The following is a 67,644-nucleotide window of genomic DNA, read 5'->3' as shown; positions in this document are numbered from 1 at the left end:
TCTCTCGTCGCGTTCTCAGCTCTGACGCGTATCTGTTCGTTGCGCAGAGCTGCTTTGAGCACCTGCTCTATGTTCACCTCTGACAATGGCTCATAGACCAACGCCTGCCTGGTTAAAGGCTCTTCACGGATTCTCCTTTGTTTCAACTCGTTATACTTGTTCAGCCTCTCCTCCAGTTGTTTCTCCTGCAGTTTGTCCAAATCCCTTAATAGTTTTTTTTCTTCAATTTGCCTCTCCCAGAATCTCGCGTAAGCCAAGCTCTCTTGCGTTTTTCTTCGTTTGATCTCTTGTTCCTGCCTCTCAAATTCTTTCATTTTAGAAAGAAATATATCCTGAGTCCGTTTTTCAAATTCATCCTGTTTATTCTTTTTGTGCTTCCTTATTTTGTGCTTCCTATGATCGATTTCTATGTGTGCAATTACTATTTTCACATCCATGGTGATTTTGTTAGTGTAGTTAGTTGTGATATATATTACAGACCTTTGGCATCTTTTTGTTTGGTATATTGACACTATTACTGCAAGAGGACTTTTATCCTTATACTCTAATGGTAGCTCCTTTTATGGCAGCTCTTTTGATGGTAGCGCCTTTAATGCGTCATTGCTTTAATGTTTCGCAACAGTGAACATTTGAAACCCTAGATCTATTTATATTAAAGTATACTCTATTTTTCTCTAAATGTTTACATTTACAGGAATGATTTCATTGGCTTGATTGTGTGATGAAGGCAGTTACTGTTCTTATGACGGGAGAAAGGAAACAAAATACCACACGTTGAAAAGCACTTTTCTTAATATGATCTGCATTACCAGTCAAGTTTGGACACCTTCACATTCACTGTTGTTCTTTTTATTTTACTATTTTGCTCATTATAGATATGTACTGAAGACATTTACAATAAGAAGCAAGATATATGGAATAATGTAGCAAAGCAGAAATGGTAAAATGTCTCCAAAACCGTTTGAAACCCAGTCAAGGTGCTTTGGGATGAGACGGAGTAAAGGCCAAAGAGCCAACAAGTGCTCTGGGAACTGCTTCAAGATGGTTGGAAACCCTTGTAGGTGTGTACCTCACAGAGCTTGAGTGATCGCCAAGTCAAGAAGAAAAGTGGGTATTTTGAAAGTTCTAAAATATATTTTGAGTAATTTCATACTTTTTGTTTGCTAAAGTCCACCTGTTCATTCAGTTTTGATGCCTTCATTGACAAAACACTACGGTCTACAATCTAAATTATTTGGTGCCGTTTGTAAAGTGGGTCATGCTAGTAAGAACAGCAACAGTCACAGTTAGCGTCAAACCATGTTCAAGAGTGGTGATGATTTTTTTTGTCCCTTTTTAGGATATCTACAAAATTTCACATCTTATATTTATAGTAAAATATAAATATTAAATCTTACACATAAATGTTATAAACTGTGTGTGTGTGTGTGTGTGTGTAAACTCAAAATGAAGACGGTAAAAAGCTAAGAAAAACGCTTAATAACAAAGAATTGTGAAGAAAATATGAGTCATGAAATAGTAAAACATAAAATATCTGATGGCCAGAATCTGTCATGCTGCAACTGAATGTCACTCAAATTTAGCTTAAGGGAGCTCGCCAAAGTGCACCTGATCTTCCCTAGTTGGACAAAATGGAGAACGTCTCTTATCCGCAATAAAAAAGAGGGAAAGAAAACGCAGCCCCTCTAGACTTGCTCTGGGATGACGAGAAAGCATGATCAATTCACCCACATTTAATTCTCAAATACACAGATAGCTTAAAGTTTGTTTCTGGGAGATACATCATTTGGGCTTAAGCGCACTTCCATCAAGCTGTTGCATCATTTGGAACTGATCGGAAAAGGTAAAAATATGAGCGAACATATCAAACTTAACTGAGGTATGCAGTCTCTGCATGTGTCCACATGTTCAGGACACAAATAAACTCACTGAAATTGTGATCATCCGTGTCCTAACACAGTGTGTGGGACGAGGGCCACCTGCAGTCTCCATGGAGATAATGGATTCCAGATTGTGTGAGTAGGCGTGTAAACCTATTATTTTTAAACAGTGTGCTTTTTAAAGTTTTAATATAAGTGTTATAAATTATAAGTTTTTTCAGCTCTTAATGAAAGCCAACCATTCAACTCTTTAAGCTTCGTGACTTCTTTTCAAACAAACAACTTTTAGAACCAGTAATTCTTCATGGCCTGGTGTTTTTAAACAGCAGATACGAAGTATGTGGACATCTGTCCTCAGATATTTATTGGAGCCTTGTGCAGATGGGTCCGGGGTCCTTTTGGGATGCCTTTATGTCGCAGACACATAGAATCGCTCCGTTTCCAGCACACTCCCAACCTGCTCAGTTGTTCAGACCCATACATTTAAACTCCCAACTCGTCACTTTGGGAATTATATTTGACTGGATCCAGACTTAGACTGACCTTTGTTCCTCCTTCTAAACTGTGACCTCTGGGCCTATGGACGCTCACACACATGGGCGCGTACGTACACACAAATGTCAAAACAACATTTATCACCTCAGAAATGGCTCTTGCTCCCTGAGTGCTGTCCTTTTTTTTTTTTTTTTGCTTCTTCCAACTCATCTTTCTTTCCCTATTCTTACTGCAGATTCAAATCTACTGATGTATGAATGACTTTGCTTTCTCATTTCTCCTCTTCACCTGTCACCATCTTTTTAACTCAATTAAAAAAAAATCTTTTAACTCTTTTCTGTTTAGTTTTGAGTCTATTACCCCTTCCTTTTTTCCTTTTCGGCTGCTGAAAGACGGGATTATGGCGATAAATCAAATGTAGACAGAAGAGTTGGGGTTGCAGACGAGCTGTGAACTCTCTTTTCTTTTAATCCCACTGGGCCCTCCAGAGGCAGTAAAACATCAACAGTGTTACATCTGTCTTTTTGTTAATCTTGCAGAGCTTTTCTTCTGTTTCTTCTCTTCAGTTGTATTTTATATTTAAAGTGTTAAGTTGCAGGCCAGAGACACGACAGCTCGGTAAATTATTCACCCAATGAAGGCAGGCTTGAGTTGGGCTTAGTTCATTTTAGCAGCGTTGTCGTCCAGCAAGGTGCAACTAACAATTTACATCAGCTCGAAGAAAATACTGATTATAAGTGTCCTGAGCTTTCGACATCTTAGATGCCACCTATGATCAATAATGCCTTTCTAGAATCATTCTAGCTGTGTTGTGTGTTTGCTTTTTATGGGTTACTATTGATATTCTGTATTCCGTAGCAGCATTTTTTATTTTTTTTTACTCCTAAAACAATTATTATTGAGGACTCAGTCATTAAAATCAGGCAAAACGAGACATTCAAATATTGTTTTCAGTAATTAAATTTCAATAAACCTTTAAAACAAAATAAGATGCCTTTTGACAGATTAGTAGAGTCAATATCGCTCTCCCACATTAACATAAAATAAGAAAATTAGGCAAAGAATAAAAAAGAATTGATCCAGTCTATCCCTACTCACCCTAAATGTCTTCAGACTGTGGGACTGTAGGAAACCATGCAGACTAGAAACTCTTAGTTACCTTACATTTAAATGCACAATTATAAAGAGAAACGAGAACAAAAACAATAAAAATCATTAAGTCAGTGGATCCTGGCAGTGCACGGTGCTCCCCCCGGTGAATTTATACTCTCACTGATGTCCAAGACTTTCAAATAAATAATGGCGATAAGAAATTTGCTCTGCTCATAAATGTTATGTTGCAGGAATGTTAGAAAAATTAGAAAAAAAGCCAATAAATATGCAGGAAAGTTTTTACAGTGTAACGCCCAATACACACAGAGGGTGCTTCCAGAGGTGTAAATCAAAGTTGACCAGCATAACAACCCCGGGAAAAGGAAGAATTATGCAGTGGCAGCAGGTTTATACAGTCCAGCAAATTCTACTGTCTCCTGGGACGTAAATCAGGCCTAAAATCCCTCAGTGTTTTTCAAGCTTTTCTTCTTCGGGACAGACGAGCGCAGCTACAGACCGTCGATCCGGGAAAAACAATAGAATGCTGCTGACATCAAACAGCTCAGCACATGTTGTAGGGACAGGAATGTCTAAGACCAGTGAAAACACAGAGATCAGACTCATTCTGAGCTGCAGAAAGATCAAAACCAGCTTGTCTAAAACATAAATGTATCCCTCCTTCTTCACTCTTTGGTGTATATACTGTACATTAAAAGCCGGAGGTCTTACAGGCAAATTCCAGCTCAACTTAGAAACACTCATACCAGCTTTGAAATTTGTCATTCCTGTGGTTTCTGGGGATGGGCTCGTTGTTGTCCATACTTGGCCATATTTATGACATTGTTAGGAAGAACTGGAGCTTCTTCTGAGGATTTCTGATGTTGCTGCTGGGGCGTGAGCCTGCATCACACGCAGCCACTTGGTGGTCGCTGAGATTATTATTTCTTGACTGACAGGAATGATGTGCTTTGTTTCCCATCCTGACGTGAATGTTGCACAAAACCCAGGCGAACGATCATCTTTACCTGCTGCTCCTCAATTTTGTTCCGCATCATTACATTGATGTTGAGTCATTTTTGAATCTTAGTCATCAGCTGTCCCGACACGCCTGCATTAAATACTTTAGGTGTTTACGGTGTTGCGCAGGCCTGCTGTCTGTCTGTCTTCCTGAGGGGGTTTGAGTCAGACCCTGGGAAACCTCGCTCTGACAGCAGTGTCCCTGCTGAGCGGAGCGAATCGGAGAGCCTCGCTCCAACTACAGAGCATCCTGTGTCTTAGCAGGCGCAGCAACACACCACAACATGTGTGTTTGTGTGTGAGAAACATGCATTCCTTTAGGGATCTGCGCATCTATAGGAGAAATGAGGAGGAGAACTAATGTGATATTCAGTTTAGGCAAACACACAGCGGGCATGTGCCTCTGCATGCATGTGAGTGATTGCACCTTTGGCAGAGCGATTTGTCACTCAGCAGGGGGATGATCTGGTAAAGCCATTGACTGTAAGCTCACAGGAGAGCTTCTCTCAGACACAAATCATTTCTACATGAGGTAGCACACAAGGCTTCAGAGGTGTTGCGTGTAGTGGACATTAGCTGTCGTCCAACAGAGTCTTCGGGATGTGAGACCATATTAAACCAGGATTTTAATTGCCAGTGTGGGTGTGCAGGCTGTACAGCGGTGTGGACATGGCAAGAAGGTTCTGGGCAGTTCTGGGTGGAGTTTGTGCATTCTGCTTGTGACTGTGTGGATTTTATTACATTTGGTGTGACCTCCATGCTGATATGTTTGATTTTGTGTCATTTATTCTTGGAGCTTTGATATTTCTTAATCGGGGTCGAGGCGCTGATGCATTACAAGTCCCAGAGCCTGGAAGAAACTTGAAATATTCATGCCTGGTGTAGGAGGACAGATAATTTGTGCTACTTTTTTTTATCCACAGGTGGTGTTGGTGGATTTGTGGTTTTGCTGATGTAGCAGCAAAGCTTCCTGCAAGACAGAGGCCATCTTTTTGTACACAGCTCTGAAATGAAGGGTTTACCAAAGTAGAAAAAGATATTTGTCATTTGTACTATGATTTATTTCAGTACTGATGATAAAAAAATGAGCCGTCTTGTGAAAGTTAAACTGTTTCAGAGCACCTACGTGTTAGTTGAGCTGCACTTGTAGTGATGGGTCTGATTATTCCTCCTGGAAAAGTGGGGATTACCCCTGGCAACCCCAAAGAATAGTCACATCCATCATGTACAACATGCACGCATGCACACATGCACATGTAACGGGCCTCAGACGGAGAAGCCATAAACAGATAAGAGTCCTCCAGCGCTTGTGGTCAGTGCAGCTTTGCTCAGCTGAATTTAATGACCAATATTGGTATCCATAATGTCGTAAACAACCAAATACATAGGATAGTTACAGCATGATTACCTTACATTTCAAATAAAACACACATTTTTCTCATTCAGAATAATTCAGAATTCAGTGTACGACTTTACTACGATATCCTCATTTACCTTCATTGGGCAAATTAAAAAAAAACAGTATCTCGCTGATAATGACTGACCTTTTCAAAATAATGCAATAATAATAAATGCACGAGTTGCATGAGACTTGCAAACATTTACAAAGTGCTTACAGTTTGACAATACAAATACATTCACATTCATTTATAACAATAACTAATTATTGCCCAAAATAAAAATACTGGAGCCAAAACTACATTTTGCTTGGGCAACATAACCGAAACTTTACAGCCGGCGCCACTACGGGCCATTACATAACATGACAGTAAATGTAGAGCAACAACTCTGCTAGCAGTGCTGAAATATTCTCAATTTCTTTTAAAAAAAAGGTTGCACTCTCCCTTGACCATCACAGTCAGTACTAACATTTATAACACATAAAAAAAAAACATTTCAAATGAAAATCACTTAAATGTGACCATTTTGTGTACACGTACATACGTGTTTGCATTGTCGGAGTGGCATGGTTTGGTCGCTACTATAAAGGTTTATTTTCCTTTTAAATGACTCATTTTTATACAATCGACATGTGAATCCAGAGGAATTAAAAGTGTGTTTAGTTGTTGGTTTAAAAATCTTGAATCATGTTTTTGGTTTCAGAATCTTAAATCGTGTAAAATTTTCCAGACTAAAATAAATAAATAGCAAAGCTGAGACGTTTTGTGCTGACCTGAAGCAGGATTATCATTAAAGTGAATTTATGAGAATAAATGAGCTTTTTAATCCTGCCATTCAGACAAAAGATGGTCAAAAGGTGAATCAGCGAAAAAAATGATGTTTTTCCTCTAATCTCTTCTGCAAGAAATTAAAACAGTTTTTGTCATGGAAATCAGGTCGGGGTGTCACGTTAGCCAGTTGAGATAAAGGCAGGAAGGACTTTAGAGGACAGAAGACGTGATCGCACCCCCAACTATCCCAAGAGGCCTCACATTCTCCTTCCTTTGTGTCTTTCATCATCTTATTGCTTAGGTTCTTGATAGATCTTTGGACATTGTCTCTTACACTAAACCAGGCTCCCTTTAAAAGATGCTATGTTGCCTGGGTGACTTAAGACTAGCAAATGGGTCATATTCCGCGGAAAGATGTAGCCTGAACGTTGTGCGCAGAGGTTTAAAAGTGCATCTCAGGCTGAATGATTCCCTTTAGAGTCCAGTTCAAAAATCTCTGCAGTTTAAGAAATGGGTCCATGACATCTGCTTGTTAATATTAGGTATAGAAATACAGTCTGGGGCCGTTTCAGGCAAACTGGTGTTAAATATACTTCAGAAATCTAGTTTTACTTCATCAAACACACTCATCTAGACTAGTAAAGTGCTTCTGGGTTTGGGTCCTCACCATCACTCTAAGTCATTAATCAAAGGCATTAAGGTCAAATCCTAAAATTGCCCTCAGTGTTTCCTCCTGGCACATCCAGGCAGCTGAATCCCCCCCAGGCTTTTATCACACTGCAAACCTGAAACCATGTCGCTGTATGAGAATATGATACATCATCCTAGATTGTCCAATCATATATCGCTCACTTATTCTCACCTCCAAACACATGTGAACTGCAGTAAAAAGTGTGTAATGAATCGTGTGTGTGTGTGTGTGTGTGGGTGGGTGGTAAAACTGAGACTTTAAATGTCATTGTCCAGGATTAGGTTTATTGTTTAAGCTTTACAGACCACCACTGCACCACTGAAAGGGTGAGATCTAATGGTAACCCTGATGCAGGAATACAGATTCCTGTTAGTCAACTATTGCCCAGAGGGCAGATTTTGTTTAAGTGTCCATTCAGAAGGGTAATCCTTCAGAATGGGGTAGAGTATCCCTTTCTTTCTCTCAGGGCTAAAACCAATAATCCTTGAAAAATGGACAAGCTCTTGCTCTTCCACTCTTCATCTTCCCGTTTTCAGAAGAATGCATAAGCTGCTTTTAGTCTGACTCGTCTCCCAACAGGTTTCTGGGCTTCTTAGATCAACTTGAGTTGATGGATCAAGAGCAAAATTTGACCATAGAAAAAAAATCAACCAAAGTAATGAAAGGAAATAGTAAACATTTTTATAAAACCAAATTTAGATGGATTGTAGATTGTATAAGTAATAAAACATTATATGAATCAATGAAATGAAAAAGAAAACGCAATTAGCAAAATGTCCTGAAGCAACCTGTGACCCAAACAGGATATTGAGTTGGTGGTCAGCAGAAGGTGAGTAATTACAATTGTGCGCTAAGGTGTCCAAACACACACACACAGACACACACACCTTGCGAAACTAAATCTCCCAGTAGGAGCCACTGTGGTTTTAACCTGTGACCCCTTGACCTCGTCTTGGTTACGCACAGTTAGCTTAGCCACTGAGAAAATCTGATGTTTTGGTAAAGTTTTACCTGACTAGTAATTGTACAGCCGACCTGTAAAGAGTTCAGTACATATAAAACATGAGATCGAATGTGTCATACATGTTTAGCAGAAAAGTTCGGTCCTGTTTTGTGGTGCGTTTCACTCATCTATAGCGTTAACATCCAAATCCTCCCTCACTTCTGAAGCTGTTAAATAATGTCAAAACTAAATATGCTTTAATGATGTGTTGAAGATTAGCACTAATAAGATTTCACCGTTCATTCCCTGATGGACCAGAAGGCATCATGTACCCAACTTTTATGTTCTCGGAGATCTTTAAAGGCCTAAAAATGTGGATTGCTGATTTAAAGCCATCAGTTCAGTCAGCAGACAGAACGTTCTTTCTTTTTCTCACGTTTCTTTAGATGGGAGTCAGGTTAAAGGTAGAACGGTTTCAGTCAACATTGGGGAAACCAACCCCCTCACCTACATCTCTCAGGTTCCATCCCTCAAGTCTTCTGTGTGTGTTAGTGTGTGTGTGTGTTTAAAAACCACCCCGACGTAGATCCCCCTCATCTTTCAGTGACTTGTTTCAATGAGAGGCATGCATTTGTCCAACCGGGGGTATGAAATGAATCTGTGTGTGCGTGTGTGTGTGTGTGTGTGTGTGTGTGTGTGCGCACACGTACACGTGCCTGCATGTGCAGATGTGTGAGGATTAGTGGTTGTTGCTCAGGCTAATCTGTAACTCCCTCGGCAAGCCCACCTCTGGACTAAACTTTTGGGATGAAGTGTATAACTGGTATAAATTCTGTATTACTGAGTTATTGCTAGTCAACATAACCTATAATATCTATAAATAAGACTGCCTCACTTTTTATTGTCCCACAATCTGGTGTGTACAGTCCATTAAGTAAAACCAAACCTTTTTGTTCATAATTGTAAAGTATAATTTGCTGTAGTTTTAACTCCACTGGTCAAAAGGTTGTTGCTCAGGACGTCATCTAGTTATGCTGATGACGTCCACATATACCCTCAGTTGGACCCACTTACCCATAAGCCTCACTGTTGCTGTCCGTCGCCTCATGGAAATGAACCACTCAATGAACAAAAACGCCACAACTTCACAAGCAATATAAGTGTTGCTATGATGCCCCCGGCCACTAGGGGGCAGGGGCAGAAACTTTGCACTGGGGCATATAGACATTTGTTGACTGGTTTAAGGAGTCGATGAGTAGAGGACAAATTTAGTATTCAAGGGTGGGCTGCTGATGGGTTTTTTCTAGCACATCCAACTTTATCCTTGGAATAGCTGATGGCTGAATGGTGAATGGCTGAGAGGTGCGATGTTACTGCGTAAACAAAGAAAAAACACTCCGTGCTGCTCAAACACTGGGATCTGTGTGCAGGGGAGCCTCGGCGATGCTGGTGGGAAGGTTGCGGCCTTTTTCTGTGTGTTTGTGTGTGTAAAAGCTTGTTTATGAGTACGGTTTAGTCATTTAGGTAGAGTCAAACCAAAGATTAGGTCAAGGCACCACACGGAAGTAGGAAAGTAGCCTGAAGGCTAAAGAGGTCAGCTAATATCTGCCCATGTTTGAGAATATCTCATTCACAAACTATAATCTATGGCGTCCTAAAATAAAATAATCCCTTTGCCATTTCTCCACTTTACCTTCAGATAGTATTCGTAATTCACCTCTCAGGGTTTACCTAGGGGCCTCCAGACCTCTGACCCTGGCCATGTTTGTGTAGCCTCCCGGGTTACCGTTGGCTCTCCAACCACAACCAAGCTGGCAGTTTTACAGCTGGAGCATAATTTATCTATGAAGGTTACATGGTGCAGCACGAAAACAGCATCTGACGGTTTAAAATGAAACAGAAAGCATATATCATTTGGTGTCATAAAGACAGTCAGAATTGCTAAAGCAACATTAACGTTTCATGTCAGAGACCCGTCCTGATCGTGCGTCTTTCCCCTGCTGTAAATACCACACCACATACAGCCGATGCTAGCCGATGAAAGCATGTCAGCAGCAGGCATTCCGTCTGTGGTACAGGTGGAGAGCAGGTTTGGATTTATATTCCTGTTTGATGTAGGTGTCTGAGTACATGGAACCTTTAATTTAAGGCTGATGAGGACTGAAAACATCATGACCAGAGACAGAATAAACAAACCCATGTGTAAAACCTAGCATCAAAACACATTTATGTTTATGTAGACTTGGTTGCTCATTAGACCACGAATGGGATGTGTTGAGGGGTAAAACCATAATCGTTAGATATAGCAGTGAAGCTTATTCGATTAAAATTGCCATTAAATTAAATCTGTATTTACGAGGTTTTAAAAGCAGCAGTTTGAGTTTAAGAGCCATTTCTCTTGTAATTCCTGCCATTAAAATATTTTCACAAACTGTTTTTCTTTGACCTTCTGCCTTTGTGAACAGAATTGAAGGTAATTCAACATGCGATAGCGTTTGGAGTTGATCTCATATGAACTACCTCTGTCGGCAGTTATCTGATTTATCACAACTAAGACTGAATGACTGTTACTGCTGATAAGATCTCATTCTTTTGCCTCCAATAAAGAAATATTAGAACTTCAAGTCTGAATTCAAACTTCAATGCTACTAATATAACTGCTAATAGTAATGACAATTGATCTGTTTCCTGGCCACACTGGTGATTATATTCCTTCTCCACTTACATTTCAAGTCCCTTCCTCACCTTTCCCCCCGGCTTGCTCCCTCACCTTTCCTCTAACTGCCCGGCTTTACCTCAAGTCATAAAACTTGTTACCGGGCCTCTCAGGTGCAGTGACAGCAACAGTAAAGTTAATGGTTTGGGAGCTGTAATTGAATTGGACAGGGGTTGTAAACCACAGGGCTTAAATTCTCATAATGGGATTCGATTCTTTTAAAAAAAGTCTAAGAGGTTGGATCTGTGAAGTACAAAAGTGCAGATCAGGTTAGAGAGACTAGGTTAGATGGTGAGAGGTAAGGGAAAGATTAGAGATAAAGTGAAAAGATTAGAGCAAAAAGCAACTAATGTTAGTACTGATACCTACTAGTTAACATGAAGTGTTCTGAGCTGACTGTAAGTTACTAATTAATTGGTTTTTAGAGGACTTAAATGGCTTAACATTTTCTTTCATTTTTGGTATTTCATATCAATTTACTTTTTGTTTTTGTGCAACTTATATAAGCCAAGGGGAGACGGTACACTGTTGTTTGTATCAGGAAGAGCAGCTAAGCTATTGTCTATCTTTAGCCCGAGGACCGAGCCTTGTGGGACGCCTTTTGTGAGTTGAATTCAGATTTAGCATTTACTTTGCAAAATCTTGACCTACAGAACCGGTGGAAGGAATTGCAGGACTGTCAAAGCCGCGCACAAATGGTGAATAAAACAGAATTCAATCCATGTGTGAGTGCGTTACAGTCGCTGTGTGTGTGTGTGTGTTAAGGTCTTTACGCTTGTGTACCCAGACTGGGAGACATATCTAGAGCATGAGGAACACATGGAGACAGACTAATCAGAGCAGAAAAGAAAATTGGTGGGATAAAAGGAAGGAAAAGGAGGAAGGGATTACCAAAAATATCTGTGCCTTGTGATGAAAGGAAAGAGGGACGCGAGAGGGGTCATGGAGGGGCGGATGGTGGAGCGAAAGCAAGAGCATGAGTTAGAGACAGAACCAGAAAGTAAAAAAAAACTCAGAAAACCAGACACCCCAATAAAAGGCAACACGAGAAGCCAGCGTGCAGTAGAAACTCGCATTCTTTCTAACGACATCAGCATCATTCAGTAAATTTACATGCACAGTTAAATCCAGTTATAGCTTAACTGGGCTATTTAACTGGACTACTGTCCCAGGAATCAAATGGGCCAGTTCAGCTGATATATCGGTGCCTGATGCTGCAGCACTAGCAGCAGATTTTCAGCTAACGTGAAAGTGGATTTATGCTTCTGTGCTCTGTGGCTGCAGAGATACGTGGTCACCCTCCATGCACCTCCACACTATTAGACAAACCGCATATATTTAATGGAAACGCTATTGCTAGTTTACATTTTCACATATATTTTCTGCGCAAACCTAGTGAGGCAGTAAATAGATACAAGAAAATGACTGATGACAGAAGCTGAAGGATCTAGAAGTGAACAGAATCTGGGTCAGATGTGCTTGATGACTGGAGTTAAGAGCTTTTTTGGGTTAGGGGGTGTCACAGCAGGTGTCCTGGTTCTGCCACTGTATCTTTCTGTACTATGAGGAAATGTATATCAGTGTCAATTGATGCCAGCGCCAGAGCATAAACACGTGTCAGAAGAGGGTACCCAGGGATCCTCTCAACGGAAACCAGAGTTTGAGAAACAGGCTGCGTTTCACTCTCTCATCCACCAGGCAGAAACATCTGGGGGCTGTGATCTTTCTCCGCCGCGCGCCTTTTATCTCGCCACGCTCTTGACAGCAGCAGTGTGGAAGAGGAGCGCCGTGCGTGCGCTCAGCCCCGTGTCAGACGAGCGCAGAATCTCATTTTGGGAAGAGAGGAAACGTCAGAAGAGCGTTTGAATATGGATAAGGTGTCCTCATCAGGGCCACGCCGGTTCACCCTCCAGCTGTCTGAGGGAGAGGATCTCTAAAGGTCACTCCACATCTGCACATCTGTTTATTCCACATTATTTAAAATGATGTGTCTGGTCGTATCTGCACACGTTTTTATTGCCTTGGAATAGCTTTCAATCCTAACTGAAACTCTTGTGCTTTAAAGATCTACTTTATACTTTAACAGACATGTTTTCTTAACGTGTTCCACGTTGCTGTATCAGCTTGTAGGAGAATTGTTCTAGAGTTACCTCAGCATCAGGAGTTCTGGACTCCAGCGGTGTTACAGAATACTGTGGCCCAACATATTTACCCCATCACCCGCTTGCCAAAAGACCCCATTCTGATATTCTATATTCTGATAGAATTAGGATCTTAATAAAGACGTGAGTTTCCTTCTTTATGGTAACCATAGAACGGTGAGATGGTTCCATAAGCTGCCCCTCGAGACTGTTGCCCCTCCATGTTTGTACGAAGTGCAGACAGACAGACTCAAATGCAAACCTGAGTATTTTTAACTGTTGAATCTGTCATTTGTGAAGCATAAAAAGTTCATTTCCAGCTACAACAGCCCACTGCACTGCAAATGCTAATTAAAAATCTGTTTCGTCTCTAAAGAGCCACCGTAGATTTTCCAACCTTCTTGCACACGGAGAAGGTGGAAGACTAGAAGGGAGGTGAGCAGATGCTCTAAAGCCTAAACCCTGGGCCTTCACAGCTTAACCACAGGTTTAAAAAAGAGATCGAAGCACTCAATGAGCAGATTCGTCATCCCTCTCGAAAACAAGGTGGTGAAATATCTGTCAGGACTCAAAATCGCCAAAAGTGAGATGGATTTATTGCAAATATATCAAAATATACATTTTTAGCACTTTGACACCAGCAGCTTGAGTTTATGACTCCCCTGGATATGTGATTGATCACGATTGATTTTCTCACACACACACACACACACACACACACACACACACACACACACACACTCACACACACTCACACACACAGGCCAGTTGATTATTTTGATAAGACTTACTGATGATGGATTTGCTGAGATTTTAAGGTCAGACATTTAATGTCTCATTAATTATAAGGTGGCACCTTGTTTTCCCATGTTTCAGGCCAGTGATGCATGCTGGGTAATGGGACATTAAACAGCCCACCCTAAAAGGCCAGGGGGGGTCTGCGGCTGGTGTTTATCATCGACAGAAAAACAGTTTTAATGCTAAAAAAAGGGTTGATGAAGCCTTTAATCTGAAGTGAAAAGTTTGTTCTAAATTTGTCAAGACCTTCAACAAGTTTGGTGTGGAAATCCTCTGGTAGGTCCTTTGCTGTGTGTGCAGCATCAATTATGAAACATAACATGTACAACTGGGACAAAATAATGTTTTTACATGTAATTGAGTGTAGCTGTTAGTTTTGGAGATTTGGCTCTCAGACAAGCTGCAAACACAACAATGGCTGATGAAATTACTGCTCATTAACCACAGAGCCAACATTGATAAATATAAGTACATTAACCACCAGGCAAAAGGTGATGAAAACAGGTAATTAAAGGAAAAAATGATGTCGAGTTAGAGGATTTGGAATGAGGCGCATGTTTGCACATGAAACAGGAGTCTCGAACCAAACTGCAGACAGACAGACAGACGGACGGACGGACGAACAGACAGACAGACAGACGGACGGACGGACGGACAGACAGGCAGGCAGACAGACAGACAGACAGGCGGACATATAGGTGGACAGACAGAGAGACAGACATACATACATACAGACGGACAGACAGACAGACAGACAGACAGACAGGCGGCCATATAGGTGGACAGACAGACAGACAGACAGACATACATACAGGTGGACAGACAGACAGACATATAGGTGGACAGACAGACAGACATACAGGTGGACAGACAGACAGACAGGTGGACAGACAGACAGACATACATACAGGTAGACAGACAGACAGACAGACAGACAGACAGACAGACAGACAGACAGACAGACGGACAGACAGACCCAAACACCCACACAGGCGGACGCAGACACGCACACACGTGCCTTTCCTTCTGAGACAGCGATGATGGATGTCCTTAACAAAGGAAGGAATCAACAAATAAACATCTGACACGGTGATCTAAGGGTCAAAAGGTCATATGTCGCAGCCCGTGTGCGGTAGTGCGAGCGTGAGGGACGCCACCGTACTAATCACACATTAAGGGATCAGAACCTTTCGTTCTGGGTCGTGACCTCTGCCTGCTGCAGGAATCACACAACAGTCGTCACTTTGTCCTCCTGAAGTGGACGCACACGACCAGACGGGTCTCGACTCCATCCCTCTGGGTTCAGCTTCGGGACGACGTGATCACTGATGAGCAACAGAACTATTCCGAGGAGAGAAGAAAAGTCTGTGTTCAGAACGCTTTGTTTTTATTTAAAAACACACAATAATTGACAATTAATTCAGCTACTCAGTTTTTCTTTCGGAACAGACTGAATTGTGTTGCTCTAATCAGCAACTTTAAATCCACTGCAGATCATAAAAAGACCTTATCAGATCTATCAGCTCTAGGAGATCAGATGTGACATCTTGAGAAACCCGCGTGCTTTTATTTGCAATCACTGGAGCTTTTTCATCTTGTGATTGATGTTGCTGCCTTCCTGCTAATAAAGATGTCGGCAACCCTCCCCACCGATGGAGCTGACGTTCTCAGGGCCACAATCAAACCAATCCTTCAAATCCTTTTTAAATTGACCCCTGCATTTAGACACTTTTGTTCCCCTGTTCAACACAGACCTGAGGTCAGTGAAAACATCAAAAACATCACAGACCAGATTATTATTTAAAAGAAAAACTGTTAAACAATGTAAAGGAAGAATGTAAGCAGGGTTATCACAGAGCACCGTGACCATATCGAACCCCTTGATCTTTAATCCCGAACTGTAGTTTTACACTTATGGGATCCAGATCCATGCAAACCTTTGTTCCTGTCGATACTGAAGTCACGGCCATTTTTCTCCCAACAGGCCGTTTTTTATGTTTGACCGGAGACCCACTGAGTGCTCCATGTGGGGGAGCGCAGGGTGATTTAGACGAGGGAGGGGAAGGCGAAGACAGCTGAGGCTGCTCAACCTGCATTTACACCAGTAGTGTGTCCAGTGTGCACGTGTTTATTCCTGCAGCTCCGTTTCTGGGAGAGCCTCAGATCCAAGACTGTAAAATCTAATAACACCTCTGAGCTCAGTGCAGAAAAAAGGAGCTCATATTATGGGTTGGAATAAAAAACAAAAGCCAAAAAGAGGTGAAAGTCACACTGCACATGCTTCAGTGTAAAACAGTCGGTTACAAAGACACAACCAGAGTCTTCAGAGCAGATGCATGAGAAAGAGCTGAAAATGAGAGACGAAAGCGAGATAATGGCACAAATTAGAGAGGAAGTCCTCATTTGTCAAACACGGGCTGTGCTGCTTCAGCAAGCCTCAAACTGTTGCAATTTCGAGTAATTACCCAGCATTAAAAGGAAATTAAACAGGTTTGAAAACAATTTATCAAAGATTTGTCTTTTTGGATTTGATCGTCAAATAAATAAGAACTTCAAATATAAAAACTGTTTAAACACAAGTTTATCATTACAACTTGATTATTATTAATGTCTCCTGATTTAAATATTTAGATTAAAGAGAGGTCTAAACACAGCGACACACACAAACACACACACACACACACACACACACACACACACACACACACACACACACACACACAATGGATTTTAATTTAAAACAGTTAATTGCTGACAGTAAATTTAGCAATGCGCTCCATTTTATGCCGTAGCGGGAAACCTTAGAACCACGCTGTGGTGAACTGAAATTGCTCCCAATTGCAGCAACTGGGAGTTTGAAATGAGTTCCTCATGCATGAGCAGCGTTTCTGCACAATGAAAGTCTCCAGTGTGTCCGCTGGGTCTTACTCTGCTCTGGGAGTGTTTAGCGTCCAGTGGTCACTGGCAGGAGGGTCACCCCTTAATCAGGACAAGCAGGAGTCGTCTGTGCGGGCCCGCGGGGTCGCCGCTGAGGTCAGGCACTAATCAGTCTGAAGTGAGACCGGGGGTGCACAAAGGGGCCTGCGTGGTGTCTCTGTGTCCTCCTGCTCCCAGAACACATTAAAACCCACCTTTGTTAATCGCGCAGGCCACAATCCATTATTGTCCAGAGGAGAGTTTCATAACCTCGTAACTAGCTCCGAGCATAAATCTGTCGCCATCATTCCAATTTGTCAATGTGTGAGTCACCTTTTTCCCCCTGAACATTTTCTCCAAACATTTAGAACAAAGTTAAACCAGCTTGAGTTAATTTTATCTCCCTTTACACGGGGCAAAGTTTGTGTTTTTCACTAGATTTGCAGAAATCCTTTATTTCCTGAACAGGTAATTGCCAGTCCCCCCCCCCCCCCCTCGTCAGTTTAACTCCATTATTGAACAACTTGTCACTGTTTCGGCCCTGTACTACATTTTAAAGCGAAACAAGGCGGCGCTTTGAAGTCTGCAACCCTTCTGACGGCCTGAGCTAAGTATTATTTAATGATCGTTTGGATTATTTTCAGTAAATAAACCACGTCAAAGCAACGGTTGGAACCTTCTGAAGTTGAAATTTGAGTAATGGACTGGTGACCTATCCAGGGTGTATCCCTGCCTCCTGCTGACCGCTGGGAACGGCCCCGGCAGCCTCCCCATGACCCTGACATTAACAGAAAATGGATTGATAGCGTTCCTTTGAGTTCCTTTTTAAAAGCCTTTTCTCTGCATTGGCTTCAGTCATAAATACTATTATAAAAACCAACTACGACAGGGATTTACGTATTTCTTACTTCTTGCTGCAAAGTTCTCACCTCTCCTTTGATTTCCTAAACTTGGAAGCTGAAAAGTGGATTATGTCATCTGCATTTCTTCCAGAATCACCTAATATTTGATGATCGGCCCACAGAGCATTAAAATAAAAGTTTATGTGACAAAACTGATGCTTCAAAGTCAACATAAACAGGATAAAAGGAATTAATGCTGGCTTCGTCAATAAAGTTGTTTGTTGCATTGGACAGGGATTAAACGCACAAAAAACAGACTTCTTTTTCCCAATAAATCACCAATAAATAAACAATACCTGCAGCAACAGCAGAGATCTTCACGTGTGAAGATGAAACTGGGTCAACGCGCTCCCCGGCTCACCGAGGCAGCAGCTGTTACAACAGACTCTCGATTGATTTCTTTTTCTTTTTTAATTCCACCGAGACACTGTTGCCTTGAATATTCATTCCTGCTGAAGCGCCCTTTATCTGAGACTTGGACGCTGTTCCAGTTCTTTTCCACCGCAGCCACCGCCGCTCCGCCTGACCACAGGAACATGATGGAGTGAAGCGTCATCTCTGAAGGTGGAGACAGCAGCTTTGAGCTCAAGAGGAGGGCGGTTCTGTGATTAGTGTGCACGTTCAGTGGTGGATCCTGTGGTCTTTCTCATCACCACATTTAATCTTGTTGCTGGCTCAGATGGTCTGCATATAGACCTTGGATTTGATAGGTGATCTCTTGGGCTTCTGCTAGAGCTTCTCTTCTCATATTCCAAAGATTTAAGAATCCAGACTAAAATACAAGGATTTAAGATTGACAATGACAATTAAATTCACACCTTATTTAGCCATCTAAAGTACGGAGGAGCAGTACATGTATATGAGGATGTTTTCTTCTCCCTCTGGTAAAGGAAAATGCGGTGGATGTAAAATTAGCTTAGATTTGGGTGTTTGTTGCCGTTACTAAGTGGAGAAAACGGAGGTCCTGAAGACAATAACAGCATGAATTGTGATGAACAAGATGTTACATGATGATAGATTTATGTGGAAATGTGGACGGGCACACACAAACTCTACACTGGGGCTTAAGAGCTGCCTGAATGCTGAATTTGTGATGTTGATTTTCATTACTACAACTAAACTGAGTCACACACACAACCATTAACTTATAAATGGATAAATCTGTTCGACCATTCTTCTGGAAATGACCAAATAACCGATCCACTTCTCTCTTTCCCCCGTTGGCCCGCTCACTCTGTCGTCGGGTCTGTGTGACCACTCATGTCAGCTCCATCATCTGGACTTCTGTCCCCACTTTATACGGCAGATTAAACATTTATGAACCTTGGAGCACGCACAACCACCGTCTCCTCGGAAAACGCTATTCCTGCCCCTCTTCCCAGACTGTGAATGCTCGACCTTCTGCCCCGGCATTCCCAATCACAGCTCAGCGTGCACCGGCTGATTCGCCAGAGCGATGCAACGTCAAGACGCTGGTAAGTGGGCTTACGTTTCATCTCCGCTGACAGCCTGAAGAGCATAATTCCGTCCCGGGAGACGCACTGAAGGTCCTTCACCCAGACGGCACGATTCAATCAGACAACGGAGCAGCGAATCCCGGGGAGAGCTGCTCCGCTTTCAGGCTGATTTAGATCCTTCCAGAGTTTGGACGGCGAGGCGGAGACATGAGACCGTCCTCTGCGCTGTTCTTAAGAGCAAGCGTCATGTTTGGAACCCGGGCGAGCGCTCCCACTGATTGATAATGACGGTGAGGAATCTGGTGAAGAGGGAACGAGTTCCATTGTCAATGTGCTTCCCTCAAACTGGAGATACAATTTTGAAGAGGCGCTTCGCCCCTCAGTCCAGTGGGAACACTCCTTCACAATAAAGGTGACGCTGCTGGCGCTCTCACAGATAAATCCATTCAGCTCTTCGACACACACACACACACACACACACACACACACACTCACACACACACACACACACACACACACACACACACACACACACACCCACACACATACACACACACTCACACACACACACACACACACACACACACTCACACACACACACACACACACACACACTGATTATGGCCTCTTTTGCTTCGTTCCCATGTCTGTTAGTCCTTGGAGGAGACTCTGCATTCACACAAGTGTTGTCCAATCACGGCCCGCTGCCGACCGAGAGCTCTCCAGCAGGACAAAAGCACGGAGGACGACGGCGCTGGTGGGCTGTCATTTGTAAAAAGAAGAGGAATGTAATTTGATTTCAATTTTTTTAAAAAGACCCTGTAACCGTTGTCACACACTAATCACAGAAACAATTCTGTGTTTCTCTTCAAAACTGAAAATTGCGACTCGGAGCTTCTGGCCCTGCTTTGATTATAACCCACTGAAGATCCTGACAGAGATTTAAACTGGAATGCTGCGGTTTTTCATAGCTTTTTCTTATTCAAATTGACCAAAACCTTCTCAATTGATACAAAACTACAGCAACACTGCTGACGTCGGTCTCTTATTACGTTACACAGCGGGCTGTCTGATGTCTGCCGCCAGCTCTTGTTGTTATGAAAAACACCATAAAATGGAGTGAAATGAAATGATAGAAGTGTTTCTGACAATCTAAGAAATGAAACATCAGATGGAAAAGATGCCTGTGAGATCTCAAAAGTATTTATGTAATGACAAAAAATCCCCTAAAAAGCTTCTTTAATATGATGGTGGAGTAGAACAATGCTCAGGCCTGAGCTGGTGGCTGAAGGAAAACTACAAATGTTTTATTTCTGTTGTCTTTGGCTTTACTGTTGAATCCAATAAAGATATCTTTAAAAATCTGAATGACACGCTGTATGTCAGCTACATAGAGAGAAAACAGGCACTTTGAATTCTACATCTGAAGTTGCCAAAGGGTGGGTTATTTTGTTTGTGTCCATAAATCAGACATTTGAAATCTTACTTTTTTGAAAAATAAAATGTATTTATGGTTGTTAGAGGCCAGGAAATTATGAAATAGCACATGTTTAAAGGAAGTGCACGGACTCCACAATGACATACATGGATACTCTGATCAGGTCTGGATTCTGGCAATACTGTGAGCCATACGTTGATGTGAGAACACCTATATTATTGGTTTTATTTGTTAATCAGCAGATCCTCTTTATGTGCATCACAGTGACATCTGATGCCCAAATACTGCCACAAATATTTTGGTAATAATTTCAGTCAAAAAAGGAAAAATGGCCACATTTTTTCATTTACATTTTCAATACATCCATTGGCAATTCTTAAAATATATTTCTATATTACTACTATATGGCACAAACTGCATCAAGGGTGCAGTCGTAGCATCATGTAAAAAAGCCATTCCTGCTGTGTTTAGAAGTTATTACTGGAAGCTTTCTCTGTTTGACTCTCTGGTTTATGTGTGCGTTAGCCAAAAAGCTAATCTGGAACTTCATTATATTTGACAACAGATCCCGAAAATTAGCACCTTCAGTGAAATTACCGAGCTCTCATGACAGAAAGAGCACCCCACCCCCCACACCCAAACCCCCACCCTCAAACATGTTTGTCTCTCTCCTTCCCCTCAGACCAGATGAAAGATGCACCAGAGCCTCCTTTTCTGGACCGAAACAATGTTCCCAAAGCACGCTAGCGCACATGATCTCGAAAACCACGAAAAGCTGAAAGGCTCTGACTCACACTGATGTGACCCCTGTGGTCACATGGAGGCTTGTTTGTGAATAGAGAGAGGGTGTTGGGAACATAGCACCCAGAAAATTATATATATATAGATATAGATCTATATAAATCTATATATATCTATATATATAGATATCTATACATATAGATATAGATATCTATATAGCTATCTATATATGTGTGTGTGTGTATATATATATATATATATGTACCCATCTGTCCTAATAATTTAAGCTCTTTCTGTAGGTTTCAAATGTAGTTTTAGATACGATAAACTGACAGAAGTAGTTTAATACATTCGGTGACAATACAGCAAAAAACAAATTCCCCACCATTAAGTAAATAGAACATACCTTTCAGGGATATTATGGAATCACCTGCCACCATGGATCCATGGGTTTCGCAGCGAAGAGCCCGGATAGATAGTATCTGTGACGATCATCTGGAGTTTTCCAGCTCTGTGACGTCACAGTTGGCCACCAGGCATTCGTGTCTTCATGCACGTCTCTATTGATGTGAGGTCACTCTGGGAAAGATGACAAGTCACCAATAGATCATGTTGTTTTGATGACGGGATAAGGCTGAGCAACACGGAAGAGAAGGGGGCGTATACACCTGCAGGGAAGGGGAGGAGACTATTCGGTACGGGTGCTAGGGGGAGGAGCCAGTGAGACAGGTAGGGGAGGAGACCATTGGACGCAAGTGGAGATTGAGGCAGTAAGACAGATAAGCACAGAAAGAATACACACACGCATACACGCACGCACCTACAGATACGCTGACACGCACGAACACGTAGGGATGCAAACACGCACACGCAAACGCACAGTGGAAAACAGGCCAACATGAAACTGATGAGCCAAACCAAGAATAACCGAAACAACAATTTAAAACAATAAATTACCAGACTAACAGATCCTGACAAGCAACAATGTGTGTAACTCATTTACAAGCGTATCAAAGGGTGATGTTAAACAATGGCACTTTATATAGCGTAGATCTCTATACAATTTTAAAGCAACACGTTTACGAGGTCAAGGTTGTTTTGACTGGTTCGGGGTTTTATAGGTGGTAGGTTATGTGTTTATATGCAGCTTGTATCGTAAAGCTCAAAACGAGGCTTGGGTCATACCACGTCGTGCGTAACGGAGAGTTGCGCGCGCTCTGCCCTGTGTAAGGCGTGGTCGCTCTCTCTCTCTCTCTCTCTCTCTCTTTCTCCCTCATCTGAAACAGGAGGACATGTGGAAGTGAAGCCAAACTCTGTGTCATCACTTCAGAGGCGACACGGAGCGCACAGCTTCTCCGCGGAGGAGACACCCGGCCAGGCGCAGTTTTACGCACGGGGGGAGTCACCCCTAAAAATAAATGCTGTTGTGAGGAGAGCGGGACCCTGCAGGACTTTTCTTCGAAATCCATCGAAAATATTGAGGAACCCACCTTCTTGGCACAATGAAGGGATTAACTCAATTCCTCCTTGTTGCGCTCTTTGCCATCGTGTCAGGAAACAAGCCCAATATACCAAGACTGAGACTGTCATACAAAGGTAATTATCTATCTATCTATCTATCTATCTATCTATCTATCTATCTATCTATCTATCTATCTATCTATCTATCTATCTATCTATCTATCTATCTATCTATCTATCTATCTATCTATCTATCTATCTATCTATCTATCTATCTATCTATCTATCTATCTATCTATCTATCTATCTATCTATCTATCTATCTATCTATCTATCTATCTATCTATCTATCTATCTATCTATCAGGTGGTATTAATTTGTCTCAAGATTTAAATTTCACGCTTCTTTATCCTCTTTCCTTCGTGCGCGGTGGTCCATGCTTTGGTCTATGAGTCCAGGGACTTTGCTACTGTTTGGTGGTTTAGTGGGATAATTTGCTGGTTCCTAGGTTGAAGCGCGCAGGGTGTCCAGCCAGAGGAGCTTCAGGCTCCGCTTCACCGGTCTGCGGTGAGAAACCCCAGGTGAGACCGTCTCATTAAGTTTATTAGAGACGGCAGAAGCAACTAAACGCCGAGGGAAGTCGCGGATTTTTGTAATAACACGTTGTTTATACGCATTTCATCGAAGGCTCCCACGCGATGTTATATATCCACTAATTAGTGTCTGTGATCAGAGAGGAAACATTGTATTACATCGTTTTTGATCGGAATACTGGAGCAGCCGGATTGGCGCTCCGTGATTCATTCAAGTTTAATGACGCTGAGGATTCCGTGCGTGTACGCGCGCACGCATTGTTTCGTTTGAACCAGACTGGAGTGGTCTGCAGACGTTATCAAAGGTAGATATCACACAGGATTTCCTCCTGTTCGGCTCCATGTGTGCAGGAGAACAGTCACCAGCTGACTTCACTGGACTTCCTGTTGGTTGAACTGGAAATACTGCAGAGAGAGAGAGAGAGGAGAGAGAGAGAGAGAGAGAGAGAGAGAGAGAGAGAGAGAGACGAGAGAGAGAGAAGAGAGAGAGAGAGAGAGAGAGAGAGAGAGAGAGAGAGAGAGAGAGAGAGAGATGAGAGAGAGAGAGAGAGAGAGAGAGAGAGAGAGAGAGAGATCCAACTTCTAAATCCACTCTTCTATTCTTCTCATTTTTGTTGAACTTTTGCTGCAGCCTAAACCTTAAACATGCTTCCTTTGGGGTGGTGGCAGCTCAGTCTGTTGGGGACTGGCCTGAGAAGTTGAGGTTGCTAGTTTAAGCCTCAGTTGGGAATGAAGGTTCTGCTGGTAGCAGGAGAGGTGCCAGGGTGCCTTCCGGACACTGCCAAGGTACACATGAGTAACCCAAATCCTCAGATAGGCCTCTGCAGTGAGCTGGCGACTCCTCCAGGAGCGTACCCTGTTTTCTCCATATGCTGCTGGGTTCGGCTCCAGCCTGTGACCCCCACCAGGGAAATAGCGGTTAAAAAAATCCTTCTTTTCCACTGACCACAGTTTAAAGGTGTGTTTGTTATCACGACGCTATGTCCCCTATTAAAATACAAACCTTTTAAATATGTTTACATTGCAGCGGCGGGCGAACCCTTGAGTGAACAGTGGCTGGTTCTCTGGTCACATCAGGCCAAAAATTCCTTCCTCCCCAAGAGGATGAACACTTTCCTTATTCTGCTGCACCCACCCCTGAACTGGATTTTATCATGGGAAGGTGGTTCTGCACATGTGTCACAACAGAACTGTGTGTGTGATTGACACACACTCTTTGTGTGACGTCATGGGACCATTTATTTGTTTTATTTCAACATCGATGTCAGTGTAACATAGTTTTACTGGCTTTTTTCTGTGACGTTAATGCTACTTTAGACAGGAACATGCAGCCTTTAATAAGCCCCACAGACCTAAACCTTCAGGTTGTTTACGTAATTGTCTTCTGCTCTCTGAAAAAAAAGCCTGTGCATCTCATCTCCACTCTTTTAAAATTAAAATCCCCCTGTTTTCCTTCTCTATTTTCTTCCCCATCTGCGTCTCTTCCTCCATCGCTCGCCCCCTCACCTTTCTCTCTCTCTCATTACTCGGAGAGGGCCAGAGGGTGTTTGTATCCTCGGGAGAACGCTGGAGTAATTTAGCAACAGGAAAAGCTGTCATTATCTCATTTCAATCAATTAGCGGGTAAGTTCAGGCAGAGATTAGGGCGTTTTAGAGCCTGCTCACCGGTAACGTGCCCGAACCCCGCTGCTCTCTGCTACTCATGCTAACTTCAGTCTTCCTCATTAACCACAGATGTAGTGACTTGCGGGTTAGAAAATGCATATAAAACTGTAGCAACTTATATTAATTAAAGTGTGAATCTCTCCTAATGACTGGAGGAGTCTCAGTATGTTTGTTATTCACATAACTCACATACGGTAGTTGCACATCAAATCAGATGACCAAAGCTGAATCGTCAAATTTTTGATTGTGATCAAATCTGCAATCAAACTCCGCTCAAAAATGAATACTTTTAGTCTGTTTTCCCTCAGTTTACAGTAGGTACATTTATTTTTATACATTGAAAAAGCTCATGCCTTTGGAATAAATATGCATGGAATTGTGAATATGAACAGTGTGGAGTTTATGTGTCTCCTCACATCAGGGTTTTCTTCCATTTAGAGTCTAGTTTTGGACTGTGGGAGGAATGGGAGCAAACCCTGATGTGTGTGTGTGTGTGTGTGTGTGTGTGTGTGTGCATGTCCTTGTGACCTGACCAGGGTGGGTTCCTGTGAGCTCTCCTCTGGCATTTAACAGCAAATGGGTGGATTTAAGTTGGCTCTTATTTTATTTCTTTGCCGTATTTATCTTTGGAGCTTATCAATGCTGTATTGTACATCATGCATTGGTCATCTGTTAGTCAGAAGATTACTTAACTTAAACTCACTTAAACTCTAAAAAAATATTCTGCATTTCTGTATTTCTGGAAAAGACCTGCAATGAAGTTGTTAAATGAGCACTTTAAAATTCAACTATAGTTTAATTAAGTATAGTTTTTCAGTGCTTTGTGGTTGTAAATACAGAAAATAGCTTAAAACTGGGAGCCTATAATCAGAGGGGGTCTTGGTCGCGGTGGGCCCTCAGCTCAGGAACCACAGCAAATTCCAATCACGCATCTGTGACTGTCTTTGGTTCCTTCTTTTCTCTTTAGTCTGTATAATTTATTCATTGTCAATCCCGTATTTACTCTACACATGCTCGCATGCACACACACACACACCACACACACACACACACACACACACACACACACTCTGTGTACACATCAGTTTGGATCCGATTGCAGTGCTTCTCAGACTCAAGGGTTTATTTGTGCTTAAACAACCTCTGAATTAATGAGTTTGTTTTCTCACTCGGCGTTGCCCAGACGCACACACACAGACGGGTGTTCGCAGCTCTTCGGGGGAGCAGGGTAATCTGTCACCTGGGGTCAGTCTGGTGACTCCAGACCTGTTCAAATGTGGACTCTTTCATCCTTTCATTGGCACTTTTCCCTCCTTTTGGAGTCTTTTTCCTTCCTCTTCCCCTGCTACAAAATGCTCTTTTTTCCCTTTGCAAACATAAATGGTGAATTTAAACAGCAACCGTTCATTTTCGGCTGCATCCAGCCGTAGGGCCAGAGAAGCAGGACACGGCAGTGAGGACGTTGAATGTGGCTCTTTACGCGTAGCTAGAAATTCTTTTCCCACAAATAAAGGATGGTGCTGGAGTTTAAGAGATTTTTAGGTTTTTATTTTCACATGTTGGACGTGTGTTTGACATTCAACTGTTTGTGTAAGTTCTTATCATACATTCAGATGGGTTTTGGCCCACAGGCTGAATTTACTCAAAAGAAAGAAAATGCCCGTTAGAAAGAAATATTATAATAATATTAGCTCTTTATGCAGGTAAAAGCTCTAATCCTTTACTCAATTCAGTTGGACTTACATTTCAAAGGCATGCATTAAAAAGAAAGCTGACGCTTTATGTTTCTGAGGTGTTTATTATTTACATTAAATCATAGCGGTGTGTTATGGAAAGGCAGGCTGTACCACACGAGGAAACACAAGCCATGAAATGAACCTTTGTGCTTTGCTGCAGATAAGTGCTAGATAACACCCAGTGGACCATATTTTCCCCTCCTTAGATTTTCAAAGTCAGACATTTAAAGTTTGTTTAAAGCTTATGTCTCATAACCCTCCCTGAAAGGTGAATAAGAGAGGTCGAGTACCGATGGTAAAGGTATAAAACACCTTGTCAGGGACTGTTTCTGCTCTCTCAGGTCATGGAAGACAATAAAACCCAGAACCTGACACGTCTGCAGCATCTGCACTTTATTCATCATGGAGACAGATTACACAATATGTTCATTTTGAAGAACTGTCTAAAGAAAAGCTCTTGACATCTTCATTTCAGGGTGTTTATCCTCTGCTCGGTCTGGAGGGTAAATCATGGTGTGGTAAAGTCGAGCTGGACAAGAGGATGTGTGTACATCACAACACTGGGAGCAGAAATCAAACTCAACTTCCATAAGAAAAGCATGTGCCTGTATAATGTGCATGACAGAAAGAAAAAACAAAGGAGGGATTTCCAGCGCAGTGATGTGTCCGAATATGACAGGGGGCATGTTCGATGCAGAAACGGGGTGTGCGCCATAGTTGCTGCAGGCGTTCCTGATTTGTAAAGCACAAGTGTTGTGATTGTTGCGCATGAGCTGAGGGTGCATGTGTGCACACAGGGGAGAGTCGCTCCTCTGATATCTCTGTCTCGGGTACAGTGATCATCAGCCACTCCAGGGTACCCGATGAGATCGTCCGACGGCTGCAGGACAGCGGCTCCGCTCGTTAAATAGTATTAGCGATAATTCGTAAAAAAAACAGCAATGTAAACACTGTTTGATTTGTAAAGGACCCAGAACGTACAAGCTTGTGTAAACTCTGCTGGTAACTGCTGGCAGGGTTTCAACCACAACATGACACTCCGGCATGGAGTAACCACAGTGTCGCTCGTCACCGCTGTTTCTGCTGCTTAAATTCACCATTTATGCTCAGAAGGTGGATTCGACCTGAGGTTGTGGTTAACTTTGAGGAAATCGGGTCAATAAAAAGGAAAGGTCAGGGCATGCGAGGCTCAATCCTACAAGCTGGCATGAATAAAAGGGATGTAAGATGAATGGAAATGAGAGACTGTGCATGAAGGAGAGGACACGTCAATGAATTTCAAAAGGGGGGGTGAAGAGAGGGAGGTAAAGAACTAACCATCGTTGTATGTCAAGGGAAAACAAATGAAGGAGCCATGACAGAGTTGGAAATACCAACACAGGCCATTGAAATAACAGGGTCAGGGTATCAGGGCGACGAGAGATAAATGGATAAAGAAGACAGAGAGAGGGGCCGAGGGGATGAAAAGGAAAAGAAGAAAATAGGTGGAGGAATGACAGATAGACGGATTAAAAGAGAAGCGGGGCTAACCTGACGGCTGGAGGACAGAGGTCCCTTTGAGAAGCTGAGGTTGAGGGTTCAAGTCCCAACAATGTGGCTTTGACCGACTGTCATGCAGATTTCTCCACTTAGACGTGGGAGTCCTGGCTGCTGCCTGTCTGTGTCTGTGTGAGCCACAGCGTGACTATCTTACATCGCCTTCCCTTGTGGACTCTTAATGCTTGAAGACCAACGTGTGTGTGTGTGTGTGTGTGTGTGTGTGTGTGTGTGGTGTGTGTGTGTGTGTGTGTGTGTGTGTTTCTGAGGTTGCTGGCTGAAGTACGCAGCAGAGATGAGACTGGTCACGCTGGTAGCATCAGTGTCTTATTACATCTGTAAATATGAATGCTTCCATTCATCACACATGTGCTCATTTATGTTTGTGAGTAGTTTGGAATCCAATCGAAGGCTGCAGTCGCTCGCAGCCGCCCCTCGGGAAGTATTAAGACGACATTTACCTTCCTCTCTGTCATGGCCGGTTCTGGCCTCTGTCTGTCCCTACTTACCGGTGATCTGGTGCTCCCATTGTCTCTCAGCTGTGTTCCACGTCCACACAGGGTTTAACCTTAAATGTAAAAACAGATAACTTGTTGAGGTTAAACCTTGGTGAAGGGTTCAAGTCCTAAAATGCCATTTATCTGAACTTTCTCCACGCCGGCCGCCACACCCTGAAGAACAGCCGCATCAGCAGCTTCCCTCCCTTCAGCGCCCCCTCTGCTCTGGTGCTGACCTGATCCATTGTTATCTGTTCTGCTCTGGCCTGCCTCTGCTCATTTCCTGTGATTTCCATTCCATCGCTGTGTGAGAGAAAAACCGCTCCGCGTGTGCAGGAATCGAATTGGAGAGGATCGTCTGATTTCCCAGAAGGCATTCCTGTTGTTGTGGTTTTGGTTTAATTAACTGCATGAATCATCTCCAGTGTCACAACTGGCTCAGGACACAAGTCTATCTTTGAATATAAAAGAATATCTGTTTTTTATTGGCTGGAAAAGCCAAAACATTTTAAATCCTAAACTTTGCCTTAAAATTCTCCGCACGAGTCTTCACTTCCTCCTTCCTTTGGAAACAGAAATTCAATTCAATTCTTTTTTTACACGATGCACCTGAGAAGAGGAATATCTCTTCAGCAGCCGAGCCGTTCACCTGCTTGGGGCTTCAGCATTGTTTTGTGGTGATTTTTAGCAACAGGCCCTGTGTTTGTCCTGGCATCCAGAAATCACCCAGCAGATGGTTGAGATCAGACAAGAGAGCGGGAACAATTTTCCCTCTAAACTACGATCCAGTTTCGGAGAAACCTCGAACACACTGATGCTTTTGTACAGTAATCTGCGAGGTCCGGCCACCCACACGCTACAGCTGTGCCTTCTGACATGAAATAGGAACCGAGCCCTTTGGTGGGATTGAAGATTTATCGACGGCGGACGTCAAGTTATTATTTGAAACTTGCCGGGAGGGAAAAAACCTTTTTTGTTACCTTGCCATTCTTTAGTCGTTTATCTTCAGCTCCTCTTAGAGAGCAGCAGAGGATCTCCTCGAAGCAGAGCGGGAAAACAAGAAAGTTCTTGTCTCCTCTTGTCAGCTCGATGTCCTAACATTTGGCACTTTGGCGGCGAGCCAATGCAAAGTGATGGGGAATCAGGCCAGAGGTGATGGGAACCTTCTTTAACTGGGACCAGGAGACGTCCCGTGTCACACACCCAGAGATGCGTTGAAACAGAAGCAAACACATGCAGCCTCTCTTCCACAAATCAATTAGTTCCACCCAAGCTTCAGAACAGAGGAGGCGAGCACAAAGGCTCCTACTGTGGGTTGATGTCTCTATTAGAGCCGAGCTGACAGGCGCAAACAGACAAAAACATCTAGAACCGACACCGCCGCGTAAACACCAATCTGCTGCTTTACTTAACACAGCAGCTGTTTTATGCAGCATTTGAGTCGCAATAAAAAATATCTGAGATGTGCTTATCATGGTGGGGTCCATCTCTGATAAGACACAGATGCTTGTTTTCTAGACCCTTTTCCAGTATTTCATAAGAGCTGGAAAAGTCAGTTCATGTAGCCCGTAACCAAATGCATGATTAAGGCCAGACTCGTACCTGGAGAAGATAAATATCAATAATTTGGACCAAAAAAAGGTTTAATGCTCTGCAGGGTTGTGTGTGCAGCTGTTACATTTAATTGGTAAAGTGTGTGAGGCCGTGAGAGGCAGCCAAAAAAATAATTGTACATGTCGGAGGCTGTAGATGAAGTGGGGCCGGAGTGGGCAGATGAACCGCTTTCATCAGAGGGAAATGTGTTCATGGTCAGTCCGGGCTGATGTGGTGAAACAGGGCGGATGAAGGAAAGGAGTGATGATGAAGGGCAGAAGAAAGTGAAGAGTTTACTTTGGATGGAAGGAGGAAAAAGGTGAGTAATGAGGTAATGATGGATTAAAAATGGGTGGAAAAAAGATGAAAGCTCAGGAAAAAGAAGGATGGATATAAGCAGTGAAAGCAGATGGGGCCAAGGATGATTAGCATTAGGGAAAGGAGGGGGGGCATGATGAAATGAGATGAAATGAGGGAGAAGAGGGGCGACAGAAGAGGGTGAGGGTTGATGAGAATCAACGGTGATGAGGTAACAGCCTGCGATGTGTTTTGGTTGGCTCAGCGAGGAAGATCGGATAACAGGAACTCTGCTAGGCATCTGAAAGAATGAGGAAAAAACCTTCCAGTGTGTGTGTGTGTGTGTGTGTGTGTGTGTGTGTGTGTGTGTGTGTGTGTGTGTCTGTGTGAATGTACGTTGGGGTTTTTGTGTTATTACCACTGGCCGCTGAAGTGTGTTAAAAACGCGATCTGCGGGGATAATCTCCAGTGAGGAGCAGTAACAGGTTGTCAGGAAATCCCAGGATTTAGCTCCTCGTCGGTTCTCTGCTCCGCATTAATAACGGCCCAGAGAGCTAAAACTATAAAAACACAGATGACTGACAATCTAAGAGCTGAGCTTAACAACAAACACTGATAACCACTCACACCAAAGCTGTGCTCTAAATGTCATTACAACTCTGTTGTTCTCTATTTAAAAATAAAAAATCTTACTTTTTAAGATGTTACAATATAGCATATTGTACTGAGTAGCATTCAAGAAAATAGCTGGGTAAAAGTTGCGCTTTGTGCCTACTTTTATTTCAAAAGGATCGGGCTTTTACCACAGCAATGGTTGCCATGGTGATTTAGGCTGAAAAGCCTAATTAACAACACGTTTAGGTTAATCCAAAAGTTCTGATGAGAATTTTAGGATTCAGAGGTGTGTGTGTTCATTGGAAAATTAGAAGCTAAAGTGTGTTTTGTTTCCTTCTTCCTGACACCGTTTTGAACAATCCTGTCAGCAGACTGAAATGGTTTATTCCCCAATTTGTTCAACTCTCTGGATTTTCCGCACATGTGAAAACCTTGTTTAGACTCGAAGACTTGGGGACCAACTGTCAAACTCCACAACTCCCACCCAGCAGTAAAGATCAGCATAACACTTCTGAGCTCATCAGCTGAACACTCAGCCTCTCGACAAACACTAAATGGCTTCAGCAACATTTGAACCTGCTGGTGGAGCAACGCTCCAGCCCGTTTGACCCATTAACTCCCAGATTGTTGGGTTGAGAATTAAACGCTGTGTATGTAGAACAGCTGGTGAAACCGTTTCTCTCATCGAAATTCCAGGGAAACAGTCATCGCCTATGTTTAATTATTTATCCAGCTTTTCCAAACTACCGCTTGTTCCAAATCAAGGTCACGGTGCTGCTGGAGTCTATCCCAGTGCTGACTGGACCAGAGGATGAATACACCCTGGACAGTTCCCCTCTTTCCCAGGGACATAGACACTCTTCACACACATTCACACCTGAGGGCAATTAGACTCCAGTCAACCTAATGTTCAGGTTCTTGGACTGTGGGAGGAAACTGGAGGACCTGGAGGAAACCCAGCAGGCACCGTCCACATACAAAAGGCCCAGAGCCAGAATCAGACCTGGATCATCCTGGAACCGACCCGCCCATCTCATTTTCCAGCAATGTGCATGTTTGGAATAGCAGCTGAGAGACCTCTGGGAATATACTGTATATTGTTTATTGTTTAAATTTCAATTTCAAGGTTCCATTGGAGCCGCGCGCACAGACACTTTTCACTCTGAGTCTAATCATAACTTCATTTTCGTCACACAGATGCTGCCGATTAGCAAAGATAATTGTTTGCTTCGGGAGGCTAAACGAAACGAGATCACAGACCTGGATGAGGGGGCAAGAGGTGGATTGTGTGTGTGTGTGTGTGTGTGTGTGTGTGTGGGGGGGGGGGGCTAGTGGAAACACTCTGATGGGATTTTGTCTGTGCAGCAGATTCCAGAAATATTTGGCACATTCGGAACTACTTACATTGCAGCCGAGAGCTGAAGATCATCTGCAATAGTCTGTCCATCAACAGTAGGAACGGTTTGTATGTGTGTGCGTGTGTGTACGTAGACTTATTTAGACTTATTTGTATTTGTATTGTATTGTATTTCATCATGAGGATGGTGTTACCTGGACTTTCCCCACATGCCGACAGTTTAAAGTTCCATTTAGGCTTCTGTCTCGCCGCAGAGCTGGACGGAGCAGAACCTTGCTCTCCAGCCTGGTTCCCCCCTCACCAGGTTTTTCACTTCCGACCGTTTCTGCCTTATTTTTCTAGTGGAAGAGGAGACCGGTGCAGAATAAAGCCTGTGCATGCACCCATTTTTAGGAATCTTCTTTCCTGTCAGACATTGACACGCCCATCAAACGGTGCTCGCACAGTATCCTGAACTCCCCAGCATGTGAGAATGCAGGCTGGCTCCATGTGTGAGCCGGGGCAGAGGACTGTGTAGTGCTAAGCGAGCCATAAATCCAGGAATGAGGCTGCAGAGATGAACATATCTTTCTTTACAAGTCGGAATCTGAAAGCTTTCTGTCTTTTGCTGTCAGGTCTGTTTAGAACACTGCACAGCTATATTTAAGGAATTTATAGCATCCACAGCATGATTAGCACCCATTGAGCCCCAAACAAAAGGTTAAACAACCTTTCTCAGTTTCACTATGAAAGCACAATAAAAACTTTCTTTTGGTGTCCGTCCATCCATCTTCTGTTAACCAGTGCTCACTCCTGGGAGGGGGGACTGGGATTTATTCTATAGCCCAGGGGGGTCTAATAGGCCTCAGATGTTCCGTCTTCCCCCTCAGAGCCAACAGTAACATTGAAGCCACGTGCGTACGTGTGTGTACGTGTGCGACTGAGGCGTGTTCTCCTAATTTGTACATTAGAGATGTCAGCATGGGAATCGTATATATTTCTTCTTCTTCTTTGGTCTTTCTTCTTTCCAGACATGTTGGCACACATCACATTTTTCAGCCTCTTAGTTGATCGCCTGCTCGGAAACGCGCTCACGCCCAAATGCTCCCTGCTGTTTCACAACACCAAATCTTGTCTTTGTAATTTTAATCAGAGGCGTGATTCCGCGGCCCCCTGGGTGACGGCTGCAGTACGACGCGTCCCGGATCAAACGCAGACGGGCACATGAGCGGGGAGGGGTGGGTGGGGGGGGGGGGGGTGGGGGGTGGGGGGGGGGGGGACACACGTACATCTGCCACCTGACTGATTCAGTCCCAAACACTCTCAGCAAGAGTGTGGGGGCTCAATGAATTCTCGCTTCAGTCAAGACTAATTAAAACTCAACGAGAGCCTTCTGATTGTAATTAGGAAGTGATATAAAGACTGAATTAATTAAAACGAGGGCTTAATACAGTTAGAAAGCTGTGATGAACGGAGCTTAGCCATATTTTAGCTCTTTAGCCGTGACACCTTTGCTGTGTTTCTCTGGGTTTGTAACGTACATGCTGACTGTTTCGGCTGTTGCCTAAATAACTCACACTCTGATGTGGGTATAAGGGAGCGGGGATCTGTAGTTCTGCCACCTGATCCCTTCAGAAGGGGACCTCTTGACTCCCTCAGTGATGGACGATGGAACCCCGTCCACTCTCAGACTCGGTGTGGCCTCCAGTAACTCCCAGCACGGCCCTATCAGGCACTGATACTGCGCTGATCTGTATTCATTGTGACCACTGACACCAGAACACAGACAATACAAACAAATGGGGGGGGGGCTTGGCTGCATCTTTAATGTGATAGTCAGTGTTTGATGCGTACAGTGAAACCAGATGCTCTTTGGTGTGTCCCTTCAGTTTGGCACGGCTGCCGTTTGTCAATGCAGCGCTGAGTGATTGCCTTCGGGGAAATGGAGCACATTGGGCACAGATGTGGGGGTCTCCCCGCGGATGTGGCGAGGAGTCGGGACGCATTTAAAAGGCGAACAAAGATGGGAAGCGGCGGGAAGATGGATGGACGAGGGCGGCGGCGGAAGGCAGTGCGTGAGATTAAATATTACACGAGAGTAGGTTATATATGCACCGATGTGAGAAACAAGGTGTGATGGAGGGTAGAGAGGGCTGCAGGGAGGGTGGAAGGGATGGGAAGATGGATGGGAGGAAGGAGAGAGGAGAGGCTGGTGAGAGGTGAGACAGTGGTGTGGCTTTTACTGGGGGTGATGAGACGCTGGAGTGATAACAAGCTACAGATGGAAGCTACAGCCCCCCTTTTTACATGTATTGTGTGTGTGTGGGGGGGTATAAGTTTGAAAGATTTATGAGGAAAAAGTTAAGAAATGATGCATTTATTGTAATAAATTGGCCTTTATGATAAAGATTCTGCAACACAACTGGAAGGAATGGTCTCAGTGGTCTTTTAGCAACATCCTCAGAGACTGAGTTTTCACCTAAATATGTAACCTGACAATGTCAGACTTTCCCCATCCTGTCCTGTCAAAACAAAGAGGTTGCCGGGTCAACGGGAGAGTCAACCATATCTGTTCGTGCGGCGCCTCGACACACCACGCGTCACTCTTCATCGCTCCCTCTGTGGCCCAGGGGTCACCTCAGAGCGACATGGAAAATCTTGAACCTGAGGCGACAGACAGCTGACAGAGATGCGCATACTGCAAATAACCCGCTCCGATAACAAGTACGGGACTAAACCTTGCACTGGATCTATCTCCCGCCCTCCGTGCTGCATCAGGATCATTGTTATTTCACCGCTTTGTGTGTAGAACTGGCTAAATTCTTGTTTGGATGAAGTCAAATATAGCACATGTGATCATGCAGCAGCGCTCCGCTGGCCCCTCCGGATATCGTTCCCTCTTGCCTCGTCAGTATCAATAAATGCATCACACTCCCTCTGACTTGTGGTTTTCTCTACTTGTCTCTCATCCCGTTCTTAATGTTCTGACTTTTACCAGCTGCTAAAAGCCACAATTCCCACTTCCCCGTGCAGCTTTCTTTCTACAATTCCGACCTGTATCATAAACTCTCTCCTTTGGTGCGCCTGCTTGCTAAGATCTTACCGGCAGATTTAACCCGTCCAGGCTGTCATTTATTGTGCAGGGTTTGGGTGGTGAGGCGCTTTTCAGCAAAGTTGGCGTTTTATCATGACTCCGATTTGTCTCCGCAAGGTAAAGATTAAAGATAATGAAGGGCTAAATAGGTAATTAAAGAGTTCCACACCGGTGAGGAGGTAATCTTGGGTGAGGCCGTGGGCCTGCAGGCAAAAGCATCTGTTATTGACACTGCTTGAAGAGATGATTCCTAACTGACAGCTAATTAGTCAGTCATTTCATGCGTGAGCTTTTTGGCTTTAGAAGATTCAATCAGCAACTACATTTTGTTGTGAACATTCACTTTGGACCTTTACATTAAAATTGCATCATCATAATCTTGCTTTGTCTGCCCGTGATGGACAAGGTGCCGCTGGCACACGGGGCCCCGCGAGCAGGGTGGCGAGTGACACAGCCTACTTTCTCATCCTGTGTGTGTACAGTGTGTCCTGGTTTGTGCGTTTGACCCGGTGAGGAATAATGAGTGTCATGCAAGCGATGAGAGGTGAGCGGAAAGTGGATTTAAAAGACTCCACTGACAGTTTGGCAAAGTGAAAACGTCTTCTCACACATACAGTACATATTTCTCTCCCTGTCTCCTCAGAGAATGTGTGTGATTGTGTGTGTGTGTGTGTGTGTGTGATTGTGTGTGTGTGTGTGTGTGTGTTTGACAGGAGAAAGAGGGGACCATTTTTAAACTGTGGGAAACTGAAAGGCTGAAAAGCAGCATGCAATAGAAGTTTGTTTTTTCTGCCAGTGTTTGTGTGCAAGGACTAGAATCCCTCTGTTTGTGTGTGTCTGTGTTTGTGTGTGGGGGCATGGATACGTGTATGTGCATGCATGTGTATGTCAGACACCCTGGTGCTGAACTCATGCTGCTGGTTCCTGAAATGACAGCCAGCTGCTGGTCGGTGTGCACAGAAATACTCTGGTTTTCTTTTTTTAATGGCACATATGGGAGTTTTTTTGATGGGAGTGTGTGTTGAGTGTTTGCGCATTTGTGTGTGAGCACATGCTAAAACAGGCGGGGAAAAAGAACCCCTCAAACATTCCAATGACTACCTTCTTGGATCTCTGCTCGTTGCTCCATCACTTTTAGCTCAATCTAACAGTTGGCGAAGAGGCTCCGGATTGGATCCACATCGTCTTCTTCGTTGATGGTCAATCAATTTTTGTCTGTAACCACTAGCCACGCCCCCTGCTGGTTGACAGCAGTAATGCATGTAGTCGGCTTTATCCCCCCCCTGGAACCGAGGGGCGCTGATCACACAAGTGCCGTCTGATTTAGCCTCACAACGACTAGAAGGGCCCTACCTGAGGACCCCAGGCTGCAGGACGGCTCACATGGGGTCAACAGTTCTGTCTGCTAATTCCCTGGTAAAGAGGGAGTGAGTTGATGCTAGCCAGCATATGTCCACGGCATTTCTGCCAATTGTTTCGATGGAAACCAGACCATCAACCTGGATATTTGAAGGAAATCTCTAGTGATAAACTCTACAAATGCTTTTGTTTGTGTACGTTTTTGGGTCCCTCCCTATGTCCCTATCACTCCTCTCCACTGTTTTATCCCTGTTATCAGCCCCGCAGCTCATCCGTGTCTCCTCCCTCTCGCTCACAGATCTGCTCTCCACCAACCGCTCGTCCATCTTCAGCGGCCATCACGGCCAGCTCGCCCTGACCTCCGTCTACCTGGATGAGTACCGCGACCGCCTCTTCCTGGGAGGGAAAGACGTGCTGTATTCTCTCCTGCTGGGCCCCACCAGCAGTGAGTCTAAAGAGGTGCGTACGTTTGTTTTTTTTTTTCCCGTGATACTTTTGATTGGGGATGAATTATGTTCGTCGATCTAAAGTCCCCGTTCATCACTTGTGATTTAAGTGATACATGGGGTTGAGGCAGGCTCGGGACTTTTGTCCTTTGTAGAGTTTCTCTTCTGCAGAGTGTGAAAACATCTGTTTAAGCGCTCGCTGCCATAAATCACGGCCCAAAACAGTGACCCCCCCCAACCTGAGCAGTCGTTTTATGTGACTGCTGCTGCCTCAGCGGTGGAACCGTCATATCCCTCCTCGAGCTTTGAATAAAAGGTTTTCGTACATGTTTTCCTACAGGTCATTGCTGCATTTGTGCATCTGCTTGGTAAAAAGACCAAAATTGGAGGAATTAGACACCATCTTCTTACACTTTCATCCAAGCTGTAATTCATCAGCAGAGGGCATCATGAATATAACGTCTGTCATCCTGCCCCTATTTTCCTTTGCACTCGGCCCAGTAAACTGGTTTCCAGTCAGCACTGCCAGCTGCTGCAGCTCTTTACCAGCCCTTGATTCCTCTTCATCCCTCCCTTCTGCCTCCTCCCGCCGCCTTGGCTGACGGTCACACGTGAAGAGCGGCGACGATGCTATGCTAGCTGTTTGGGCTCCCCCCCAACCTCCCCACCATCCCTCCACAGGGACCCGCCTTTGTGAGAACCCTCAGCGATGCCAGTACCATTAAACAATCGCTTACGAGGCTGCAGCTGCCAAACGCTCCACAAAGCAGCTCTGACAAGTGGGAGTAAAAAAAAAAAGGAATAAATTCAAGCTTTACTTTAACAAAAATGTGTTATTACTCTAAGGAAAACTATGGATGCTACATGAAAGTTGACATGGCTGTACATGCAGACAACAAGTTCCAGATGGCAGATTATAAGGTATAACTCAGCAGAGAGCCTGGATCAGGGACCTCTGTTGTCTCCCACAGTTAATGCTTGTTTGTTCAGTCAAATGGAAGTTCGGTCGATATTTGGGGCTCTGCTTTCCTGGACCTGGCTGCCGTGGTAAAGCAGGAGGAATGACCCCAGTCATGGCTGGTTAGATTAACCTCGCTTGTTTCCCTTGCCGTAATGCCATGATGTGATGGTGATTTGGATTATAATCAGAGAGAGAGAGAGATGATGGGTTTAAATTTCTCACGACTCCTGCCCAACATCATTTGACCGGCAGGGAGGGGGCTGGAGTGCCCTCCTCACCCTCAGAGCGAGGCAGTTTCAACCTGAAAGTTCTCCTCGGGCAACTCCAGACCTGTGTGTGCTGTGGTACAAATGTCCAAACTACTACTTTTTTGAGGAGCCTTTCAGAATGACCCTTTCACCTGATTTAGGCTCATTGTTTGTTCTGTTCTTTTATTCTAAGAACATTGAACTGTCCTAACAGATTCTATGCAGTCTGAGATGATTTGGACCGTTGGAAAAATAAAAGAAAATCCACATTTACGTCTGAGTATGACTTACCCTGTATTTATATTAATCCCGTCCATTGTTGGGTTGTGCAGCTTGTGCTTCTTTTGGCTCAAGTTACTGATTGTAACTTAATTCCAGAGGAATGTCTGCTCCGAGAAGGACACACAGTAATGTGTTGATAAAAGCAAAGGCTGTGTTGAAATCAAATCGTTCCTCTCGCACTTTTGTTTCTCCAAAAGCTTTCATTTCGGGGCTAAAGAGTCCAAAGTTTCTCACAATGTTTAGTTCAGCTTGCACGTTTAAGCTAAATAAGAAGAAAGCAGCGTGTTCAAAGCTTTCCTCACAGGTTTTTCATGCCAGCAGAGGATTTTTGATTTATGTGTTTAGCAGCTGGAGCGAGAACAGAGACATTATTTGATGATATCGGTCCTGTCTGGGTTTACAGACCTGTTTGAGGCTAATTTAGAGATTAAAGAAGGCCAGTCTGTGTTCAGCTTTACAACCTTCCTGCTTGTTTGCAGCTCTGAGGGTCATCCTGTTTTCCTTTGGCTGCAAAAATAAACGCAGTTCCAGCACGAACATGATGTTTGAGGGCAGATTCAAAAGAAAAAAGGAGAGCCGCATTGATGATGCAAGACGAGATTAGACAAAGGGAGGAACATGGGTGGCTGCTGGAAGTCTGGCCCAACAGGCACGCCTTGATGACTGACGTCTGCAGCAGGCTCCGTCAGCGTTGGGGTTCCAGAGAACGCCAGGTGACGGTCGGTCACCGTGGTGACGGCGGCTGTCGGAGCGAGCGGGGCCGTCCTGCTGGACCACATTCACAGCATTTGAGCGGAAAACGGCGCAGAGATTCACATCGAGTCATCCCAAATTTATGGCTGTTGCAGGCATGATGGATGCTCCGAGTGGAACCGGCCAGTTTTCAGACCAAAGGAGGCTACAGTCAGTGAAACGTGTCTGGAAGTGAGGGTCAGCCGGGTCCTTGGATTCAAACACAATAGGCTCCATAAGTGATATCACATGTTTGTAAAGGCAGCATTTATGGTCCATTAGTCTGCGGGGGGAGAAGACAGCGACAGCGTTTTGATGGAATTCCTGAACTGTCGTATTGGTGACGTCATCGTTATATCAAAGTTCAGAGAGAAGCCGGCAGCGTGTGACTGGAATGGTAAAATCCAGACATGCTCCCAGATGGAACACCTCTCTGTTCACGCTGATCACTATCAGACTCAGCTCAGGGCGGCCGTGATTGCTGCACTTTCTGCTTCGGATTTGTGATCACAGCAGGGCCCCCAACACCCCCCCCCCCCCCCCACCCCCTTCCACACACACATGCACACACTCCAAACTGCAGGTCCCTCGTTTCATCTTCACATTTTTTTTACACATTGTCACTGATTCACCTCCCCTCTCTGCTCAGTTGGGTGAATAAAGAGAAAAGATCTTCATTTTTCATGGTTTTCATCTGCTTGTCCTGGTCTGGGTCAGGAGGACAGGAGTTCTGGACTAGGACCCCTTCCTCCTTCAAAGCTGGTTGGAACAAAAATCCCTGTTTATTAATTCGTTTGTGAGAACAATGTGAGAAACCCAACAAAGTCACGGGGTCCCAGCGATCGCCCATTTCTTTGTCTTCAGCTCAAGTTTTAAGTTTTCCAGTCCACCAAACATCTGTGCTGACCAGCATGTTTGGAATCATGTCAAATGATTCACAAATGGCATCGTGGCTTATTTCTGGGATTATTCCTGTCTTTTGATTCTTTAAAGTCGTATTTGAATGATGAATAATGTGTGTGCTGCCTGTCTGAGGTCGTTATCCACGAGTTTTTTCCTTATTTCTCATGTTTTTTCCCTATTTTCTTCCTCTGTAGATCTACTGGCCCCCACTGCCTGGCAGCAGGGAACACTGCATCGAAACTGGAAAAGAACCGCAGGTAAGGGATGACAGCTCCGGTGGTGACTACTGTCCTCACTGCTCCTCAGGTGGTTTTATTATTTAAAATTCATTTCACATTATCAGGTTTCGAGGAGTTTCTAGGAGTTTTCCACTCCTTCCTCAGTGACTTTGTTGGAACTTTATGTTCGTGTAAAGTTTCTTTCAGCTCTTTTTTGAGTCTGTTTCAGAGGTAAAGATATACTGCCTCTTTCACTTAGACTACCTTTTATTCCACCAGCTTAGCCCTCCGGTGGAATGCTCCTGTCTGTTTCTACTTACTTGAATTTCAAAGTGAACAGCATCGGTGTCTATCAAATGGAGGCTTTGAAATAAATTTTTGGAGTTTTTCTATTTTGGTTAAATCCTTTTTATGTCTGTCTATGCAGATCTTAGTTCAGTCTCTTGAATTTGCTCACTTCTAATGTGTTAAGACATCCATATTCAGGATCTATGTGCATCAAAATGTGCCATAATGAACTTATCGTGGTGCTGCGTCGTGCTCATCAGGTGAATTTTGCACTTTGCAGGAACTTTTGACAGCATTCAGGATGTGAAGCTGCACGAAATTAGTATGAGAGTGAACAGCAGTGTCAAAATAATGTATTCACCGCAACAAACTGTGAAAGTTCAAAGATCCTTCCCAGTTGAGGAGGGAGGCGGAGTAGGTGTAGTGAAATGAGGAAAATATGTCAGGGAAATTAGATATGCTTTAATCTGTGGAGAGGCAAACGAACGGCCTCAAATTTCCACGGAAAGCAATTAGGCATTTATGCCGCTACAGCGCTAGCTATCGTTCCACTCTGCCCAGTGTTTGTGTTTACACTGGCAGCTTTTCAACCATGTGAAACACCATCCCTGAACCGAGTTATACGGAATACCTGCCAAGCTGTACAATGATTCTGCTCAGTTTTCAAAATAAAAGACGGCTTTTTATGGTGAACACAAGCTACGCAAAATGCACTAAATCATTATGGAGCTACAACAACCAAGGAAAACCAAGCATGAATGACTAAATGATGACAAATATAGAAAAGAAATCCAAGAAACAACCATACTGGCGCTCCAGGTTTGGAATGTGCTGACCACGGCTCAGGAATGTGTTAGCACCTTGAAGCGTTCTCCTCGAGCTGACTCGGCATTCTGGATGCGAATGAGGTTAAAGAAGCAACTTACCAGCAGATGAAAGGGAAAGCTAGAGCTTCAGGAACGGAAAGACCTGCGGGGAGCTCAGCCGTGGCCTGCTTTGAGTTTTAGCTCATTCCAGTCATGGATACCGCTGTGGTCCAGACTGCTTCTCAGCCATTTGTCATGTCATTTTTGTGTGTAACTCTATGTTCCCACTGAGGAAAAAGCACACTGATCTGGTGATTTTACCTCCTTCACCACGTATGTTTAAATAATAAAAAACAAGAACTGGAAAGAAGATCATGACGTTTAATCTAAACATGACCTGTAAAAATCTCTCAAACAATCAGAGGCATGCGGTTGCAGGGCTTATTTTTCTTTCTGAGTGTCTTTTAATAATGTGTGTGTTAACGTGTCCTGTTTAATTTTAACTGCAAATCTCAGGGTGGAAAACATCGCGGTCATGTAAAGTCCGACGAAGACGCCACGGAGGGTCAAGCTAACATTGAAAGTGAAACCGGAAGTCCGTTTTTATTTCCATGATTTAATAGTTTCATTTCCATCTTTTAATAGTTTGGAATATTTTAGATCTCCAGACAAATTGTAATTAGGTATAAATGAAGAATAATGCAAGTGGAGTTGATATGGATAGCTGAGCTAGCATACAGAAAAGAAATAACAGTAGAGACTTGAGCTTCTAAATAGCTAAATAAATGATTTCTAACAAAACAAAGAGAGCAAGATCAAAGAATCAAAGGAGACGTCTCCCTGCTAGGATGTGTTGAGACGCCGTTAAAATTGGTCCCAGTTGGAGGAGAGAGTTTTAAAAGGTTTAATGGCGCTCAACATACATAAACTTGCACTAATTATGTGTTTACACACATACACACACACGTGCACACACGCATCACCCACACGTGTACCTGAACACACAACTTTAAACCCTTCCAGATGCAGCCAGCTGTCAAATGTCTCGCCACAAGCACAAAAAGTCACAGTCGTACTCCCTGTATATTGTGTGTGTTTCTGGGAATTCAGCGTAGGAATTCTGTATGTTTGAAGTGGCAGGTGTGTCTCGCCTCCCTTCGATCAGCTTTATTAGCTGTTTCCTCTGCACGCGTGCCTGTGCCGTCCAGCAAGAAGAGGAGTCACAAACCATTATTCCACCTTAGACGAGTCCCACCGCAGGATGTGTGAAACTCTATCTCACTTGTGCCAAAGTTCTCATAACGCATTGGTGTGTGTGTGTGTGTGTGTGTGTGTGTGTGTGTGTGTGTGTGTACTGTAAGTTATCAGGTACCTTCTGACTCCATCTCCAAGGAAACTTCTCGGTTCTAATGAGACTAAAGGTCGTTCCTGACATTTGTTAAGGTGTGGGTGAGGTGTGATTTCAAGTGACACGAATATGATGTGACATGCGTTAGATTGTCTGCTTTTCTGTCAGTGTGTGTTGGCGTGCATTATGTCGGATTCCGTGCACACATTCCCTCACCTCTCCGCGATTTTGGCTTTTGTGTGTCAATTTCAATTGATTGCTCTCTCTTTCTCACACACAAACACAAACACACACACGCGTGCGTGCACGCACAGGCACACATGCACGTGCACAGACGCATACACGCACACACACACGCACAGTTCATGTTTACTATCTGTGTCAGTTGCCAAAACATAGCCAATTTTGACAAAGCTGTTCGAGGTCAAAGGGTAAAAGGTCTTCAAATTGTTTTGATTTTTCTGTTTGAGTTGTGGGTCGGAAATAAAAGACCAATGAAACTTTCTTTCAGCTCTTTAATGTTCTCCTTTCATATTAAATGTTTGTTTTGTGATAAAAAAGTAAGCCAGAGTATTGCTTTATCTGGCTGTCAACAGTCGTCCACTGACGTGTGTCAAACATGTTTTTACTGATAGTCCTTCCTCCCTGAGTCACGACCTCATGACCCCTGCATCATTAATTACAGCCCAGGCAAATAAATAACAGCTTCCCTGAGTGACTTCAGCCCAAACATGCAGCGTCTTGCTCTGGCTCTTCATGTTTTTGTCAGTGTCGTCTGTTTGCATCTCCTGATTCAGCTTTCGGGATCCAGCATCGTCAAAAAAAAAAAGTTAATTCCCCAAACTTGAGTCCATCCCAAAACCTCTAAAACTGTCAAATTTGGAATAATCAGTTGAGACAAAAAACTGGGGAGTCTCCCTTTTGGTCCAGTTTGTTTGCCCAGTTGTGAACACAATCCTCCCACAACAGAACAAATTAAATGAGATCAGCTCAAAGGTCTGTCTGCTTAATCCCTGGAGCAAACTTTGTCCTTGTTTTGTGGTTATTCATGAAGTGATTTTCACTGCTGGGGAGGCCAAAGAATTCTGTTTACTTTTAGATATTTTGAGGATCAAAGTGTTCAGCAGCCTGAAGTCGAGGCTCTTTCTATTTGTGTGTTTGTATCTGAGGAACGGCTCCTAAGTGCATGTTTTGGTCCCCATATCCTGTTAGTATTTTCGGAGTACAACGTCTCTCATCACTTCTCTAGACGCTCCCCCCGTCCATCTTTTGATGTCTCGCTGTTGCCAATAAACCCTTTGCAGTGACCTAGACCGTTCACTCTCTCTGAATCCTGCATTAGCAAGTGTGTTTAATGTGAAACAATCTGAAACAGTTAAAACTACTTGCTTCTTTCAAATTTACTGCTCACGTTCCACCAAATGAGGAGCTTGATTTGGCCTTTTTTTCTCTTTTTCTTTTTTCTTACAACCGAATCTCACATGCACACACCAAGACCGGGGAGTTCTTGAGCGTGGACGTGTGTTAATCTCCTGTTTGAAACATTCCACTCTGTTGTTTGCTGCTCAGATGTCTGTGTTTACTGTCTGAGTACCTGTATGGATGCGCATAGAAGGCCCTCTGGTTTTTGCCCCTCTACAGTAAAATCTCACAGGTGTCATATATGTCATCAGGAACATGTTAATGTCATGTCTTCACCTCATTTGCTGCTCTGTCAGATGACTCCAGTAGGCTGGAGCTACAATTTGCAAAGCTATTTTCGCCAGAGTACCAGTATGAAATAACCAGATGCTCCCATTTCCACATTGGCTGAATCATCAGGAGAAACTTTACAGTTCTAAAGCCAAATCTGCTTCCTTTTGACTGTGCGACTGGTGTGGTTTCGCTCGGTGAGCCCACGGGGCAGTAGGCGAGGGCGTTATTATGTAGTAAACGCTGCTTCCTGCTCCAGTGACATGTTTTACATGCATCTGCAGCAGCTCAAAGCACTCGAGGAAATGACCAACAGCACCCGCCATCTCAAGAGGGCCGTCAGCCGCGCATAAATGTCAAATAACTGATTTGCTGCGTTTGTTTATACCGACGCGTGCCCTCGTATAACCAGAAAAAGACACACATTTCAAAGGTGAAGAGACGCCCTGATATACGTTCGCCATGCGGCACACCCCATGATGCTCCAGTACAGGCAGAGGGACAACAACACACCCTCATGGTGGTCGTATGAGTTTGACCTGCTGAACATGAGAGAACGGCGCCCTCGTGACCCTTCCTTCTCAGACGACACACGTATTATCAGCTGCTTTTCTTGCATACAGGAAAAAGGAAGTAATTTTCCCCGTGCTTCCTGTGGACCTCTGTGTAGAACAGAAATGTCTCGGCGCACACTTCCTTGACACGTAACCCGTCTAAGCCCCTGCGTCTGGACTTTTCCCATCAACCACACTCATTTGTTTTTGTGCCTTTATGGGAATTGCATACGAAGGTATTGGTAAACTGCACCTGAGATATTTGTGATCCCTGAGAGCATTTAAATGTCTTTCATGACTAATTCTTTGTTAAAAGGTCAGCACACCAGTTCAGACCATGAAGGAAGTTATTTCTGGCAACCACAACCGTATAAAATGCATCTTTTCCTGTATTTCTTTGAGAACCAAGGCTTTAATGAATGTCCACGCATCTGTGTTTTCCAGACGGAGTGCGCCAACTTTGTCCGCCTCCTGCAGCCCCACAACCGCACCCACCTCCTGGCCTGTGGAACCGGTGCTTTCCAGCCAATGTGCGCTTTCATCAGCGTGGGCCACAGAGGAGAGGTGAGGCGTCTCGGCGCAACACTCCCAAAGACCCTGACAAATGGATAAAGGCGCATCCACAGAGATACACAAGAACAAAACTTGGCTTTTTCTGAAGACCAACTTAAGAAATAAGATTCCAAGCATGATTCCAAGCTTGATGCACCAACTCTCCATCCAGTAGCGCTTCACTTTATTAAAAACAAGATAACTCCAGATGAATATTCTCCCTATGCTCTCCTCTCTCACAAACCTCCTGATCTCAGCTCAGAAATGTTGACAGGAACCATCTATGATTTGTATTGTACGCGGAGAACCGGACAGGACTGCAACCATGTTCGTGGACTCATGTCTCTTTAGTGCAGCTGAAGCTCAGCCAGATCCTAGGGGTCAAACATCTGTGCTGTCTGAAATCACACTCTCCTGTTCCCTGCTCACTACTGGAGCTGGCTTGATTAAACTACCTAATGCGTTCACTGATAAACTGAAACTCCACCTTCGGGCACTCAGCTGTGGTGCTTCAAACTGCGTCATAAATAATGACCTGGCAGAATAAATACGGACCAGATCGACATCATCAAGTAATTTTATTTTTTCTACCATTTAATAAATATAAAACACTCACTGCTCGTTTGTCGGTTGGTGTAGTTTTACTTTCTTAATCTTTAAGTTCATGAAGAATTAATAGTTAGGGTCATGTCTAGCTTCCAACTGCAAAGGATGATGGGATATATTGCTTTGTTAGGGAGCACCGGTTCTCCGCTGCTTATCGTATATGATAATACACTGAGTGCAGTATATGAAGTTTAGGGGGTGATTTTAGACACAGGCCTGGTATTTAGCGCCTGGGCCTCCAATGGGACCAGAGTCAAGAACGATAAAGTAGTGCCAAAGTGCCCCTCGCTACTTAACATCTAACCAATTAGTTCGTCTGCAGTGAAAAAGAAAGACAGGACCACAAAAATGTGATGATATTTTGATGTGCATCATTCATCATCTAACAAGAACCCCCCCCCCCCCCTGTCTAAACAACCCCGCAGAGCAGCTTTACCTTTATGTAAACAGCAGTCAGCTGGTGATTCTCCCCATATGACCACCAACGAAAATGCTTGAACTTGCCTCCAAACTCTGCAGATCTGCAGTTTAATCATATAGGTTGTAGGCATTTATCTCATTATAGCAGCGCGGACGGACCACTGTAACATCACCAACATATATGAGTTGACAGGAACCAAGTGTGTGGTCTCTGAGATTTCCTGTGGAGGAAACCAGGCTAATGTAACAAATAGGGTGGATGCCAGGATTTATTTATTTTTATGAAGAGGGAGCTTTGCCCAGTCCTGAGCTCAGCTCTGTGGTGCGAGGTTCAGCCCCAGCAGGACAGCTCAGCCACACTAGTTCTCCTCTGTATGCTAACTTTAGGCTCAGTGTGTCACCCTCTGCTGCGTCTCACACTTAAAAACCACATAAAAACAGGATATTGATGAATGGTCTAGAAATCATTGTCGCAGTCCATCCTGGACCACCCTTGGGGTTAAAATGGGCACACGGATGGAAGAATACTGGATGTTGACAGAACCTGGACAGTGAACCAGAAGGGCAAAGAGTGGCCTTCATGCATGACAGCATGAAATGGAGGTACCATTATTAACGGACGTTTAGCCTCCTGATCAAAAACCTCTTGGCCAGACCTGTTGGAATGCAAGTACAGCCAGACGGAAACCAGTCCAGCCGGTTGTTTGGCTCATTTCTTAGTTTGGATCCTTGCATATCAAGGTCCACCCATTTCCCAGGATGTGATAGATTCCTGACTGAGTCGTATGTGTGTGTGTTTGTGTGTGTGTGTGTGTGAGAGAGAGAGCACAGCCACTCTTTTCAGCCCTTTGAGTGTCTGTCTGAATGGACAACACCGCAGGGAGCCTGTCCATTTATTTAACCAGTCCTTAACTGGCAGAGAACACACAATCTTGGGTTTGTCTGACCTCTCGAGGGAACAGAGGCCGCGTGCCCTCAGAATGGACTCTGGGTGGGATGACCTTTGATCCTCGAGGTATTTTATCTTGGTTCACTGCAGCAATGCCCTTGCTCCTTTCTCACGTGATTCCTCCCTTTGTTGATGTGCACGTCGCATAAAATGTACAAATTGTTGTTATTTTGTCCTTAAAATGTAAGGACAATGTAATACAATGTACATAGAAGTCACCTGGTTTCCAGTATGGCTCGCCTTGGATGAAACTTTTAATACTCTTTTACAGCTGTCATAAAGTATTGAGGGGGGGACGGGCCAGTTGGGCCGCACCATAATCAATAATGTTAAAAAGTGTACACAACCAGAACAGAGGTCACATGGACGTAAAGGGAATGTGAACGTATTTATTTAGTCATCTATGACCAGGAATACAATTAATGCACGTTCATACTATGCACTAATGCTTTGGATGTGATTTAGTATGTTGCTCAAAGACACTTACATAATACTGACAGTTAAACAAGATAATAATTTTGCTGAAAAGGTTGCTGTTGGAGCGGATCCGTCTTATTTTGTTGGACATTTCATCAGCCAACAGGGTTTTTATGTGCAGTACAGACCCTGATTGGCTGATACCCACTGAGAAACTAGACTAATATGACTAATATATACAGTAAATATGTTGAGATTGGTGTTTATTCAAAGTTCACAATGAAAAGGTGAAGTGAGAGGGCATGGCTTCCTCCCACAACCCCAAAATATGCCTCAGGTTGATTTGCAGCTCCTAATTACTGATAAGAGTGAACCCAGGACAGTCTGTCACACACACACACACACACACACACACACACACACACCACACACACACACACACACACACACACACACACACACACACACACATCTTGATGTCGATCAACACAGCCACCCCGGACTGTCATAGACGTGAAAATAAACCCACTGTAAGTTTACAGTGAAGACAAACAGCAGAAAGACCACACACAAAGAAACACACAGAAATGACACAAGTTTAAACACATAAATAGGAGACGAGTCGGATCAAACGTGTTGAAATGCGCATTTCATCCAAAGTCTTTAACTATTGTGTGAAAAGACATTTGCACTGAGACCCTGAACATGACGGCTTTGACCCAGCATTGAGCAGCACTTTGCAGGAGACTGAAGCACTTTGTCACACGATAAAAGCTGGGTTTTCTGTTCCATTTTCCCTTTTTGGCACATAAAACCGCAACTTGCTGAGTAAGTCACTTCCTCGCGCCATGATGGCACAGGCCCATGGCAGTCTTGTAAGTGCTGCACACCGGACAATTTCAAGTCCAGTGGGGGGAAAAGTGAAGCCAGCTGGACTTATGTGGATGAAAAAGTGGACTTAAAAGACTGAAAGCATCATAAAAAATTTATTGGTTATGAACTATGCTTTCAGTTCTCCCACACATGTTGTCTTTGGACCAAAGCCGTCCAATACAGATGAATCCAGTCTCTTTTACTGCTTCTGCCTTTTCTAATCCCCAATTTCAGTCCTAATCTTCATCATTTTTTCTGGTATTAACAACCATAACTCTCAATCAGATTCAGTCCCACCTGTGTCTTTATAACAGAGGAGCACGAAACCTTAAGAAATGACTAAAAATGTTCATAAATCACAGCTGCAGCCATTGACCAGCCTCAGGTTGCCTGGTTGTGCCGGGCACATTATACGAGGGCCGTATGAGCACTTTTTGTTGGAGGAGGTTGTCACAGCATCATTTATGAGTATACTTCATGGTGTGTTGTCATCAGATTTGCACGCTGGAGTGCCAGTCTCACTCGACAGTCCTGTATATATTTTGCTTGGCGCGCCTGTGCAGCGGCTGCTCTGTGTTACAGCATGTTGGTCTTGGCCAAATTTGGCCGACATACATCCCTCAGTTTCATCAGCTGCATCGCAGCGGCACAGTGGAAGGCAGCCTGCCCTCCACGGGTCTCACACTCGCCAAAACACTTGCTCGTGTCTAATGAGAAAGCGTTTTTGGTGCGTGTGCAATGCTCGACGCACGTGGGTGTGTGTTGCCCTTAAGCTTCTTCGGCCCTTGCCGCCCTCTGACTTCAATGTCATCATCTCTGCTCGTCCCCTCAGCAACAATACGCTATTGTCTATGGGAGGAACGGCGACTCCGGCGAGTTCACAGTATGGACATTGAAATGAGTAATTTGATCTGGAATGAGACAGGAGGTCTGGCTTTTTGATCCTGAGAAGCCACATCGATCATAGCGAGTCTGTTCTGATGTAGTAATGACACAGGCTAAAATGGGCCTTTTGTCCACCGTGACCTTGTGTTGACCCCACACATCAGACAATCCAAGGATGTGGTCGATGTTTATGACCGGAGCGGCGATGGAGAAACAACCAGTCTGTTATTTTGATCACTACCTTGTCTAAAGTTTTTCAATTATAAAAATAACTGAAATGAAAAGTCAGCCCTTCTTTATCACAAAGAGGCGTTCTCCATTGTTTCCTGATACTGTTGTAAATGAATATCGCAAACGTTCTCACTCCAACACTTGTCAAGGTGTGGCTTCATGTGACAATGTGCTACGTACTCACAAAACTCCCAAATCGCGTGGCGCACATGAAACCGATTATGGCACGTTATCGTAAAATGTAGCCAACACTCGCCGAACGTATGTAAAAATGCAACAACGGTGTCAACTGCTGGAAGAAGGAAGAACGATGAAGCGTGATCCAAAAGTATCAGACTCTTTTCTCATGAGCCGTAACATTTGGATAGGATTTGTACTTGATAACAGTCTTCCGCTGGCGATTCTGTTGCTCGGCATAAATAAAGTTGGGCTCTCACAGTTTGAAGCTCACAGCGACCCTGGTGGGAGTCTCGTCTGAACTCTGGCACCTCCACTGATCCTGCATTTCCTTCTCTCTCAGAGGGTGTCTGTAGTTCTCAGACGAATGTAGTTCAGTCGGAGGACAAATGAATAGGAACCGCAGGCTGAATCTGAAAACGGCTCCAGTTACACGACTTTATTGGGTCAGAAAATCCAAAAAATTGCCTTTGGTCACAAAAACTGTGAGAAAATTTACAATTGGAAGGATTGATGATGGACATTTAATCCCGTTTGTGGTTACAGATCCCATAGAGCAAGTTAATAATTCTAATGTTGCTTTGAGAGGACACGACTAGCAACACAGGATGACAAACTACCTGCTGGAACTGTATCAAACTCTTCATGTGCTTGTTTCTTTCTCAGCACGTCTTCACGATGGACCCTACAAATGTGGAGAACGGACGAGGAAAGGTTCCGCATGACCCCAGCCTGCCTTTCGCCAGCACCTTCAGTGGTATGTTCTTTGGAGCCCGTTTGCTTCAAAAATAAACCATGTGCGGAGGCAGTAATCAGGTCATTTGGACTCAACAGGTGCAGCCAGTGTTCCACTCCCAGCCTGGTCTTTCCTTCTCTGTCTGTAGACTGTTGAAAGCATGTGGTTTTTAGTGTCTTTCAGTCAACTTTTGACCCATTCTATAGAACGAAAGCAAAACACCCAAATGGCGACCGAAACGCATCAAATCCATTGCGTTTTCCCCCCTTTAAAATGAGAAGCGCTTCCAAAATACACAAAAGTGAATTATCTCTGTCTTCACCTCTTTATCAGCGTGTCAGTCAATGTCAGTCATCTTTATATGTGTTTTAGTTTAAAGTGATTAAGCTTTTAATTCTGCTGCTCACTAGAGCAGAATTTGTCCAAATTCCATGAGGACATTAGAGCCGGTGCCTGGAAAAATGTCAGTCAAAACAATGAGCTGTTGTCTTTGTTGTAAAGTCCCCGCTGCTGCCGAGAATCCGATCTGATGTGACTTCATGTTTGCTGATGAGATAATGTTTTCAGGATTTATTTGTGTTACCCTGAGTCACACTCGCCTCGCTCTCGGGCCCTCGGCAGTGCATTTCATGCTCCTTTCTGTCCACAGACTAGCTGAGAACCTATAAAAATGGCCTGTAACCTGTAAAAAATAGACCGAGCTATTTAGAGCAGTCTGATCCTTCTAGGCTTTGGTCGGGTTTCTTCCCTCTGACTCATCTTGCTGAAGCTCAATATTTTTTCCGTCACCTCTGATATCCACGTTGTTCTTCAGCACCAAACCTCCGCATCTTTATATTCCCCATCTATTCTCCTTCCTCTCATTAGGTGGCGAGTTGTACACTGGACTGACGGCAGATTTCCTGGGGAGGGACTCGGTGATCTTCAGGAGCATGGGGAGTCGCTCCACCATGAGGACGGAAACGGACCAGAAGCTGCTTCATGGTAACCATTTTTAAAGTCTATCTTTTCATTTCCCCTTGTAATCCCCCCCCCCCCCCCCCCCCCCCCCCCCCCCCCACAATTCCTCTTTGAAGTCAGTATCAGCTTCAAACAGGCCCAGCACAGCTGATATTATGTTAAAATCTGTCATTATGCAAGTTGAAACTAAAACCTTTGGCGTGACTGTCCAAATTTGGTCATTTATAGATGTGCTCAAATGAGGCTATGAGGCAATCACAGAACTTCAGGCCACTCTTAAACCCTCTTAAACCTTTGAAAAAGTCTCCTAGAAAGTCTCCTAGAAAGTAATGCAACGAGTGTTCTATGAAGAGTTAAACTATTGAACTCTATATTTAGGACTCAGTATTTTTACACAGCCTTTTTCCGCCTCTGCTTTCTTCCAGATCCGAAATTCGTCGCTGCTCACCTCGTCCCCGACAACGTCGACAGGGACAACGACAAAGTGTACTTCTTCTTCACCGAGAAAGCCACAGAGGCGGGGGACAGGGAGGGTGCCATACACACACGTGTCGGCAGAGTTTGCGCGGTGAGATTCCTCAGCTGATCTGTTGGGATCCGTTGGCCGATCCACTGCAGGTTTTCCTGTTCTATTAATGCTGAAGTGCAGCCCTTAGCTGCAGCTGAGAGTCCTCTGAAACCTGTCCAGGACGCTGCAAAGACACCAGGCTGATTTAGAGAAAGCTTGAGAGATTTCTGTTGGCAGGTCGGAACCAGAGCAGCTGCGCTGGGGGAAGTCCAGGCCTGCAACCTCAGCAGCCATGTATTTTTCTCCATTAAGATGTGGAGTGGACTCCTCGTGGCTGCTCTGTAGCGTCCAGCCCAGGACAGTTAAGATTCACTGTCCAACTGGGAGGGAACTATCATCTGCAAGATGATAACATCATCAAGAAAGAGGCAGGAGTTTGATTTATTCTTTATCTACATGGTCTCAGAGTGGGTTCTGCAGGATTACCTCAGACAGGTGGTACTGGTTTTATGGGTTTATCCTTCTTGTGTGACAGTGGGAGGAGGAAAAAAAGCAGCGCCGTCCTCTTGTGGTATTCAGAAACAGACGAGTCTGTCGACCCTCATAAGTGATTGGCAGACTGCTCCACACACTCTCTCACAGTCCTGGTGCTCACAATTGCACACAAATGGAGTGGGGGGGGGGGATATACACACCCAACACGTTCAATGAGAGCCAGCTGCAGGGATTTCAGGAGCTTCACTTCTGACTTTCTTTGTCTTCTTTATCTCTTCTGCTCTTCCTCTCCATCTGCCCATGATTCTCCTCACACACGCGTTGTTCAGGCCAAGTTAGTCCCACTGAGGGAAACTATTTCATCACTATAACACAGAACACTGCCATTCTTCTTGCCAAGCAGGATGACAAACACACACACACACACACACACACACACACACACACTGTTCCCTTGGATTCTGTTACATGTGCATGCACATCACTGTATCTATGATAAGTCCCTCCACATTTATTCTTTGTCATCTGCCAGCTGGATAGATTCGTGCTCCTCTCTCTCCACCTCTGGCTTTAAGACTGAGCCTCTCGTCACTGCTGCGCGCTGCCTGTGCGAATCACTGAGCCCCAAAAATATGGAGCAGTTTGTCATTAATTATTACTGTAGGTAATAAATGCTGCCACTGTGTTTCTGTTCTTGTTTTTCCTCCCCCTTCCATCAGAATGATGTTGGGGGACAGAGAGTGCTGGTGAACAAGTGGAGCACCTTCATCAAAGCCAGACTGGTCTGTTCGGTTCCTGGTCCCCACGGCATCGACACGCATTTTAACCAACTGGGTGAGCTAAAAGTACTTTTTCAAAGGAAAACACACACACACACACACACACACACACACACACACACACACACACACACAACACACATGCGATTGTAGTAATTCTTGTGCTTTTTTCAAACTCATAAACAGAGGATGTTTTCCTCCTGAGAACCAAAGATGAGAGGAACCCAGATGTTTATGCTCTCTTCAGCACCATAAGGTAAAGAAATGTAAAGTTGTGTATTTTTAGGGGGGCTTTAGTGTCCAATCACTTCCTGATCTGTCAGCCATTCTGTATGTAAAGAGTTGCATAAATGAGAGCGGTTGAAATGTTTTAATTCAGTAATTTAATTCCTTGGCCCTGCCCTCATTATTTCCCTCATGTGTTCAGTTGCTGTCAAAAATCACATATGATATAAATAGACACAGCGTTGATAGTGTAGAATAACCAACCAAATCGTAATTACAGTGTCCCCCTCCATGACTGCTAGCATGTTGCGCCCATCTCGACTCTGTTGTTGTGCAACAAATTTGATCGAAAATGTGTTTAAAGCTTTATTCAAATGCTAGCAAGCTGTACCATTTATAAGTGCATAGAAATAATCTTTCAACTTTGAACTTGTAAACTTGTAATTTTAAACTTGTAAGTCCAGGTTGAACATAGGAGCTGTGACCTCTAATCTGTCTTTGATAAGAGTTTTAGGTATTTTATCAGTATAAAGGTTTGACATCATCAGTTTTATAATCTCTGCTCTCTCCTCCACAGTAATGTGTTCCAGGGATTTGCTGTGTGTGTTTACCGTATGGCTGATATCAGAGAAGCCTTCAATGGACCTTTTGCGCATAAAGAAGGGCCTGACTACCGTTGGGGAGCCTACGAAGGCAGGGTTCCCTATCCAAGACCAGGCGTGGTGAGCGATCAGACTGCAGATACCATCACACTATCATTTTGAGCTTGAGCGGTACCATATTGTACGTGCACTTAGCTTGGCAACATTTCAAAGAAGCGCCGTACCCTCCATATGCTGATGACACACAGTTTTATATTTCTTAATGGTCTGCAGCTCTTTGCCCTGGTGAACCCCATCAGAGCCTTGAAAACAGCCTCCAAAACAGATTTTTCTATCCTCACGCTGCCAATTCTCGCTAGCATTCAAACAAACAGAACTTTAATAACGAGTCATGTAATAAAATGCTGCAAATCAAACACGGGCAAGAGGAAACAGTTCCATCAAGCAATGGGATTTTAAAAAAATTAGGCACAGAAAATATTCCATGTCAGTTAAATAAACTACTGTATTTGCTGTTGCAGCTGTGCTGAATGTATACAGAACAGAACGGTAACCTGGTTTACCTCAGCAGGGCCCCGGGTGTACTCTCAACCACATCACTGCAATCCAGAGTTACCATTTTACACACACACTAGCAAATTAAATCCTGTTGACACACACACACATACACACACACAGAGTCATGTCGCGTGTCATTCCACCTCATTAGCAGAGTCAAGGGGAGAATACGGAGGCAGAGGAAATATGGATGATGTGAGAACAGAACAGTCACCTCTGTGGTTTCACTCCAGCGACACTCTGATTAACAGGAATGTTTTCGCTCAGGAACTGGGGGAGTAGCGAGAGAGAGAGAGGGAGCAAACGGAGGAAGAGAGGGTGGGAAACAAGAGAAGAGGACGCTCGGGGACGTTGAAATGCTCCTTTGCTAAAACAGCCCGAATTTTCTGACTCATTTCATCGCAACAGGACATTAAAATCAGTTTAATGTTATTGAATTGTCATAAAACGGGCTTACTTGTGTGGCTAAACGCTTCCAGAGATGGAAAATCTAACTTCTGGAAAATCTTCCTTAGGAGGGATTTAATGGATTTATTCTCCCTATAGATAATTATCTAGTTCTGATTTATTACTGTGCGTGTTTAAATGTGCCAGAACAGAAATGATGGAATACAGATAAACCTTCTTGCAAATGTATCAGCGATTTAGAGCTCAACTCACCTCAAACAAAGCATTTGTTTTTCTCTGTCATGGACCAATTTATGATTATGATAGTTGATAAGATATGAGTAAGACAAACTCATATTCTTATTATTATGGTATGTGCTTATTTCCACAAAAGCAAATACCGTAAAGAACCACATGAAAACTAATATAAAATCACAGAGGCTTTAAGAAATAATTTATTTGATTCAAAGTTGACCATGTTTGGTCCTCACTCGGGATTGAACTAAGAACCCTTTGCTTGTCAGCCAGTCACCTATTATTAATTAAATATAAAACATTTGTTCATAAAAGAGACTTTAGCTTTGCTAGCTGCATATGCTCGACATCATTTCACACCATTGTTTGATTGTTTAAATTTACATTTGGGGAAGTGCATCATCTTTAAGTTGGATTGTTCATGAATGAAATCACAACCAGAGAGGCTGATGTTTAGCTGGAAAATGCAATTTTCCAGGATTGTAACCACAGCTGGATCCATTTGTTATAATGGATCAGTTTCCTTTACCCAAGCCAACATGGCGCTGGGCCTGTTCAACCCACGAACAGGCAAACACTCGCTCACAGTCATAAAGAGACGATATTTATGCTTTTATTGTCACTTGGCCCTCGTTTGAATATAAAATGGAAACCAGTGTCTACCAGTGAGACCAGCGAGACATCTCAGGGACGGATATTTGGGATCTATAAAAGGCTTTACAACTGTGTGAAAGTTGAACGGACTTGCGTTTTCTGAAGGTCCAGTTGCCTCTAACGCGTTTTTAAATGAAAACTTTAAAAGTGTAAAGGCATTTGAGATGGCGATTCCAGTGGCTACGTGCCCAGCGGTATGCACGCTTGTGTCACAAAGCACCAGAGCCAGTTAGTGGTGGGTCCACTCGCACACAAAGTAAAGGGCAGTTTTTGAACTGGAACCCTGTGCTCAACATAAAACCCTTCCGCAGACCTACAGAGTTGCACCTAAACCCCACTGATTCTTGCTCTTCTTCTTCACTTCAGTCTTCCCACACTGGGCTTTGTCTGGTCCAAGCAGCAGCGCTATTACACTCAAGAAGGAAATGACCAATTAACATACCCCAGAAGCTTTTTTACCCTCAAAGTCATCAAGAATAACCACAAAAAAACAAGTAACGAATAAAGACTTTGTTCAGGCCAATGTCCTGGCAGCGGAGTCAAATTATCGACAACTGATTCAAAATAGCAGTTTGGTTGATTTTAGCGCACTGGCAGGTGGGGGCGCTTGAACTGTGTTCTTGGAATCGTGTGGAATTACATTCAAACAACACGGCTCACTACATGCTGCACCTGGCATCAGTTACATTTGCTATTAAACATCAATCTCTGGAGCGCTTTGAGTCCATAATGTCCCTGTGCAGTTCAGATCCCCCCTCTGAAATTGAATCCAGGCCATTAGAGGGCTGTTGAGTGTATCAGTTACTGTTGTGTTTAGCATGCAAAACTATACTTTCTACCACATGGATGTTACCAGTGTGGCAGTTCAACCATCTGTGCCTCATCCTTCCTGGAACCCTCGAATACGGAACAATCGAGCTGATTGTGCAGCTGTCTGTTAGTACAGGTAACATTTGGAACGCTGCCATCTGACTTGCAGCCAGATGCAGATGGAGGAAGCTGTCGTCAACCATCCCTGGGCCTGAACGTGCTCGTTGCATCAGGCTGTACTCAGGTTTAAAAAGAGAACAATGACTGGAGCGGCAGGCTGATGAGGCGGTCAAATCTGCTTTCAATCGAGAAACAACAACAGGCGTTTGCTGGAGGAGGTTTTGGCTACCGTCAGACGACAGAGAACGGCAGACGTTCTGGTCTCCGCGGATTCATTAGGGAAACAAACACGGGTGTGTGGGAGCGATTCTGGCTACTTTAAAGGGAACTGAGCCCTGAGTTAACTTTGTTCATTATAGTTTGGAAAAGAATGTCCTAAATGTGTGAGCTGTTCAGCGTCTCGGCCAGAATCGAGCACTTTTTCATGATTGCGGTGGTGCAAATGAAAGATTTTCCATTTCCACAGAGCTGCTTGCTTTAATCCAAACCGGCAGTCAATCGGCCAACGTCTTCACTACAAATGGCGTTAAAATCTTACCGACCCGTCTGCCCTTCGTCTCTTTAGTGCCCGAGTAAAATCACCAATCAGCCCGGCAGAGAGTTTGGCAGCACCAAGGATTTCCCCGACTCGGTGCTGCAGTTTGCCCGTAACCACCCGCTGATGTGGCGGCCGGTGTATCCCGCCCTGCGCCGGCCCGTGCTCGTGAAGGCCAACACTCCGTACAAGCTGAGACAAATTGTGGTGGACCGGGTGGAGGCAGAGGACGGCCAGTATGACGTCATGTTTATCGGCACAGGTATGGTCCGATACGCCCGACGCCGACTGTTTTTTGTCCGCGTGTCACTCTGAAACAGTAAAATATTGGCGTGCAGTTTCCAATAACCGGTATCTCTTGTCCTCTAGACGTGGGTACGGTGTTGAAGGTGATTGCCCTGCATGGCGGGAACAGTCTGGATGCAGAAGAGGTCACACTGGAGGAGCTGCAAGTGTTTAAGGCATGTTGATTTATTTTCGCTCCGGTTCCCTTCGACATCCTCCCCTTTCACTGGACCTCCATAACAATCCCGACGGCGACCTCTAAGTTCAAGCTGTTTCCTCCTCATGTTCTCGTCCTCCTGTCAGTTTCCACCCCCATGTTACACTTTTCTTTATTACAGGTGCCAACTCCAATCACATCAATGGACATATCTGTAAAGCGGGTAGGTTCAAGTGAGCGCTAACGCCAATTTCAAACCGCTGAACCGCGATCTTCGCGTGTTATTCAGTTTCCTCTCCCCCACCTGATTTCCAACAGCAATCCCTGTATGTGGGTTCTCCTGCCGGTGTGGCCCTGGTGAAGCTGCACCGCTGCGAGACGTATGGGAACGCCTGTGCGGAGTGCTGCCTGGCCAGGGACCCTTACTGCGCCTGGGACGGAGCCGTGTGCGCGCGATACTTGGCCAACAGCAAACGGCGCTTCCGCAGGCAGGACATCAGACATGGAAACCCTGTGCTGCAGTGTTCCGATCAGAATCTGAGCGGTGAGCAGCGTGCGCACGCATGCACACATATGGAAAAAGTGCTGACAGAAAATTAAAAAAGGGTTTTTCTTATTGCACCTACATGAGCCTTAGAGGTGATGACAAGCAGATTTTGTTACCAATTTCCAGAGTTTTTCCATAAAGACGTGAGAATGGTCGTAATTTTGTGCAGGAAAGCACATCTCTGCAAGCTAATGTGGCAAATGTATTAACTTCCAATGTAGCTTGGATGTTGTCGGTTGGCTAGAAAAAGAAAAATGGAAGACAATAACTTCTTATGGCAGAAAACTTTATTGTGAGTTTCGGGACAGTTTTCAGCTATTGATTTAAGTTAAACCAGCCAGCCTGAGCTGTTGAAGTTGCTTTGGACTGTTAGCGCTGATGTTTGTTCTGCTGCGCTAGCTTCTGCTTAGCTCATTGCATTAGCTTCCATGTGGGCAGATAGATCAACCCAGCTGGGACAGCTGACCTGCCCTTACATGGAACATTAAACGGGAAATTCCATTAAACTCAACATTAATTACTGCAACAACAATCTGTGACCAAAGGAGGGCAGTTCAAACGGGGTTAAACCAACATTTTTACTGTCGGTATTGCAGTAAAGCCGTGTTCTGTACACAACTATCACCTGTGCTCCTCTCAGTCCCCAGAAATGTCCTACTTTAGATAACCATTAGTGTGTGTTTTTTTCGATCCTGGCGGTGGTCTCCAAACACTTTCTAAAGTATTTTCAGTATATGTGAATATTGTGTACGCTGGTAAACAAATGTATCAACAGCATAGGTCCCGAGGAGACGTCAGCGGACACGTGCCGGCCTACGTACCGGTTCTGGGTCAGTGTTTCAGGAGGGACAGACGCTCGAGGGTGTTTATGAGAGAAGCTCTGTCGGTTTATCGGAGCTGTGCGAGGCAGATGGTAGCAATAATGCAGAGAGTAAATGTTGTTTTATCCTCACTAATTAAAGGAAGGAAAACCAGACCGAGTGTGACAAATGTGTTTGGTGAAGAAACAGAAGAGAAGACGTTTTAACCTCTTTTTAATTAAAGCACTTTAAGAAAACGATTGGGAGAGAGTGAGGACAATAAAGGAGGTGTGCGTGTGTTGGATCAGCGCCTTCGGACTGAATTCAGTTGTGGATTGGTGGTGATGAAAAATTCCTCCCTCTGGACTTTTGTACGGTTTTCCAGGATTCTTTGTGAAGCTTCAGGCTTTAGCAGATAATGATGGCTGCAGTATCACAGCAGTAATCACTATTCAGGGGAATCTGTCTTTAAATGGAACCTCACATGAACTCACACAAACAGGCAGCTTCTTTAAACAGTCAGTAAATACACGTGAAGGTTTGTCAAGGACACAATGTCCAAACGTCCAATACTACACTGCAGGAGTCGCATCTAAAGGCTGGCGACCCAAAACCAATCTGACTATTTAGATGGCGTCGGAAACTACCTTAAATATCGGCTGTACACGGCTGTCTTTGAGAGCCTCTCTCTTTGGCAGAAGACCTGGATATGACTGAGGACAGGATGGTGTACGTGACAGAGAACAACAGCACCTTCCTGGAGTGCATTCCTCGCTCTCCACAAGCTACCGTCTCCTGGTTCATCCAACGTGACGATCGTAAGGAGGAGGTGAGATTATCTATCTATCTATCTATCTATCTATCTATCTATCTATCTATCTATCTATCTATCTATCTATATCTATCTATCTATCTATCTATCTATCTATCTATCTATCTATCTATCTATCTATCTATCACCTGTCGAATAGGTGGTATTAATTTGTCTCAAGATTTAAATTCTAAAGATTTAAACATAAAATCTTGCTAGCTCTGTTTAGAGAGTGAAATCTGGCCAACGGTGGCCTGATGAAGCTTGTGAATTTGGCACGTGGCTGACACATTCGACACATTAATTATCCGTCAGGTTGCCGCCGGCATAGCGGCACATTCTCCTTTTGCCGGTGGCAGCGTGGTTCTCTCAGCCATGTGAGCATGGAGACACGACCGCCCTGCTCGGTTCCTTTGCAAATAAACATTTGCCGTCACTCAAACTGACGGGGCGGCCATGTTTGTGTTGGCGGAGGAACGAGGGAGTTGGAGACGAGAAGAGAAAGCTAGAAAACTCACGTTGACTGGATTTCCTGCGATCGGAGCTGAGGGAGCAGCGGAACAAAGAGCTCTCTGCATTCCACGGAATTTTCTGTAGAATTGTTGAGCTGGTTTAAATTATACAGCGAGGATCCCATATTTCAATGTTTCCCTCTTTTCAGAATAAATGAGAATGTTTTCAGAATATACATCCACCTCCTCCTGTTTTTGGAGCAAATACCTACACAAAAAAAGCTAAAATGTCACATATTTTTGATGATTTGAAGTTTAGAGAACATTAAATCCATCTGATTTCCCTTATAAATGCTGAATATATTGTGGGTCTTCCTCAGGTGAAGCTGGACGATCGGATCCTGTCTACAGATCAGGGGCTCCTGTTTCGCCGAGTCTTACACCAGGACGAGGGTTCATATATCTGCCGCTCGCGAGAGCATGGTTTCACTCAGACCCTGGCCCGTCTCAACCTCCAGGTCCTCCAGGGGGAGACTGTGGACGACCTCCTGACCCGTGACATAGGAGGCCTCTCCGACCCGTTCAAGGACCGGTCCACGGGAGGCTACAGGGCCTGGATGCCCTGCAGCGCCTACAGCAGGGCGGGCTCGCTCGGCACCATCGGCCAGTCGCGCACGTGGTTCAAGGACATCATGCAGCTGATCGGACCGTCCAACCTGCCGCACGTGGAAGAGTACTGTGAGAGGATGTGGTGCAATGACAAGCTGAGGAGGAAGCACAAGAGCATGGTGGAGAAGTACCGGCAGGCGCAGGATAGCGCCAGGAAGGTCCGCAAGAGCCCCGGTGAGCGGAACCGGACGCCGAGGGATGTGAGCCTGTGGGAGGAGTAGCGGAGCGAAGAGGAGAGGGACAAAAAGGACATTTGATACAGCTCCAGCATTTACACCCAAGAGCTGAAACTCTGAAAATTTATGAAACTTTTCATAAATAAGCTAATTAGAGCTTTAACGTGTAGTTTGTGTGGGTCACGATTCTGAACAAGACCCCCCCCCCCCAAAAAAAGACATTAACGAGACGCCACTGAGCCGACCCGATGATGTAACATTAATGGACAAAGAGTTCGTGGGAAATCAGAGTTTTCCCCTAATTTGGTAACAACTTTACAACTTCCCAAACCTCAGATGACGACATGCTGGCCGACTAGCGTTGCTAACCCTCTTTGGCAAACTGGTGGCCCTTTACTTTTCAACTGGGACAGCCTGAGAGCTCTCTGACGTATATGTAACCTTTTCTCGCCACTTCCTCAACACTGTCGATACTGGAGCCATCGAGGCTTCCGTTGCTTGGTTTTAATATGTTTTTGTGCTCTATTTAACTGCATATAAAGTGAATACTCAGTGCTTATACACACACTTACTGTACTTCCTTATGTGAACACATGAACATATAAGCTCAACTGGTTGTTACTGGGAGCAACCGTGAGACGAATGTTGACGGTTCAACAGATTAAAGGCGCACTGCCTTGTTCTTACTGCTGCGGGTCGAACGCTCCATCAAACACCAGCTATAGATCGCAGTTCCCCCCCTCCCTGACCCTTAAAGGGATGTTTTAGAGCCTTGTTTTCAGGCTCACGTGCAACATAAACGTAGGCGTGTTCATAAATCAGAGTAACGGTTCGGCCCAACACAGCAGCGTTCCTCGTGATTTACTTAGTGACACCTTTAAGATGCCAGTTTCATTTCAACTCGCAGTCTGAAATGAGGCGTTGAGGGACAAATGACATAATCGGACCCCTCGGAAGTATCGTCACCTCCCGCTTTAATCATCCGCTGGGCTCCTTTTCCCACAGTTCCTGTGAAAATACTCAGCGTCAGCCTTGACGACTGAATTCTTTGCTTTGTCAACACTGGTTTTGAGACGGTTCACTGGTTAAAACCAGGAAAATCCACTGCTGTCATCTACAGCTCCGTTGGTAAAACAGACCTTGTTCAGTTCATGAAATAAAAACATATAAATAGATTTTATTTTACAGAGAGGCGTTGAAAAAAGCTGTTTTCTGAGGACAGACGCTTGGGTTCACAGCTACAACCGAGTCGCACATCACAAAGGCTTTTTTAAGTCACATCCATCCAGAAGAGAACAAATGAACAAATATTCACAAATATTTCATTTTCGGATTAAAGTACACATTGAACTCGTTAAGTGTGTTTTCTTAGTCTAACTAAGTAACTTCCTGTGACTTTACCTATTTCTGTATTGAAAGTATTGTTGCTGGTGTGTGTGTCCAGTATAAAGAAACGTGTGAATGGCATTAAAAAAAAGAAGTTTTTATGGGTAAGTTATTTTTGTGAGTTCAAAAGTTTCAGAAAAACAACAGAAGCATGTTTTCCGTGTTATGTAATGACAGTTGTTTTTCTTGTTTGCCGGGGTGCCATTGAAAGTGATTCTGAAAAAAAAAAAGCTTTTGTACTTTGTAATTTGTTAGCCTTTTGAAAATTGTGTTTTAAATCATTTACCACAAAGAAGAAACACCACATGACATTTGAATTCAATTGTAAACATACATAATAATAAAAAACAACACAGATTTTCCTTATCACCAAACCGTAACACTGATTAAACGTTAGTTTCTGCTCTTGATAAAACATTAATGTTCAACAGCAGCATTTTACTACCAACAAAAGACACAATTGTGCATTAATGTAGCACGACAACGTTTAGTGACTTCAGGTTAGTTGCTGATTGTTGGCAACAATTAACAACCACCTGCGGCTTCCTCTGGTTGCCATGGCCACGCTACAGGAAGCAGAGGACACAACGGCCCTGGCCTGCATTAACCTGTCCTCCCAGAGACTCAAGTGAGCGTTACCTAGGTGACCAGTCCCTGCTGTGAAACTGCTGGTTGTGAGGTTTCTGACCAAGCCCGTATTTATGTTGTATTTAAGTGTCACTCTAACGTGCATGTATCTGTATGCTATTTAACGTCATTAAAGTTGACTTTCTCACGTAAAAGAGAAGAATCCTGACTTGCTGTGTGTACAGAACCAGTTTATTTTGGGCAGAACTGAGAGGTTGAAGACTGATTCTATTCCCCCGGAACCCTACCGTTGCCCTTTTTATGACTGGATCCCCCTCAAAAAAAACCAAAGCGTCCTGTCATTGTGTTAATAACCTGCAATGGCGGTTTTTGGAGCCTTAAAGCCTGGCTTTAGGGTGGGGCAGCACCTCCGGACCAGACGTTCTTCTCCTCGGTGACCGGATCTCGGCATTTTAGTACCGAGCTGAGTCGTCAGGTCTGTGGTTTAACGCTCCTCAGAGCTTAAGAAAACTGTTTATCTCATAAAATACCAACTTGCAACTAAAGTCATTACTGGGATTTATGCTGCAGCAGCGAGCGCAACCACAGACTCATAAAAGCAGGATGTATACGTGCATATGCTTCACGCAGCCTGATGCGTGTGTTCATACACACCCACGAGTTCATACGCGCCACACAGTATAAAACTGAGTTTTTTTGCTTCATTACTGGAATTACTGCGGCATCAGTGTGGAAACGTGATGACCGTGGAAGTCCGGAAGGACGGCGTCACGTCTCCCTTGATTAGAAAAGTTTATATCTGCAAAGTTTTCACACCAATTTACATCCTTCAAACTAGTTAATATGTGAGCTGGAGACTGTTTATTCATCATTGAGCGTCAAAGACGCTTCCATTTATAATCAGAGTCTGTGATTCTGCAGTTAGAACAGTTGGCATCAATTTTCCAATCTATTCATTTAGCCAAAGTCTGTTCATTCAGAACTGATGCAGTTATGGACTATTGGAAGTGTAAATAAAGCTTTAATTTAAGCAGTGATGGTTCTTCAGTTTGGAATGAAACTTTCCTTTATGGAGGTCAAGCTGAGATCCTTCGATTCAGATGTTTTATGCTACTTTTGCCTCATCAGCTGTTCTAATTCTTAAGGCTGAACCAACGGTTGAAATAACTCCGCGTCTTTTATCTGAATTACTCCTCTAACAGTGGAGGGGTCACGCACCACATCTGGCTTTGAGGCCGATGTGTCCAAATCCTGTCCTCAAATGCGAAGCAAATGCAGTTTCTGTGCAACAAAAGAATAATTTTAAAAACAAAACTGCTAAAATTAAAGCCACAAGTGAGTCGACACTCCTGGAACATTTTGACTGGTTCATTTCAGACCCGCTGTGGAGATGAACAGAGACAACATACAGAAAGTGTCCTTGTGTGTGTGTGTGTGTGTGTGTGTGTGTGTGTGTGTGTGCGCTCACCCCCTGATATGCGGTCAACCATGACGCCTTATTATGAATTGTTCTGTATGTTATGGAGATGAAATAACACCTTTCACACTTTGCGGTTTGGCTTCCAAATGTAAAATATGTCTCATTCTGGTCTGTCCCGAAGTTATGGGTTGGAAAATGACCAGAGAGGGGGATGTCCGGCCCCAAAAAAAGACCTTTTTGGCTCCAGTTTGCAGTTTTACATCTGTTTTCTACATATGGATACTTGATGTTGCTGAGATGCAGAAGCACCTGCACCGTGGTGCACGAGCCCCTATTTACTCTGTGTGTGTGTGTGTGTGTGTGTGTGTGTAATCTGAGCGTGAAGCAGTAAGTTCAGTTTACTCCTCAAGAGGCTGAGAAAGGTGTTGCATCATGTCCTGGTGTTTGCTACAGCTATACGGGTTCATTTTTATACGTCACTAGAGATAAAAAGTTTTACTGTAACCTGTACACGTTTGCTGTCGGCCTATTTAGCAAGCATCGGCGTCCATGTATCATAGCTGATGTCATTGCCATCGCCGATCAACAAGAACTCCAAAATAACCCCCCAACTCGTGAATAAAGGAATCCTCGAAGCCTGTTTTCATTAACGAATCGTAGCTTTGCATTTGGACCACTGAAGTACGAACAGTAAAAGTTCGACCGCTAGAATTCAGGCGTCAGTTTGCTGTTGTAGCGACCGCGGTGTAAACACAGCGCCATCCCACAATCCTCTGCTCTGCTGTGTAACATGGCTGTCCAGAGGGCACTGCCTTAATGCCTCTGCGAGACCACAAATGCATAAAACGCATGTGAAACCAATCAAATGTGAGTTACACATAAACACAACGTCCTGTTAACTACTTTTGGTTGTGAAGCACCAGATCCAAAGCTACAAAAGAGTGAAATTGAGACACTAAACAGTTGAGTTTTCCAGCCTTTTGGTCGCTGATTACTGGTGTTTCTTTGCTTTTTATGACCCCTTCCTACTTTGATTGTCTGAGAAATCCTGGAAAGGGAAACATTACCGCATCTGAAGTATTTCTGCTCAAGCTAAATCTCATATATTTTTTAAAGAACAAACGTGGAACATTTGCAGTGCTGCTGGTTTAAAAACATATTTTGAGGTGTTGGTTTGGAACCCAAAATGCATGAAACCATGCAGCCCTGTTCTCCTCTTCTCACCAGTCTGTTCAGGAGGCTCTTGGCTCTTCAGAGATCCTTTCTGGTGTCTTGATTCTGTAAATGGTTCTATTGTCTTAGAACATGATTGGATAAATATTGTTGTTGGTCTTCACTCTAACACAAATATAAATGTTCAAACACAAATATAGTGTAGAACTGGTTTATTTATCTTTGAGTGTTGCTGTTCTGATGTTCCCAACAACCCCACAAAGCTCCTTTTTCCTGGGTCCTGATGGTCTGAACGTGTTGGCTCTTCCAGATTTCTGTCCCACAAACCACAGAAGAATTTGAGCGTGTTGATGGCGGGTTCTTTTTAACACGTTACAGGCTTTGCAGATTTACAGCAAATGAGAGGAAAAGCACTTTGACACAAATAAAAGGGTTCCAAAACGTTCAAATGTTCTTGCAGCTCCAAGGTCGAGACTGTGTCCAGATTCATTTCATCAACCTTTCTGACATTCCTTAGTGCCAACATCACGGCCAGAGTGGCGAGCAGACGTGTTCGAGGTGCACAAGCACTTTCTACGGTTGCAGACAAGTTTCAACTGTCTTGAGTCAAAGATCCTTTATAGGGAGGGAAACTGGAAACGTGCAGGTGACCAGCGTGATAAAAGCAGGAAAACTCCTCAATGGAAGAGGGCTGATGCGGGCTGGGCCATAAATCTACACATGACTGCTGCTGTAAGAAGAGCAAATCAGATTCTTTTTTGGGGGGATAGAAAGAGAAGCTTGAAAAA

General features: G+C 44.0%; 1 protein-coding gene across 2 annotated transcripts; it reads left to right on the top strand.

The window, feature by feature from the left end:
- The first annotated feature begins 22,698 nt into the window (after positions 1-22,698).
- sema3bl (sema domain, immunoglobulin domain (Ig), short basic domain, secreted, (semaphorin) 3bl) lies at positions 22,699-64,471 on the top strand. Of its 2 annotated transcripts, none has more exons than XM_057040798.1 (16): positions 22,699-22,994; positions 37,479-37,639; positions 40,947-41,009; positions 46,103-46,222; positions 51,435-51,525; positions 52,372-52,488; positions 52,890-53,032; positions 54,187-54,301; positions 54,433-54,502; positions 55,049-55,193; positions 58,423-58,654; positions 58,762-58,853; positions 59,016-59,057; positions 59,153-59,378; positions 60,883-61,010; positions 61,825-64,471. In XM_057040798.1, exons 1-16 carry the CDS (start codon positions 22,901-22,903, stop codon positions 62,332-62,334), a joined length of 2,349 nt encoding a protein of 782 aa, XP_056896778.1. In that variant the 5' UTR covers positions 22,699-22,900; the 3' UTR covers positions 62,335-64,471. The 2 variants fall into 2 exon arrangements, with proteins under 2 accessions (XP_056896778.1, XP_056896776.1); XM_057040796.1 differs by having other exon boundaries at positions 60,880-61,010.
- Positions 64,472-67,644: the final 3,173 nt, after the last annotated feature.

Source organism: Takifugu flavidus, chromosome 8 (genome assembly GCF_003711565.1).
Source record: "Takifugu flavidus isolate HTHZ2018 chromosome 8, ASM371156v2, whole genome shotgun sequence".
Taxonomy (NCBI): Eukaryota; Metazoa; Chordata; class Actinopteri; order Tetraodontiformes; family Tetraodontidae; genus Takifugu; species Takifugu flavidus.
The sequence above is the reverse complement of the archived record's forward strand: the minus strand, read 5'-3'. Positions and strand labels throughout refer to the sequence as shown.

What these genes read in the sequence shown, in the direction of transcription:
- sema3bl (XM_057040796.1), top strand. Translation starts at nt 22,901, where the DNA reads ATGAAGGGATTAACTCAATTCCTCCTTGTTGCGCTCTTTGCCATCGTG. An exon ending in CACGCATTTTAACCAACTGG is followed by an intron (nt 54,302 to 54,432) that starts GTGAGCTAAAAG and finishes ACTCATAAACAG; the next exon opens with AGGATGTTTTCCTCCTGAGA. An exon ending in GCTCTCTTCAGCACCATAAG is followed by an intron (nt 54,503 to 55,048) that starts GTAAAGAAATGT and finishes TCTCCTCCACAG; the next exon opens with TAATGTGTTCCAGGGATTTG.